Source organism: Python bivittatus, unplaced genomic scaffold, assembly GCF_059951505.1.
Source record: "Python bivittatus isolate LINGU-HERP-01145 unplaced genomic scaffold, Pbiv_v1 ctg000070_np1212, whole genome shotgun sequence".
Lineage (NCBI taxonomy): Eukaryota > Metazoa > Chordata > Lepidosauria > Squamata > Pythonidae > Python > Python bivittatus.
In genome coordinates, this window is record NW_028277034.1 from 11276727 (window position 1) to 11337674 (window position 60948).

The following is a 60948-nucleotide window of genomic DNA, read 5'->3' on the forward strand; positions in this document are numbered from 1 at the left end:
ATGCAAATGGAGCAAAGCAGATAAAAATTCTCTGATGATTTTACTCCATCAGAGACAGGCAACAGGATTTTGTGCTAGCTGATGTTTCTCAACTAACAAGAACATTAGAGTACAAATACCTGTGGTTATTTAAATCCAATCACTAAGGAAATGTGTGAACCCGTGTATCAGTCTAACTGGTGATCTGCTTACCTAAGTCTTTGGATCTTGTACTGTTTCCTCTAAATGAAGCAACAAACACCGTATTTATTAAAGGAAAGAAAATATATCTACTGTGGTACATAAGTACTGGGCATTTTTTCCAGAATGAGCCAACTAGACCCTGAGCTAGGCCAGCTAGATAAAAGCATTCATTGTTTATAAGACTGTGGTTCCACTTGATGCAAAATATGTGATTCTGACCCAGAATAGCACTAAAAAGTAAATATTATCTTTGGCTGTAAAGCTGTGTCCAAGACCAGTGTTTCTGGTACACAGAAATAATACCAGAAGATACAACTGCTCTGTGCACACCAGAGAGGGTGCAGGGCTGGGCAGCAGAAAGGAAGGCATATTAGCCAGTCTCCATGCTAAGTGCATGGAAGGAAATGGAGCTCTGCATCCCAACAGCGGGCTTCCTAGAGTCCAGGACTGGAGCAGCCTCTGAAAGGTGTAGGCTTAGGACCCAAAATAAACATAAATGATTGTACAAATTATTTGGATATATATTCCTGGTTTGAGCCTTCCCAGCAGCAACCATTATTTCACTCACCACAGTAGAAGAGTTTGTCGAAAGTTCTATTTATTATTTGCTTTTGAATACAGTAGACAAAAACATAAACAATACACCAAATAAATAAATCTGGAAACAAAGAAACAAAAACATATAGGGCTTGTATTCACAGTTATGTATATATGTATAAAAGTACTACCTAAGCATTTCAATAAATGGTAGTCATATTTCATTATAATCCTTCATAGCTAGTCCACCTTAACACGTCGTTTGTCAAGAGTTTTACTGCAATTTTGCAATATTCTTAAAATGCTCCATAATTTATCATTGTAAGAACAAACTGACTTTGAAAGTATAACATAATACATATTCCGTTGGAGAATGTTTATCTTTTTATCTATCTTGGTTGGACCCAGGTACTAATAAACTAAATGGTGATGCTTAGGATATTAAACATGACAATCTCTGTCCTATATTTGAACTGAGGATTTGAAATAGTCTTATTGCACAAGATATAGGGCTGTTTTTTGCCATGTTGTTTCTGTCTGATGTTCTGACCAACCATTTCAGGAGCTGACCTATTATGTTCCTCAATCAGAGAAGACAGGATAGTTCCTCCTGATTCATCTGGTATGCATCTTTCCCAGTGGAGGAGGCCTTGCTCCAAACCAACTAATCCTCGCAGGGCAAGGTGGGAGAGTATCTATTTCTTTTTGCTTTGATGCAATCCTTACAATTTAGAAAGAAAAAAAAATGAGAAAGTGGAGATGACTTCCATTGATTCACTTATTCTGGACAGCCTAGTGGACCAAGCCTCCTATTTAAATAGAAAGCTTGCATCTCTACTGAGAAAGGGCAGATAATCATTCCATCAGGTGCCATTTATCTCCTGCCATTTTTCCAACCTATGGTCTTCAGTGTGAAGAGAGCGAAGGTAAGGAAGGGGAACACGACTGGGCATCTAAAAAGGACTGAGCAAGTGACGTTTGCATACAGATTCCCTTTAGAATCTTCTGCTTTCTGGGCAACAGAGGGTTTCGGCCTATTTGCATGAATGGTGGGGTCCCTCTTAGAGGTTATTAGAGGTTGAGAATCACTGCCCATATGGTTCATTACTCCATAATGAACACGCAGAAGCTTCCACCATCTTTATTATCTGTCCCCTAATTTCTCTTGCCTGGCACAGCCAGAGTAAGCTGCACCACAGCCTTACTGTCGCACAACACAGGAGACTGTTCTTGCCTCAGACCAAGTGAGAAAATTCGTGTCCTGCAGGTTCAGACTAAAAACCGCTCGAACACCCTGGAAAGACGCAGAGGGCATAAGCACTTCCCGAGATTGCCTCCCAGCTACAGCAGGCAGAAGCGCGCTACTCGGCTGAGTCCAAAGGCAATCCCAGGTATCGAGGCAAGCGGGCTCTGGCGGGGGCGGCGCCACGCGGTCCGAAGGAAGAAAGATATGCCGGATCCTGGGCCGCGGAGAGGTGCTGCCTGAAGGATGAGGCGCCTTCTCCCCTCCCCTTCCCCGCGGCACTCCACGGTCCCGATAACCTGAGACCGGCGGCTCTGAGCAGCCAGAGACGGAGCCCCGGCGGGGCAGCGGCTTCGAGGGAAGCGCGTGCACTCGGGCAGCGCGTGGCTCGGGTTTCCCGACCGCTTTCGCCCGGGCCCGGCGCGCGCGAGCCTCCCGTCTCACGTTTCCTCCAGTCTTTGGGGAAAGGTCTGCGAGGCGAGCGGCTACTTGTGGGAAAGCGCAGCGCAGACGAAGGAAGAGGAGGAGGGAGAGGCGGCGAGGCGGGGAGGGGTGAGAACTCAAGAAACGCACGACCCGGGCGCCTTCCGTCCTTTCTCTTTCCTTCCCTCCCTTTCCTTCCCTCGCCAGCCACTCGCTCTCAGGCAGAGGGCGCTTTAGCCATGCCCGCCCGCCCTTGCGGTTGCCGCCGCCGCACAGCTCCACGCGCTGGAGAGGCTCCCGCTGCCCGTCCCCTGCTGGCGCTGCTGCCACTGACAAGACCCCCGAAGAAGCGAGGCGGTAACTGAACCCGGCTGCTGCCCCTGCCCCTGCCCAGCTGGCTGGCTGGCAGAGAGCCCCCTGGCGGGGCTGGGGGCTGAAGAGGACACTTCCCACCTTTCTCCGGGCTCGGAAACTCCGCTGACCTCCCTTCGGATGTCCGGTTTCTTAAGGTCCCTTTTCTCCTAACCATCCCCACACAACTTGGGAAGAAGACCGGCGGGAGGAAAAAAGGAAGCGCGGCCGCCAGCCAGCGGGCCAGCCAGCGCCTGGGCAGGCGGAGGGGCGGGAGGGGATTTCGTGGCCCCTTCCTTGGCTCCATCGCGAGGAACGTGCCGCTCAAACGGCTGCCAGGAGAGTGCCTCGACTGGAGGGGAGCCCCACAGCGTCAGCCACGCGCTGTCTTTACGGCTTCTGCGGTCGCGCTCTCCGCCTTCTGCACAATGCACTTGCTGGGATTAATCTCTCCGGGTTGCTGTCTGGCCGCTGCTGCTGTTGTGCTGCTAGTCGCTCGCGAGGCTGCGATAGCCGCTGCCTACGAATCCGGGCAGGGCTACTATGAGGAGGAGCCCGATTTGGGGGAGGCAAAGGTAAGCAAGGGCCCCCGGTTCCTGGCCTGCCCTGACCGAAGTGACTTCACTTCGCGCTAGCTCCCCGAGCATCATGTGATGCGATCACTTGATCTGGATTAAGTACCCCTTCGATACATATCCGCCCTGACAGCTGTTTTAAAACCAGAGTGATCTGTTGGTTGCTACTCCTGTTTCAATGTGGAATTAAGATGTCTAATCCTCTCTGCATAGATGTTGAATGTGGCTCATAGATCTGAGTCTGCTCGCATGGGGTTTATATGTGTAAATATTAGCCACATATTTCAATTTGATGATTCTTTGCTATGTTTTTGTTATGAGATTATAAAGATACTTCTTGGCACGCTCAGGGAAAGCAAACATTTCAGCCCCTGAGGATGTGGGGATCAGTAACCCTAGTTATTTTTCCCCTTATCTATTGTTTGCATAAGACTGTAAGTACTAGAGAGACAGATAAAGTCTTGGAAGTCCCATTACTTCCCAAAGTATGCTTCAGTTAGTTTACACTAGTAAAAGTCTGGGGAATGTACTAATAATACCTCTGTGCTAGAAGTAACTGGTTGATGATGACATCCCAGCGCCTTTATCAAGGGCAAAGCTGTAAGATTACATGGGGTCTGTGTCCTTGGAATGAAATCAGTGTATTCCAGTTGCAGGGTAGCTGCTGCTGACTTAAATCTGTAAAAAGGTTTTGGAAAGCTAGTGTGCAAAGCTAAATGACACAACTTCGATAACATTTCACAACAGGAATAAGAACACCAATACTATAGTGTGTTTTCACTTTTCTCAGTATCTATTGTGGTTTTACAGAGGGTAGTCAAAACTGTGTCCAGGAAATTAACTTGACCTCTGCATTTGACAGTGATAGTCAGCTAATTCTCATTTACCCTGGTTTATTGAAGTTAGATAAAGAGTTCTACTTCATTGAAAACGTAAGGATATTGAAATAAAAAGAAATAACATGATGTTTTCATACTTACATAATCATCCTATAAATCTATTACAGGATTTAAATGAATTGAAATGACATAATCCAAACACCTTTCATTTTTAAAAGGTATATATTATGCATATGAACCTCCAGTGTATATAAGACAAGCATATGTTCTGTGTAGGCCTGATACAATTGTTAAGTGTTCATGAATACTGATTTTTAATCTTTGCTGTCAGTTTAAAGGTGATTGCTGATCATGAGATACTGTGATATTTTTATGCACCTTTAAATCATTTCAGTTCTAATGTTTGAACAGAGAACTAGTCCACATGGTTGATGATCAATCTAATTTATAAAGAGAGCTAGTTGAAAGTTAAAAATAAATCCCTTTTTACTTTGTCTTACTTAATACAAATCAGTTGTCAGAGATTGTGTATTATTATATTAATTATTTAAAAGTTGTATAGTTCATGTAATTTTTAAAATGCTTTGGAAGCTGAAAAGCATGGGACTAAGAAGGTGTTGCATCATAAACTTCTGTCACTATTATAGGAACTCTCCACCACAATCTGCTTTCTAAAATTAAGTGACTATGAGATAAACCTAGGATAATCAGTGACACTGAAATAAAATGAATAGTACACTTAAAATAGCATACAGATTTTTTTGTGTTAAGGATGAGAATTAATGCTTAGAATCCAAAGAGAAGAGAAATGTGTTTGAGGGGTTAAATGCACATTCTTCAATTTGTTTTCTGGTAGAGCAATTTTTTTCACCTTTTAAGTGCCCATACTTCAGTAGAATGACTTCAGTAGAATGACTTGAAATGAAAATAATTTGAAAGATTAGTCCCTATTGATTTTACATATTTGCCTCTGTAAGATGAGAGATGACTGAAGAGAAATTCTGAAGGAATTAGAAAAGATTAGATAAGTACACTGTAAGTAATCATTTCAAGGAAAGTTTGTGCTGTCAACATTAGTCTTCTTTTTTTCAAGTTAATAAAAATGAGTGATTTTTACTTATCAGCTTTTTCTTCATATATGCCATTTTTAAAAAATTGAAATAGGAATGACTGTGTTTAACCACACTGTGCCTTCCATAAATTTGTGTTATTTCTCTATTAGATAGGGTATAGGGTCTATGTTGTTTCTTAATATTTGTAACCACTGATCATGTTGAATGCTCATTGGACAGCACCTTTGCAATAGCTTCTATAGTACACTGAATGTAAACCATATCCAAAAGGGTGGGTGATAAATTACAATAGCCATATCATATCATTTAATCACTAACACTTTTTTAGAATTTGAAATAAAAGTAAGAATCTCTTGTAGATGTCTACTTTGTATGGTACTTTGAATGCAGACGCTACTAGCTCTTTCTGTGGAGTGTGTTATTTATTTTTTATACTTCCAGGCCATGCTTCCTTAAGAAAGCTCACAAAACATGCATCTCTAGTAATTTCTCATTCAGCAGCTAATATGATTCATGCTTCATAAGGTTCAACAATGCTGCTGTATCAAGAATGTGACAGACCAATCACTGGGCCTTTTCTTTCTTATCTCCAGTTGCTTTGTTGTTTTGTAGCAGGATGCCTTCTGCTAATATTTGTGGATATGTGGATCTAGTGATTATATAGCATGAATTAAAAACATTTTTATCCTAGCAGAAAAGCTTTATTCTCTAGTAAAGCAAACAAATAAACAAAAACCCTATAGCTCCGGAAGGGGCAAACCAAAGATCTTTCAGATATATTTGACCAAATTTCTCAGCATCCCTCACCATTGGTAATACCAGCCATATCTGCAGGGGATTGACATTCAGTATAATGTAGACAGCAGGTTATATATTTGCGAGTCTTAATAGATGATTGTCTAGAGAATATCTGTTGTTTGAATTGCTATGCATCAAAGGCCCAAGAAGCAAGTACTGACTTATATGGAACTTTGTGGTCTTATAAAACAAATAAACATCTAGCTAAAATCAGCTGTAGTTGGTTTTATATAATTCCACTGAATTCTCCTTTTACTGAATTTAACATGATTTATATTTATAAAACATTAACACATTTTTAAAAATAATTACAGAGATGTTCACCTACCTCTAGTTTTTTTTCATCTGTCTGCCCAAGGACTTTTCATTTATCCAGACAATCTGGAAAAAAAAAGGGGGGAAGAATGGGCCTGTGAAGAGTAATGGATTAGGAATGATTCAGTATCACTCATATGCGTAGCCACTTTGCTTTTGAATGAGGCCTCTTCATCCTTTGCTTTATGTATTATAGGAGCTGATCTGATTTAATATTAAGGCTTGTTCTATCATACAATATATATTTTTCACTTTAGTCTTCTGATAATTATTTTTTAACTGTTAGACTACATTTACACCCCTAAATACTGTTTGAAAAAGAAGACCCCATTAACTTATGGAATTTGCTTTTGGTTAAATAAGTACCTATACACAGCCAGAGGTTAGAGTGAACTCACTGAAATCAATAGATATCTTGGACTTAAAAGACATGCTATAAATTAGAAATTTAAATATATATTAAAATATTAAAAACTTGGAAACTGAAAGTAAATAACAATCTGCTAGAATATACTTGATCTTGATTTATTATGCATGATTCTACCTGCTCATTATTTAGGATTATAAATTTCACCTACAGAAAATTAAAGCTAGTAAACTATATGAGACAGGAGATGGGAACTCATGGTCTTTTATGTATGTTGAACTCAGTATGACTTTCAACCAGACAGAATATATTTCTTGGAGAGGGAAAATTCAGGAAAGGCAGCAGATATTGTTGTTTCGTATTTCCATCCTGTCTAGTTGGACTTTGAATTTGAAATCATCAGAACATATTGATATTGGATCACTACAACTCTCTTAGCTTCTAATAATGAAGATGTACAGCCTCAGACAAATATTTTTCTCTCTTTATATATTGTTATACATACTAAAAAGTAATTTTTGTAAGCAGTCTCTTATATAATATTAAAAAGCATGGAGACCTGGATTTGTTTATTTATTAATCACATTTGTAGGCCACTCACTCAGAACAACTCTGGGCAGCATATAAATTAAAAGCATAGAAAATCAGTACAATAAAAAACAAAAAGGAAAAATAATTGCCAAAAAGGAGGATGACAGATACAATAATAGCAAAACCAACCCACAGTCGGCCCATACATAACTTAGCCCAATGCTCAGAGAAAGAGTGAGGTCTTTAAGGCTTGTCTAAAAAATAGTAGGCTCAGAACTGTTTGGATGTCTGGGGGATAATGTTTCAGAGGACAGTTGCCACAATAGGCATTCTTGGGTCCATTTAGGAAACACTGTTTAGTAGATGCATGCCAAAGCATGCCAATTCTGTCAGACCTTACCAGACAGTCAGACACCAAGGAAGAAAAATTTATTTTTTATTGATTGATTAAATTTGTATGCCGCCCATCTCCCCCAGAGGGTGACTCTGGACCACTCACAATTAAAGAAAGATGTTTGTAACATGCCTGTAACTGCTTGCACTGCTGCATTCTTGACTAGTTGAAACTTCCAAGTGATCTTCAAAGACAACCCCATATAGAGTATACATTGCAGTAATCCAGATGAGAGATGATTAAGGCATGAATGACTGTGAGTAGGACCCACCAATCTAAGAACTGGTGCAATTGGTGCACAAGATGGATTTGTGCAAAAGCCTTCCTGGCCATAGCTGTTGCCTGCTTCTCAAGCAGGGGCTGTGATTTCACAACAGCCTTCAAAATACACACCAGTTCTGTCTGGGTGTGTGTGACCATATTCAGAACTAAGGACAGAAAAACCCCAGGAACGTGGGTGTCCATGAACACAAAGCTACTTGGTTTTGTCAAAGGTAAGCCTGAGCCTGTTCTTCCCCATCCAGACACTCATTGCTCCAGGCACCAAGGCAAGACTTTGAGAGTATCACTTGGTCTACTAGGGTTGATATATACGATTGATATATCAGTATACTGACGATACTGACCCTGCACTGACAAATAACCTCACCCGATAGCCTCATGTAAAGAGCAGGAAGTGTGTGAGCCTGCTACCACACATACCAAGAGGTTAGGGTCCAAATTCCTCCCCCCAGCCATCAATACTGTCTAGAACTGACCCCAGAAGAAGGAGCAAAACTCTCTGCAACACAATGCCTCTCATTTCCAGCACTGGTAATCAGTCCAGAAGATACTCTGGCATACTACTAATAATATATTTTGCATTTCTATTTGAGATCAGTTCAAGACTTAACACTATTAACATTATTCTGCAAACAAATAGCTTTGATATTCAATCTCCAGCAACATTCTATTAAAACCTTGTATATCAGGAATTTAAGATTTATGTTAAGTAGGTTAATTGATTTTTTCCCCTAAAATGATTATTTCCAAGCTTGAATGAGTGGATCTTATGACAAATTCTAGCACCATATGTTTCAAAAAAGAAAGTGCAAAAATTTATAAGTGTATATGAAACCAAGATGTATGAGAGTAAAGAATGTCATGTTTTTTGTTTGTTTAGGAATGTTGCAAACATATGAAAACATATGAACTTTTATTGCTTTTATTGCTTACAGCTGTTTAGACAAATGTGAAGGTCCATGGATGTCCCTATGTTATCTTTCAAGGCAGAAGGAGGCAAGGATGTGCCATCTCCCTGATGGACCATTTGAGTGGGTCTAGTACTAGGATTTAAAATTCTAGCCCCTTCAGTAAGAAAATTATGCTGTTTGTATACACTTTTTATCAAACATTTCCACTCTAAGTATCCATGTAAATTTTGTAAGCAGTTGAATGGAACATGCAAACAACTTCTATCTTTTGCAAGTAAAGGTATGGAATATTAACTAAAGATTGACAGATTTGGGGGTTATGCACAGAAATCAAGAGCAATCCTATTGTTATTTATGTAGGCTACAATTGTACAGAACCTACCTGAAAGTAAATCCATTAAATTTAGTGGTTGACTTATGAATATACTTGAATAGACTTAAATATTTCCTTTAAGTTCAGCTTGACTCCTGGTAACTTCACAGACATGTTCATGTTGTTCTTGGCAACTTATGAAAATATTTTGCCATTGCCTTCTAGTAGGATGTACTCATCAAGTTCCTAGCCCTGAATTTTTCTGGTGGCCTGTCATCCAAGTAAAAACTGCATTAGATTTTTGAGACTAATCAGCTCCTGCCACATGCTGTAGGCCTAACTTGCAAAGTTAGTTATTCTCAAGAGTTAATAGAAGCAGAAGGTTTGATTCTGTAACAATTCCAGCATCCTAGGATCAATTAATAACTAACATCAATCCCCAAAAAAATCTTATTGTGATTATTTTGTTATGCACTGAACTTACTTCTGATTATAAGTTTATAACATAACTTATGATTTATGTTTAAGCTGCCCTGATGTGAAATATACATATTTGAAGGAGATTATACATTTTTACATAAATAATATACAATGTTTAGGAGTTACCAGTCCTAACTGAAGGCCACTTTAATTCTCCATGGACTCTTTGTGTAGAGATTGATTATATCCTGATGTATTGCAATATGTGCAGTGCTATTTAAACAGTGAATGTTTTGTCAGTCTCTTTATATCAACCAATACATGCAAAAATGATAAACAATATTATTATTATGCCAAAAAGATAATTATCTGTCTGAGCCTACTCAAATTATCACTTATTGCTTAATATTCCAGTAATAATTCTTCCCATTATGTTTTCCTAAAATTAAAAAAAAAAAAGAACATCTTCACTTTCACCTTATACCTTTAAATTTCTTTTGTTAACTTTTTTTAAAAATCAAATTTGGTATTTGCAACATAATTATTTCCTTTCTGTCATTTTTGATACCTTGCTCACTTAAGGACTGAATAATCTCAGGCAGCAATCATTGAACAGAAATGTATTTTGTTTGTTTGAACAAGCCATATTGGCTTAATTCACAGCTATTGCTAAGCCAAACACTAAGTTTCATAAACTCCAGTAGTTTGTGTTGGCTGTCAATTTGTATCACAAAGCTTATGGGGGTGGGCGGGCACTATTATTTTAATATAGTAAGTAAAAGCTGAACCAATTATATTATGGCTAAGTACATTGTGAATCCAAGCAATATCCATTTTAGTTTAAATATATTTTGCTTGCAGACGCTCAGCTTCTTTTCTTTGTGCTGGGTTTGATATATACTTCCATAGTACCTTCAGTGTACATAGAATTTATGGAGTTCCATAAGTAAAGATAGATTTCTAATTACAAAAAGTTTAAGAAACAGTAGAAAAGACCAAATCAGGTGTAACTGTCCTACTCCTTTGTCTGTGTTTCTGTCTTCCGGCTATCTCTATACACAGAAACATATGAAACTGAATTTCTTAAAAAGGTTTTTCAATTGAAACACATCCAGCTTGTTAGATTTCTAACATGTTTTTTTAACACTTTGACATCTAAAGCTTCTCTTATCCATATACTTTGATCCAAGAAGAAAATCTTCATGCGTGCAGAGATTTGTGAATGGATTTTAAAGAAGCTATACAATCCTGGAAAAAGACATGGCTACTTAAATTATTCAAAGAAAAGTGCTTTGTACATGCTGATGCTCCTGTAAAGCACCTCTTTGAAAGGATTTGCACAGCCTTATGCAACTTTATTTTTTCATAGATCTGAGGATCCACTGGCCCCTATTGCAAAAGACATACATTTAAAGTTAAAGATTCTAAGTCTAGGAATTTATTTCGAGAATTAGAACCTGAATGGAACTCATAGTTCTTTTCCATACAAATCTGCTCCAGTTGCCACAAATGTATTTATTTCAGCAGTATAATTTAAAGAGAGTAGATTCTTGTCAATCTGCCATAAATCATCAAGAAGTCTACTGGTTTCATTTTTCTAATCTTTTTTTTTTTTTTTTACTACCAGAGCACCCATGTATTGTGGGTTAACCCATAATGGCTGCACTTGCTATGCAAGTTAATTGTTTTGGGAAATGCCAGCTATGTTTTGTAAAGTAGCTGTGTCCAGTAGGAATATATTTACATACATATGCATCTTTAAACTTTTGTATATAAGTGGATAAATTCACCACATGATGGTGGATAAATTTTGATTTAACAGAGTTCTTTTTGAATTCTTAAATCTTGGTGTTTAGTAGGATTATTTTTATTGAAATAGTGTTTTGTTATGTATTGTATTTATGATTGCATAAAAATGTTGTAATCAGTACAAAAAGTGGGATCATGCTTCCTAACTCCATATAACTCTGTACATATTTGAGAACTTTAACTTTAAATGTATGTCTTTTGCACTGCAGCTTTTTAGCTAAAATATTCAGCAGATATTTTGGCTTTGATTTCTATCATGATAATTTCCCCCCTAATATCATTATTCTGGTATGTAACATACATAAGACAAGTTGCTGTTTTTGTTCCAAGAGAGGTAGAGGGAAGAAATAATATCCAGTATTATTGAAATAATTACTTTTACTGGAACAATTGTATTGTTAGATTAAGCTTAGGAACCTCTACTGCATTGTACTATGGTTTCCTGTCCAGGCTGATGGAATGCCATGATGCAGTGATGGCTACCAATCTTGGCTTTCTCTAAAATTGCTAGCAAAATATGTCTTGTGGAGGAATGATGTTACAGGCATGACTATCATAGTGCTGTGCTCTGCTTATCCTAACAAAAAGGCTTAGCAAAATGCCATCTGCCAGTGGAGTTTTAAAAAGCCAAATTGAGTTCACAGATTAGTGCTTCAGCAATGGAAGTGATGGACACTCAGGATAATCATTTACTAGATAAAATGGGTAAATCAAACTGAAAGATTCACTAATAGCTGTAGCCTACAAAGTTATATGGGCCGTTGTTCCCATTTAATTGTCTTGAAAGGTTGTCTTTCCTATGCTGGAGTAGGAGATTTATTAAATTACTAAAATCAAATAATATTTCTCAATATAAATAAGAACTTTTACAAACACAAGTATATACAATATTTAATTAATTCAATTTGTATGTGTTGCTTAATGCTAGTAAGAGTTTTTAAAAAGGAGTTCCTATGCAGCCTATTTTCTGTCAAGACAAACCATGATGGGCTATTTTGTCATTCTTCTGGCCCCAGTTATATGTAACAATATTTATATTACTATGACAGAATTCTCTAATTGACAAGCCAGCAAGCCAATCTTATTGTGTCAGTTGCAAATCATACAGCTACTGCAAGAGGTAGCAAAAATCATAAAGTGAATTCTGTTTCTGAATGAGTGAATTTTGTTTGTGAATAAATAAAATATTACAGATAATATGTGATGATTTGGTCTGTTTAAATCTGAAGTCATGGCATCAGTTTAGGCAGCTTCTTGCAAGTGTACTTCTCTTACTTCCTTTGCAGCAAAGAAGCTGACTCTCCCTGTTCCTACTCATGTCATCACCGCCTCTTCTTCTCCTGCTTCCATTGAGCTATGCCACCTCTCCTCATCCCTTTCTTAATCACAGCTTTGCCTTTTCTGTTGCTGCAGCTACTCCCCTGCTTCATCACCAGCAAAAGAAAGGGCATTACTGGGCTATTAGAAGCTGCAGGCATGGATTTTCAGTTTGATTGGTTGATCTTAATGGGGGTGTTTTTTGAGACTCTCTTACTGGCACCACTGAGTGTGCCCATTGGCATTAGGGCATTTATAACATACCTAAATGGTGTCTATGGAGCCCAAAATTAAACAGCGTTGAAAGAATTTAAAAATGCCAGAAATTAAGATCACCAAATCTTGCTGAGATTTGTTCTTGCATGATTTTGTGCAACATTTTAACTTTTTAAAGTAAGTTTAGAATATTTAGAAATTTGACTGAAAGTCATGGACTTTGTGTCTTTCATTGTTTGATTTGAAGATGATTGTTGTGAAATAGTTTTTTTTTTAATATGTAAATTACGTCACCTTTCACACAGAGTGTACAAATAATTATCAATATTGTCATTCTCTAAAGTTTCATTCTACTATAGCAATGCAAATCATATCTGCCGTGGATTATCTGGATACACCGGATAAACGAATTGTATCCCTCAACTACAAGTGCGAGTTGGTGCAGTTGTTAAGATATTTGACTAAAACTGTGAAGATCCAGGTACATGTCCATCCTCAGCTACAGAAGTTCACTTGGTAACTTTGGGCTAGTCACTCTCTCTCAGCCCAACATACCTGGTTGTGGGAGAAAACAGGAGGAGGGTCACTGTATATATCTGTAATGGTATATAGGAATGACCTTAGGAGACAGGAGAAGACTATCCACAGACTGGACAACTGGCATGTAAAAAATATCTCAGTCCACAGAAGGGGCTAGGGAGCAGAAAGTGTTTCAGAAGGGGCCTTCCCTAGATTTCCAGAGAGTAAAAGGAGAGGAGGGGAGAAATACTTTCAGTCTTGCAAGCTTCTGTTAATGTAACCTACAAGAAAGATAGAGTTAGTATTCAAGGTTGTGCTTCTTGTCTGGACTATCTCAAAGCGCTAACAATGCCATATTGAATGGTCACTTCAGCAGCACGTGTACTAAAATTGGAACAATACAAAGAAGATTAGCGTGGTCTCCGCACATCGTTATATCACACATAAATGCATAAACAAACAAACAAACAAACAAACAAACTTTTCTACTAGGTTGTTTGAACTAAATAACGTTACTTCTTTTAGACTAAATAGTCAATATAAATACTGGCTATCTTAAAATATTACTATTTTAAGGTCCTCTGTATATGTTTTTGTCAGCTGACATTTATGGTATTGAAAGTTTTTAAAATAACTTTCTTTGTTCTTTGCATTTTTGAGAAGTATCTTCTTTCATAAAAGAAGTTTCTAAACAAAGTAAAGCCAATACCAGTTTTTCCCCACTGTTTTTGTAACAGTGCCCTTTTCAATGAAATGTTCCTGAAATGTGAACATAATGTATAAAATAGATTATTCCACAATAAATTATTTGCTTTGTGTCAACCAAGGATTTCATTCTTAAATATTTTAACTGTTTAAAATAACAATAAATTTTTCACATTTGATTCTCATCTTCTCTTTATCTCTTATTTGAGGTAGCCAGTGAAGTAGAATAATATTTTATAAATATTTTTTTTTTCCCTTGCAGAAAAAAAACTCTGGTTAGAGGACTTCTTGAATATTCCAAATGTTGACATTTTCAAGAATGAAATTATAGAAAGAAAATTGGTTAAGAAAATAGAATTGTTTTGAGAAAAACTGTGGATGTTGACCCTGTCATTTTCACCCCTGAAATAACATTTCATTAAATATATAACTAATTTTACCATACAGTGTATCATCTTTGCAAACCTATAAGACTGTCTTTCGCATTCAAAATTTGTAATACTTCCATATGAGTTCTTTAAGGATGCTTTAATGATCATGAACCTCTTACTAATGCAGTGTGTTTCATGTAATTAAATAGTACAGCAAATTGTTAAAGACCAAAGATGTTTACGTGCGTTAATTTTTAAAAATGAGAAGTCTTTCATATTTTTAGAGTAGATGAACATGGAACCTAAAGACATCTATATCCTTTTTTGGTTTCCTTTCAGCCCCTATAAATAATTGGGGATATTGAAATCCAGTTGAACGGCCTTAAAATAGAATCAACTATTTTAGTTGTAACCCTACAGATACAGGATGAAATGACTGGTATTTTAATGTAGATTTCTGTTTTTCTATGGAATTCAGCTTTGTCACAGAGAAGATAAGTAGAGAAACTGAGAGATAACATTTGTTTTTGATGCTCATTGTTTTTGACTAAATATAATTATCCATATATCTTTCTATCTATGAAACTGCACAAGTAATGTACCCATCCTCAGCTATCTTAAATCGATGGCAGCTGACTTAATTATTTCATGGGCATTTAAAGTCTTTATATGAAATGGTACTTCCTATCTTGTTTCCTTAAGATTGCAGGAAAAGACACAAATGCTATTGAAATGAAATTTTCTCACTCTTCTATTTACCCAGGACATTTTTAATACCATCCTTTTTTTTCATCATTATTATATGCAGCACTCTCAACTCCTTCCACAAAGTGAATCTTGTCTCTCTTTCAAAGAACATTGCTGCAGCATGGACAGCCTGCATGGTTCCCTCTCCATGCACATTGGAAATGCATTTTTTGGACCTGTAGGCCTAGTACTTCCCTCTTCCCTCTTTCATTTTTAAATTTAAGGAATACAGGTAGCCTCCGTTTAACAACCACAATTGGGGGCAGCAACTTGGTCGTTAATCAAAGTGGTTGCTAAGTAAAACCATGACTGTGCTTATGATCTTACTTCAGTTTTTTACTTTGCTTTATAGACTTGTGAAAATCATAAATGTAAGGATTGGTCATAAAGGTACTTCTTCATCTCTATTGTATCTGCAAACTGTCACAGAACGAGGCAGTCACTTAACGAGGACTACCTGCTTAGAAAGGCTAATAGCCTAACTACTTTAATCACTCAATGCCGTCTTTTATCTAAACAGGAATCCCTTTATTCCTTAGATATTTCTATTCTTGTCTCTTCCCCATTCCTCTGTAATAATGTTTAGGAATCTTTCCTTTCTCCTGAAGGACATTTACACTACTGATTAATTTAAGAGCTCAAATCCAGTGCCAGACCACTATTACTTCTATTAAAATAGAATGGAATGTTTCATAAAGACAACTAATTTCCTTTCAGGAGTGTAAATTGCCTTATAACATTACTACACATTGCAGGAAGACACATTGCAGATTACCATAAAAACAAACAGTAATCCTTTATGTTTATAAGTGCTGATTTCTATATTTTCCATTAAAAAAAAAACAACGTTTAAATATACCCTATCCCTATCTTAAATGTCATTCTGTAGGTTGTTTCAGAATTCACTAAATAGAAGTTGTTTTAAAAAATGCAAGGCAATAGTATAGTATAGTACAGTACAGTACAGTACAGTACAGTATAGTATGTATAGTATAGTAATATGTCAAGGCCAATACTTTGTTCATTTCCCTTTTTTCTCTGCAATATATGAATTATTCACAATCTGGAGATAAAGGACTGATTGGGCTTGTGATATCAATAAATGTTCCATTTCCGGCTTCTTACACTTGTTATTTTGTAGCTAATGCTTGGGACAGGGCACTATTGAGCCCCACTACACTGCTTTTTATTGCAATTATTTTGCAACTGTCCAGTAGGGTGGGTTACATTTCTAGGAGCTTCCATTTCATACTTCAGTGAATTAATCACTAAACTACATCAGCTCTCATTTAACACAAAGCCCAAAAGATTTGAGGTGCAAATTCAAATAAAGCTTCATAAGAAACAAAAACAGCAAGTACTATGTAATCTTTAGGAATTATTTTTTGGCATCTGTCATAATATATAATGTCACTCCATAATTGCTAAGAGCCATAAGCACATTATATAAAGCAAGCCAATATTTATTGATTAAATAAAATCTGTTTTCTTCGTAATAGTAATGTAGTTTTGGCTCTATGGCTGTGTTTCTATCAAACTGGGGGAAGGGAAAAGAAATTGTTATTGGATTCCAGCAGTATTTCTTGATTTTAATTCTTATCCCCACTCTGGCAGTCCAGCAACATGGACACTAAATAAATTGCAAGAAGTTATATATTCATGCATTACTTTTGTATAATATATTCATACATAACTTTAATATCTTAATAGGAATAATATCTGTGCAGAATAAAACAGAATATAATGCTGTCACTAAAACAAAGTGATATCATTGTAGACATTTTGAACTGATTTTTTTCCAGAATTTGTTCTTACGTTTTTCCCAGTTTACATTTTGAAGATATTTTGTAAAATTTATTATATAAGGAATATACAATTTGAAACTGTCAAACGTATATATTGTATTTGCTATCAGTGTCCTTGTTATGCACTAACGAATTTATAAAAAACTTTCTGTAAAAATATTTTGCATCTCAATATTTTCAGGAACATTTTTTGTTTTAGAAAACGTTTCATGCTAGAGGAGAGATTGGATATTTTGTTATTTTGGCATTACATAAATATTGAAATTAGTACGTTAGGGGGAAAGCAGAAAGTTTATTGAGACAGATATAGTGTCTTATATCAAGAAAAGTGACATAGAAGTATTGATGATAGAAATTTTTAGAGCTATGAATTTGTTTCTTTTACTGAAGACAAGGATGAGAAGCAAAATTTATTTCCAAGTGTTTCATCTCTACCGATTTAGGCATTAGTTGAAATTCTTCATGTTATTCACATTAAATGATTCCATATATTAACTAGGAAGATGGGTGAAATCATGTCCAGAATTCAGAATAAGGTACCCAGTACTAGAGAACAAATACTACAGTTAGCTGTTTGATCCTAGTCAAATCTTATTTATGAAACCAATATGTGTAGGTGGATTCATCCAATAACACCATTAGTTTCCATCTTAAATCACCCACAAATTTGGCATTTAATTTTATTTTAAGCAGATTGACAAAGTAAAGGAAATCACTGTGCATTCAAATATACATGTCTGTCTGTCTATCTACAGTATCTATTCTAAATAAATAGATCCATAGGCACAAAATAGAAATATCCATAGAAAATGCCTTGGAGTTGAGAGGCTTGTAAAATTGCTGCTGTCTTACTCACTCCTTAACACCTTAAAATAATCTGGTTTAGAGGCAATCTCATATCCTGCTAATAGTAATAGAATTTCATCATGAAAATTACATTCACTTCTCAGAGAAGTGAAGGATAGAAATCTTCTCCATCAAAAGGAGTAAAATCAACTGAAAACACATCAGACAAGAAGAATTCCCAGCAACTGAAATAATTGTGGAAGGCTTCTTTTGTAGAAGACTGGACCACAAGCTTAAAAATGAAGTTTTATGTGTGAAATGTGAAACTAACTCATTGTGGATGGACTGCAAGAAACAAAAATAAAATGAATCTAAGTGACATGGAAAAATTAATGAGTGAGATTATATGTGCATAAATATACTTGTAGAAGGTGATATAATATAAAAGCAAGCAAGCCATTGCTTCTGGAACAGTAGTGATTGTTTTGATGAATTAGATTATGGGCTGTGAGTTTTACGTATTTACAATTTTTTTTTAATATGCTTTTATGTTGTTTTCTTTTTCTTCTTTTTAAATTGCGGTGTTGTTCTTTTGTGTTGCTTTTATATTTGTTTCAATTGATTGTAAGCTGCCCAGAATCATATGTATGAGATGGGTGGCTATATACATTTGATAAATAAATAAAAAATGATAAGCCTAAATTAAATGACATCTGAGCCAACAGATCTTAGCTTAAGCAGGAATAGACAGTTGGAAAAAGAAACAAAATCTATACTGGGGTAATATCTTTATCAAGCCAACTAAAGATATACAAAATAGATACATTCCTGGACAGGTTAAACTGTGGGATTTTGTGTCCAATGTTACAGATATGGCGTAGCAATCACATTCTTACATGATTAAAAGTTTACAAACATGAAAACTGGATTAGAGATGGTGTTACAGTTGTACCAAGATTTTCCCAAAGCCTGTAAAAAGAAGAAAAAAGCCAATAAAATCAAATAGTTTATTTCAGTCAGTGAACTGATTTTACACTTACATATCCAAGGTAATTATAATTAACATAAAATAAGCCAACTCTAATGATCACAAAACATATTTACCCCAGAAATGAGAGAGAGTATCTAAATTAATCAAGGAACAGAGGTACATTTTTCTTCTCTAATACTATAAGCCGTTGTATCATTATATGTACATATCTCAGCTGAAAAGTAAAAAAGTAGATAGTAACACATTAATACTGGAAGGCCTGTAAAATCACAGCAGTAATGGAGCACAATTTATCCTTATAGAATACATGCTTTAGAGGACATGCTTTGTTAATTCAATCACCTCAACCAGCTGCAAGAAATTTTACAATAAGGTGTTTCCCTAAATGTTCCGATAGTACTATTTTAGGGAAGACATTACAACTTGATAGTGTAGGAGATGTTCTGTAGTTAGGTGTTATGTTGGAAAAATAATCAATTGACTTTAGGAAACAGTTAATTTTATCCAGGTTAAAATAACTTGGAACTGGGGACAAATACAACTGATCTCTCTTATTCTTTAATTAATGGAGGCTATGGTCTTCTTTAACCCTTATGCCAGAGGGCCTGTGGAATTGTGCAGTTGAACCATAGCATCCAGAAGACAATTCAAATCGATTTGATAAAAAAAATCTGTAAATATAAAAAGGGTCAGTCCCAAGGAAATAATGTTTGGAATCTAAATGTTCTCCATGTTTGGAATCTAAAATACTGTATAGCAGTTTGCATCAAATACGTTTCCATTCCTTTCCTTTCCTTCTACTATACATATTCTATGATTGATTATAATTTAATTGCAGTGTTATTGCTTACAGCAACTGAAAAGTTGGAGTGATATTAATTTCATGCTACAGTTCTGATTTTCCTGAAAGAGGCTGACTATAGCCCATGTTCATTCATTTAGCAGCTATATCCTTGCAGGATCACCTCCTTCAATCTGAACTGACCCACGGAACACATGTATTCTAGGAAAAGCTGCTACTGATGCTCCACTTCTGTGAAGTCTATAGTATGGAGACCCATAGGTCTTGTTTTTTGGTGGCACTGTCTATGCTGTGAAATGGTCTCCTGGAAGAGATCAAGTTGATCCCCATGGTTTCAGCCTTCTGGAACCTTTGAAAACTGAGTTATTCCAGAGAGTTTACAATGAATGACAGGACATCTACTACATCTATTGCTTGATTTACTTATGTTTTAGGATTTATGGTTTTAATTATAATTTTAGCCTTATTTTGGATGTTTTAATATACAGACAGTCCTCTACTTATGAACTTTCAAGCTCTTTCGAACTTGAAAGAACTTTCGCTGATATGAACAAACCGGTATGCAACTCCAACAGTGAAGGTCATCTGGAAGTTTATGCCTGGAAGTTTATGGCATGTAGCATATGTATGCCTGGAAATTTATGGCATGCCGGAAGTTTACAACGTGCCAGAAGTTTATACCCGGAAGTTTATGGCATGCAGCATACATATGCTTGGTTGGACTTACAAACGAAATGTATTTACAAACAGCGTCTTGGAATGTAACTTGTTCATAAGTGGACAATTGTCTGTATACACTATTGTATTTTGCGTTTAATTACTGTAACTGTTAAAAGCCTCATCAGTTACGGCAGGTATAAATGTAATAAATAAAATCCTAAGTTATTAATGAAATGTGGAGTTGAGAAGGTAAAGGAATTTTGTAATATTAGCCAAATCTTCAGGGAACAATATTTCAATAAAATTCCTGGAAGGAAGAAAAGCTAGACTTAGTTTTTGAATAAAAGGAACTGAACTCATATTTCTAGATAGAGATAACATGCAGTCATGTTTAATAGATTTGAACTACCAATTTATTAAGTTTGGCAATGAAAACTCAATAATTTTAGCAATGGCTTTTAAAAGAAAGGTGGGATTACTTTTGTGGCCATTAGAAACAGGACTGGAGTTTGTTAACATAGCCTTCTGAAATAAATCTGGCTTTTCCAGAATTAGGCTTGAACCAGATCCCAATTTGATAGATTCTCTCCTGTCTTCATTTGGAACATAAACAGACACTTAATTCCTTTAAATGAAGCCACAGGTGATTAAAACCAGGCAAATATCCTGGCACATGGACAGAAGCTTTAGAGAGAAAAGTCTCTTTTTAGTAATATTCTTGGAGGTAGTACAGTGCTGGACATGGAAATAATCCAGAATAATTGTTATCCCAAAACTTAATATATATCCTCTAAATCTGAAGTTCTGCTGTCTAGTTGCCTTTGTTAAATCAAGATGCTAAGCTTCTGACCACAGCTCTGACTAGGTAAATTAATCTGTACATTTCAGTTAGCTCCTCTGCCAAAACAACACACAAATTTCACTGAAGCCTCTATTAATTAAACAAACAATTTATTACCTTATAATTACTCGAAGGATTGCAGATCAAGAGACTTTAGCACACCTGCAGCTGTTTTGTCCAATGGTAGCAGATTTGTAGAATCTGATTTTTTCATAAAATTTCTGAGATGAATGGGTGATTTATTGCAAAATGTAGAACTTCAGTTTTCTATCTTTTCAGTGATACAAATGAGACAATAAGAATGTAATAAGATTTCTGCTAGCAACTGCATGGGTAGATGCTAAATTTCAGGTTCAGAAAATAATCTGTCATCATTTGCAAATACTTGGTATTTGTTTATTATTTATAATAATAAAGACTCATCACCTCATGGACCACCAACAATCCAATTTAAATTCTGGGTAAGTGCCAATGAATAACTGGAAGACTAATCATAACAGAGTTATTATATAAAATATTCTCTATGTCATTCTGAAACAAAGAGAACACTACCATATTTTATGAAAGCTGACAACTTATCCAGAGCAAAGAAAAGAGTATTTCTGACAGCTGGTTATATGCTATTCATATCTATTATGTTAGCCCTGGGCTCTTTCTCAAGAAAGAGAAAGTGGTGATATCAGGAGATGAGACTAAGGAGTTTGTGGAATCTTGGGTGCTCTCTGAGCTTGGTTGTTTGCTTGCAGACGTTTCATTACCCGACTGGGTAACATCATCAGTGCTTCATAAGGACTTCATAATTCAACCCTGAGCTACATATATTCTCTTCTATTGGAATAAGGAGTCTAGATGCCTGTTGCGGCCCACAGCTCATCACAGGGAGTAAAAGCTGAAGCAGAAACAGACTTTGCAATGTTCTCACACTCTGCAGTTCCTATCTCAGATCTACAGCCCCCAAGCCTGAAGTAGTGCCACCACTACTGAGTGGACGAACAGAGGGCTACTTGTCAGGCGACTGAGACATGTAGTCTCCTTGGGAGACAACACCATGAAGAACTCCAGCTAAGCATGGAGGAGGCAGGTTGCTGGAGTTGTAATAGACCAGTATGAAAGACTGAAATGGTTATTGGAGTCAGTGTTTATTTCAGCCCACTTTGAACTCCCATGTTCAAAACATATGAACTAGTTTTTGGATATATCAACCTTTGCCTGAACAACAATGACTCATAGCCTGACCCCTCTTATATCCAATATAGTACCGTTTGGATTTGGATCCACAAACTGACTGAAATAATTCTGTGGCTCTAGTGTATATATTGCCTTAATATTCACTTAATATTTAACTATTCTCTCTCTTACGGTCCCTGCACTTCCATGGGACAAAACAGTAAATAGGAAACATATGTAAGTTTTGATATATAAGTTGAGATATTAGTACATCCAGTAGTGCTTTTATTCTCTCTGTGTTTGTGTACTTCCTCTTTTACTTTTTTACATATTCTCAATTCATATGCACACAATTCCAATGAGATTACACATATTTGTCATTCACATAATATTTTTGTATGTAAAACATAAATAATACTGCAGTGGCAATGCCTATACCTATTCTGTTATGTCTCAGTTGATGAACTTTTGTTAATAAACATTAATTTTATTCAGAGGTTCAGAACACATGGATCCTGCCCCGAGTTGTATGCTGAAAGGGTCACCATATAAATTGAATTAAAATAAATCAATCAGTAAATCCCAAAGACATGACGATGCTGGCATGTGGACTAAAATCATGTCTCAAAAGTGGATCAGACCAATTTAAAACAGGTTGGTTATCACATAGCAATTCTACCACAAGATACTACCTTGTACAACAAGGAAGTATTTTGTTTAAAGGTGGTTGCTTCAGAATGATGTCTTGTGGGTTGGTTTACAGTAGTTCAGTTGCAGTGTGAATCATCTGGAAAAAGATATTGCTTAAAATGCCCAGGAGATTGCCTTCTAATTAGGAAAGCAGAAAAAGATAGGATTGAATGGATGATAATCTTTGGCAGATGGAGAACCTGAGGTCTTTTGGGAATAAGATGTTAAGCTAGAGGGAGAAAGACATTAGCACTTGAAGGACCACTGTGATAGGCATAAATTTGACTATCCTGTTCCAAGAGTTGGGGAAACAGTCTAGGCTGTAGTCTATTTGATGTAGGTTTTAAAAAGAGAAAGTGAATAGAATCCTTTAATGGAAAGAATTAGTATTCAGTCTACTGGTGGCAACATCATTTTAGAGATGCTGGAGAAAGCAAATTATGATCAAAATGGGCAGTTTTTAATGTAGTTGAGGACATTTGCAAGGAAGATAAAGGGTATGATTTTAGAAGTACTTGGACTAGGTCAAAGGAGTCAACAGTTCAGGAGTGATTTAATACTGCATTTATGTGGGCTAACATATTGTTATGTTTTTGACAGCTCCACCAGTGGAAAAAAGCACCTGAATTGGGGTCTTGCTTTTGTCATTTTCTTTCACGCTATCATTGAGAAGACAATCTCTCAGCTAGAAACTTTTAAAAACCTTATGTTAGTAAGCAGTACATTTGGACTGCTTGTTTAATATGATGCAGATATTTGAATTTAAGAGGCCCAATTCCTGCAGAATTAGTCTGAAGAATTTCCATGCATTATTCTCAGAGGTCTCTTATATTAATTATATTATGTCTTCATTGCTACTTCAGACAAAATTGGCTACTCAGTAGAAGTAGAAGGGTACCAAAGTTCACACCTGTATTTCTTTCAGGTAGTTAGAATAAGATTGATAAATAAAACGTAGCACAAATTATCTTCTCATACTTGTTTTATAAAGCTGTATAAAAATATGGTTATTAAAACTTTTCATAAAATTGTAACTTTGCTGGTTTGTGAATGCCTGATTACATTTGGATTCCTTTTCTAAATAGTGGAATAATTATAAACTTTTCCTAGAATCTTGGAAAATTACACTTGACCAAGCAAAGTCTGTTTCATAATGTGATAACTTCATTGAATTTTGAGATTTATGAGGCCTAATAGGTACATATGTAAGAATGCAATTTTAGTTTTCACAATTCAGTCTTTACAATGTTTGTAAATATGTATATGAACTGAAAGTCAAATATATAATGTTACCATATGTAAATAAGAAGATCATTTATTCCTTATCTCTAATCATAATTTATATATGTTTAACATAAATCTTATTTGTGTGCTTATTAATTAATTCCATACTTAAATAGCAGTGCCAAAAATCTATTTCAATATTGTTGTAGTGCACAGATATTTAAATTATAAAATTAAAATGGAAGAGTATTTAAAAGGAACTGAAGGTCTTGCTCAGTTTGCATGGTCATTATATGCAGAAAACATATTTTCTTAATATATTCAATACAGGTATTATGGTGTTATTTTGGTAGCTGCAAATAGACAGCTAATGTATAGTGACTTTTGAGAAAACTCTGAGTATTCAGCTAGAATTTTCTCTGATGTAATGCTAGTTATTATCATGGAAATGATGCTTCTAAAACTTATGCATAGATAAATATTACACAGGGAACATTTAACTGGTCCCTACTAGAGATCAGACTACTGTAGTCTGTTTATGCAGTGGATTTGATAAATCATTCAGTTTATATCTTATTTAAGTGGAACACTTAAGCAATATTACTTGTAAACTAAAACTTCTCACCCATATATAATACATTTAAGTCTGCATTGTCGAAATGACGGTGCTGAGTGTTGGGCTGAATTTCAGGGACGTGAGAATGCAGAACAATTCAAATTATTATATAATTTTTATTATTATTTTTTTCTAAGTACTTCAGATAATTTGTAGATGTTAAAAATAGTTATAAAAATGGACTGCTGCTTTTAAATAACTTTTTTTAACATAAATATTGGAAGTTAATAAATTTCTGAAATTATAAAATTTAAATGCTGGCTAGTTACAAGTGCAGAATTTGTAGTACTTTATAGAATAGGGTACAACTCTGAGCTTCTCAGTGAGGCACAGCTTAGTTAGCCAGTGGATAGTCTATGGCAGGAAATGTCATCCAGGGACTACTGGATTTTGCGTAAGCTACATGCTAGCAAAGTACACATTACAGTATTCTTCTGCTACTTTATTCTATGTATCAGATAGGGGCATCACTTTTAATTGGATGTTCCCTAATTGGAGCACCTTCTTTATTCTTCTCATCCTGGTGTCTTCAGATAGTTTATTGATTAGTCATATGACCATATCAAAAAAATAAAATGGTGAAATGCAAGGTCTATTTCCATACACACACACACACATATATGTGTTATAATAGTAAAATCAAATACAAACTAAAAATAGAATAGAAAGGAGTAAAAAGTACAAGAAAAAAGGGGGAGAAAGGAGAAAATAAGGATAAAATAAAGAGAAAAGAAATACGTAAAGAAGTGACTTCCAACCTTCATCACAAGTATAAACAAATTTAGTGATTCTGTACCTCTAAGGTTACAATTATCTCTTCATCCCATATCCCATCCCTTATCTATAGACAAATCCATAAAGACTTGTAAAAACCAAAACAGAATCTATTTCCCACAAGAAGCTGTTTGTTCTTTATAATTAATTCCAAATTCTTATTGTAAAAGTTTCAATGTGCCAATTTTATCTGGACCCTTAGTCTATTCATAACTTTCCAAGATCAAAATCTTATTTAGCTTTTTGCTGTTTATTTTAGATTCTTTAAATTCTTAAGCTTATGATTAAAATTTTCTTTTGTTCAGGACTGAAGGCACATTCACCCGACGTTTTCAAACTTGTCATTCCAAAGGTCTCTAATAGCTTAGAAGTAGTTAATGAGGAATTTCCAAAAGTGATTACAAAGTGAGGTTTGCAAATTGTGTGCTTTTTTTGTGTAAAAGTCTCTACCAGGTTGAGAGCAAGATGGCTAATCTTATCGTCTTCCAGCACTCAGACCTGCAGAAAACTGCTGTCCTGTTGTCTCCTCTCAAGGAGCAGCGATTCGGAGCACATGTGGGCAATCGCCTGTCCCCTCCTTTTCCAGAGAGGTTCAAAGGAACTGGTCTACGTACCAGTTCCTTGGTCTTTGCCATGGTCATTGGCTCCGCTTTCACAGAGCCATCTTCAGTTCGCCATACCTCCCCCAGTAATCAAATATAAGGTCTATTTCCAAAACAACATAGGTAACAGAAAATACATACCATAATATTATATATTACATTACATTACATTATATATTATATTATATTAAATATAATAATAAAATACATATGTGCTAAATACAAAGAATCAGATAAATACATCACCTGTACATGATACCCCGATCTGTTCAATATAAGGGGTCCTTAGCTGAACTGCCTTGTCTATAAACTTAGCAGTTCTGCTAAAAAGGTATATATTAAAGCCCAGGAGGAAATAGGACAATTTGCAATTGAGGTCCCAGTAGGCTGTTCTCTCACATAAGGATTTTTAAATATCTGAGTCTGGATGGGGTATATAGTTGACTATCAAATAAAACATGAGCAATATTTTTGATGGCTGAGGTACCACATATACATGTCATCTCATGATTTGGCAAGTGATGGACATGCCCATATTGGCAATGGGATCCAACATCTCAAATCTTCCCCTAGAATAGGCCCTTCTTATGAATTGCATAAAACTCATTGACAGGTATTTTTTGCTTTGGAAAGTGGTTTTGTTCTTAGCCAACCAGTTTAAAGATCTATATTTTGCAAATACCTTCAATTGGGCATTGATATCTAGGATGATCTATTTAAAAATTTCCTTTGCAGTTGTGTAAATATTGGGTGGAAAACCCATGCTGTAAAATCAACTTTAGTAAGTCGACTGACCTAGGAGGTAAGCTGATCATGGTGTCTTTAATTTACACATATGAACTAATGTTTTTGGTAGAAACCCCACCCACTTTACATGGGCCTTTAAAGCTGGGCCTGTTGCCAGATACAGATTCTTTCCACTCTGTATAAAAGTATATATTTAGTATTTTTAATCTTTCAGTCTTTTATGGTCTATATTAAATATGTATATACTTATTTGTTGCATTATGCTGGTTTATACAGTACCTATAATAAACTTTAACTAAACCCTGAAAAAATCAGCTATTGTTTAAAAATAGAATCTCTAGATCTTTCAAAGATATATTTGATAAACTGAGAAGTATGCCAAATAATTTTAATAATTTATGTGATCATTAATTATTTTATGAAGCAATGCAATGTTATTAATTGAAAGTTTTCTTTGGAAAGTATGATGCCAGACCATTTTTGATTCCAGAATTTTTTTGGTTCCAGAAATTTTCTGTTCCATACATCTGTCTTAACTCTAATGAGTTATAAGTGACTTATAAGCTTTTTGCCCATTGCTACATTTTCTAAATACTTTGAAGAGTTGATATGGAACACTTTCAAGTACTTGATTGTGGCATAATACATTAATCTTTATATAGTGGTTTGGTGTGAAATGGGATCCTCTATTTTTGTCAGTTAACATTACTAGGTAGCATATACTAGTATTTTGTTTTTACTATATAAACAGTCCTATTCACTATGAAGTACTTTTATAAGATTGTACCATAAATGTTGGTCATGTGGAATCCCCTGAATTATTATTATTTAATAATAATTTTATGTTCTTATCAGTGTTTAAGTTCTTTCTATTAACTGATTTTGACAACATTGGATGTTTTTATGAAGAAATCAGTCATGAAAGCTTATTTCTTACTATGTTTATGATATCCTACAGTTATGCTCTGTTTCTGACAAGAGTTTAAACATTATTAATTAGAACTTTGATTAAAATTACGTAACTTAACTCTATTCCAAAACAAATGGCATAATGTCATAGGACATGAATTTAGAACTGTTAAACAATTTCTGAACAGTTTACACATCCAAGCAATAATATTAACTGGAAGACCACCTACCTTGTCAACTTTTTGATTCTAATAAATATTGCAATATTAAATACATTGACAAATGATTACAACACAGTTCCTGAACAGTCAGTAATAATGACTCAACAAATATTAAGCAGAGGTATGAATACAAGTAGTGAAAATCCACTCATTGTACATTTCTTTAAAAAAGCAGTGTTTTGTACATGAAACATCCATCTTTCTAGAAGAATATGGTCTTCATAAGCCTGAAGTATATACTTTAAATGGTAAACATTAGTTGCAATTTGCAGCCAGAGTTGGCTTCATGTGGAGAATGGCAGTAGGATTCTTGTGATGAGCAAGATGAGTCATCTGAGGCATTGACTTTCCAGAATAACTTGCTGCTCTGCTCTATGCAACACATTGAGATGCCTGCAGCTGCTGTGAGCAATTCATACTTCAGTAGACAAATGCATAGGGGAAAGCATGTGATGGGAAGTTGTGAAGAGGGTAGCAGCAAGTCCCCCTTCTGGTACAAGCAATTGATCTTCATCAGCTACCTATTATCACAATCCATTTTAGTGTCACTAAATTTTAGTGTCAAAGATTCCCATATGCAGTCCACTATAATGTCAATGGATATGGCTATTAACAGAAGTTTTGTCAGTAATGCAATAAAACTAACTTATAATACAATATTTTTATTCCTCTCTAAGATTTTGATTCTAACAATGCATGTTTGGAAATCAATTCCTGTTTATTCAGAGGATTTATTTGAAGAGGAGGGAGGGCAGGGAAGATTAAAATGAAAGGTAATTCTAGGAAATGAACTCATTTTTTCCCTCTAATCCTAACAAGGCAGAAGGGTGACTAAAGCTAAAAAATTAGCATTAAAAGATGCTTCTCTTCGAGTCTAATTGTATGCTAAATTGAAAATTATGTTTCTAAATGTGTGAAAACTGATCAGTTATTCAGATTAATATAGAAATACATATTTTAATCTTAAAACTGACTCTTTAGTAAAGTATTAACTTAAAATACAAATGTCGAATACTTATAAGGTAATACAAGGGAATTATATGGATTTTTTTCTAATTGGCATACATTTTATTCAAAATGTTGAGTTTATTTTAGATAATTAAAATACAGCATATAGATTTATTTTACTGCAGAATGCACAGTATGAGTGGTATAGTATTAATAGATTGATGTCTATTTCTATCTATCACATCTTATATCAAATAAATTAACAGGAAAAGGACTAAATACCATAAGTTTAGCTTTTTGGATGGGCAGGAGGAGTGCAAAAACTTAGTAGAAAACCACATCAAATCCCCCATTACAATCTTGGCTAGGCACATCTGCTGCACAGTGGTACACAGCCTTGGCCAAATCTCATTGTTCCTTTAAGATGGAGCTGTATGGCCTTTTCTCTTGGCAAAAATCAGAGGGTCATGGAACGGTGGAGGCAGGACCTTTGAAGGGCAGGTGGCATGGGTGATAGCCATAGAATGCTTGAAAGGGAGACATGCTGTTGGAGGAATGCAGCAAGTTGTTATAAGAAAATTCTGCAAGAAGCAATACATTAGTCTAATTGTTAGAAGAGACATAGCAGTGCAAATACTATTTGAGTAATGCTTTTATGTTCCTCATCTGTCCATTCAATTCTGGATAGTGAGAGAATGATAAATCAATAAGAATGTCCAGCAAGCAGAAGAGGGCTTTCAGAAATAAAGAGCCATGATCCAAGAAGACATGATTGACTAAGCCTTATACTAAAAAACATGGTCTAGAAAAAGTTGTATTTTGCTGACCAGGTAGTAGACCCTTACATGGAATAAAATGAGCCAACTTGGTAAAGAAGTCCGCTATCACCAAATGGTTGTGTAACCTTGCACATCTGAAAGACTGGTAATAAATCCAGGAAAACTGTGTCCCTTGGTCCAGAATGGGAAGGGAGTGGTTGGAGTAGACCATCTGATTTAGCAGTGACAGTCTTGACCAGGTGACATATGATGACACATAGTCTTTGACATCTACTCTCACTCTTGGCCACCAGAACCCTCTAAGCACTAAATGCAATATTTTGAACACTCCCCATGTCCTACAGTTTTATTGTCATAGCAAAGATGCAAAAGTTCTCTGAGAGGAAAAGGAATGACTGTAGTGCAACAGTTGAAAAATAGAAAAGAAAATAATCAATCTAGAAGTAATCCACTGAAGTCCTGACATATGAGTCCTGGTGTTGTAAGTGAATCCAATCTACCTAATCTACTGCCTGCTTTCCCACCCCTAGCTTCTCTGGAGTTCTTCTGTCTATAAGGCTGTAGTAAATATAATAATAAAGAGTGTCCCTTTGGGGATAAAATGGTTTAATTTCAGTATTGTGAGGTGTGAGGAGTATCATATTCAGGCTTGTGTGAAAGTGCATCTGGCAGTTGTTCTGTGAGCTAGAAACGTAGGATATATAAAATAAATAAATAGGAGGAAAATTGAGCCCAAGTGATCTGGTGTTGAGTCAGGGTGTGCGCCTTTTATAGATACTCCAAATTCTTATGATCTGTTTGTACCTGTACGGGGTGGGTTGTGTCTTCCAAGATATGCCTCTATTGTTAAAATGCTGTTTTTATGGACAGCAAGTCTTTATTGAAAATATCATACTTCCTTGGTAGCAACTGGAATGAAAAAAAACTTTCCAGTTCACTCAGAATAAGTAAGTTTAGCAGGACAAGCCAAGGCTAGGTAAGCAAAAGCTCCACAGTAAAAACACAAACCAAAGTCCCTCCTTTATTGATTTTCTGCTGCAGACAAAGACTTTTTCACCATGCCTATTTGTATGGGTTCTATGAGGAGGCAACAGAGAGGGTAGGAGTAGGGGTGACAAAAGGCTGTAAAATTTCCTACCTCTTATTTCCTCCATGCCTCAACTTTTCCAATTGCCCATCAATTCACATGGAATGCTGCAACAGTTCTTCCAAATTTTCTTATGTGCCCTGACTTACTAATTTAGTAAGTTCCTCATTTCATCAGAAAGGCCTTCCCAATATTGGTTGATCAAGACGAGATCATTATAGTCTGGAATGTCTAGCATACAACTGGAAATCAACTCACAAAGAGAATGATTTCCTGACCTCAGCTTGTGAAACTCCTGGTTTGTGCTCAGTCTCCTGGTCAGACATGAAAAGCAGTTCTGAATCTTTGCATGAAATGTTGATAGTTGTATACGATGGCATTGTTGCTCTCAATGGGTACAATTGCCATCTGGCTGCTGCTCCTTTTAGCAGATTAAGGGCTAAGGTCCTTAATTTGTAGAGCTGCTCCTGGACTAGGTAAACTCTGTCCTACGTTCTACCTACTGTTGATGCTGCAATAATGCCTTAGCCATTTGTTCTGCAAAGAATGGAGTACCTCAAGGATATGTCACGAAAGACAAAAGACCGATGCCTCTCTGTTGAGATAGGAAGGCTTTCAAGATTTACATCAGTCTTTTGAAGTTGGCAAAGTCAAGAAACAGAATCAGCAGGCATTGGAACAGAAACTGATTGGCAGATATAGGCATTTAAAAAGGAGTTGCTACTCAGACAGGATAGTATTCTAATGTTTTAACTTAGTTTGCCAATTATTTAGACTAACTCTGATATATCAATATGCATCATTTTAAAAAACCAGTGGCCATTACTCAGCTCACATGACTGCTCACATAGGAAATGGAAGTGAATGTATTCACTGAAAACTGAAGTAGGCAACTACATCTAAATCATTGTTTGCCTATTGCATTTTTCAAACAAACTGTAGTTTTGATACTAATTTTTACAGCTAATTGTCCACGTTTACATACCAACTGTTCAACATGGAATAAGCATTTTTCAAATTAATTCTTAGTCTCTGTAACCAACAGTCAGAACAATGATCATAATTGTGACTTGCTAATATTTTGTGAATTCGGTCATAACTATAGTTTTCCCATTATTCATGTCTGGACTGACTTACAGATTCATGTTTTTCTAATGTATCTTATTCTTATCTCTGCTAACTATAATTAATCACAGTGTATAAGAGGTATATAGATATACCTCTAGGTGTGTATGTGTGTGTGTATAGGTATATGACGCAACATGGGCTGACCATTGTTCATCCACCATAATCTAAGAACAATTGGACTTGCCTTGTATTTGTATAGTATTTTCCCAGTGGGAAATACCAAGACACTAGCTAAAATGGTTTTAAAAAAAAAATCCTGGAAGCACTTAGTGGCAGGTCCATCAAGGCCCCAGGAGTTGAGCTCAAGGGAGTCTTTATCTTTACCTCCATTTGTTCATGTGTTGCATTTTTATTCTAAAACATGTAAAGAAAACAAAAAGCACTTTAGACTTTGGACTTGAGCCATATTACCTGTTCCAGGCCCAACCCAATTTCTGCTATATAACTTGTAGCACATTTTTGTATTATATTTTTGGAGTTGTCTTGCAATTGCAAATGTGACAGGAAAAACAATTTGGCCAGGATCACAAGACACCCATATTTCTGCAAAAATATCACAGTGAAAGAAAAACCAAAGCCTCAACAAGATAATTTGTTTTCTAAATAAACAATAAACAACATTATTCCAATAATCAGTTGGCTTCTGACTCAATTAGGAAGGGAAGGTCATTCATTATCACTGATCAGAGCACTAAGGATCTCCAATATGTCCATTCTTGCAAGAAAAGAAGAAAGTTAAAAAAAATGGCTAGTTTGGGATATGAATTTGTTCATTTAATAAGATTATGGTATATAATTTCTCCAGAACTCCATCTTTGAAATATAAGATTATATAGTGTGTCAAATTGCTTCATAGTGGTATGCTGGTCTTTGGACAAGAATTGTCCATCATGGAGAGTTCTAATTCAAGTAGATGTTTGACAGTCAACTTTGGAGAAAGAGCCACAGAAATAGTGGCTAGTGGTGCCTCCCCTTCAAATAAATACTGAATTCTTATGAGACAAAATCAACTGCTGAGTACAAGAATTCATACAAATTCATTAACAACACATTTTACCAGAAAGAATTCTAAATTATTGTTTTGAACTGCATGATCAGACCACTCAAGGAAGAAGCCTTTTTGTTTGGTTAATATCTTAGCTGTTAGCTGTAATTTAAGATAGATAGATAGATAGATAGATAGATAGATAGATAGATAGATAGATAGATAGATAGATAGATAGACAGACAGACAGACAGACAGACAGACAGACAGACAGACAGACAGATAGATAGATAGATGTTAGACTTGAATCTGTTGCTGTGATCAGAGAAGTGACTGTAAATATATATATTAGTCAGGAACTAATTTTCCACACTGAAAGGCTATCTTTGAAACATAATACAAAACTACTAAATCCTTGCCTCTGACTCTTTTGTCATAATCCTTATCATCCTTGTGTTATTGCCAACAATCTATTAATACAAACCTGAAAACTGAATTTCACATTGATGCTCTTTAAAGCACTACTGTTCCCAGTTATGAGTCTTGCTATCTTTAAGGTGTTCACAGAAAAATAAAATGATTGCTATGCACAGGTACTCTCTCTCACTCTCTCTAGCTATATTTAGATTCATTTGTGTATGGGATTACTGTTGAACATAGTAAATTCTGGGCCAAATGGTTTTACAACATATGGGATCAAGAAGAAAATGTCAAATTTCATAGCTGCTAAGAAGCCCATATTATGCAAGTATGTAGAAGAATAAACTGGCATTAGCAAGAAACTTGGCTTTCTGCGTGCTGCTGCCTTGCTTGTATTAGGCATATAAATTCAGCTTTATAATCCAAGTTTTCCTTAATCTGCTTGTTATCATTGTTAACACTGCAGATAATAATTCTTTAGATATACAGTATAATTGTACAAAATAAATAAACCATTCTGACCAGCACAGATTACTCTGACTAAAGTGTTAGTGTTGTAAGCTTATCTAGCTGTCTTCATTGACTAAGTTGTTTTGTGCTTTAATAGTTTCTTTTTCATTTCTGTTGCCCCTTTGAATACAGATAGTCCCCAGTTTAAGAAGTTCCATTCCCAAAGTCTGTCCTTAAGTCGAATTTGTATGTAAGCCAGAACTATAAGTAGTATTGTGTAATGAACTCGAACCATTGTGTATTTAACTCGAATCATTGTGTATTTAACTCAAATTTTGCTACAACAGGCTCTGTTCTTAACTATGGGTTGTCTGTAACCCAGGCGTTCTTAACCCAGTGACTCCCTGTACTTGTCTATACTTGGCACCAGGATTTGCTATCTGGTTTCATATTTATACTTTAAATTACTTCCAAAAGTAAAAAGTAACCTGTATTTTGGATTTAATGTAACTGTATGCTTCGGCCTTCAACATTTTATTTTCTAAATAGATCTACATTGAAATAAATACAGTTTTGTTTTGCTTTGTTCGATTTACTAGCAAAGCAAATGGAATGTAATGGTGTCAAAGTACATGAAAAGCTACTTCTAAATTTCTATAATTTTTAAAATATATGTAGTATTATGATAACTGTTACAATTAAAATTGTGTTATAGATTGCTACTGCTCAGTTTAGTTCCAGCCAGCATGCTTGCTTCCAAAATGTAATTATATCTGTTTAGGTAGAAACAAATAAAAAAGGTTGTCAGACATTTCTAAATTAGCAATAACCATCCAGTGAAATTGGGGGAAAAAATCAACAGAGCCAGGCTATTCCTGGCAGAATAAGACATACCCAGAAAGGAAACAACAGAAAAGATCAAATCAACAAGCCAGCTAAATCCTGTCAAATATAACAACCCACTCTGAACCACAGCACTATTTTTACTGAGTTTGAATAGTAAACCTGTACCAGCCACCTGCAAATATTAAACCATGCCACAGTAATACAAGCATAAGGAACCCAATCCTTCACCAACCCAACTGGCAATTCTTCCCTCCTCCCCTATCTTTTCTAATAATTCTAATAAAGTTGCCAACAACATCAGAAGAATGTACCCTTGCTCATTCTTCAGTGTGATATATGTTAATCAACTATCAGCAGTGTGTACTTGACACTGGGCAAACTGGCTGTGAGAACATTTCACTTTCAAGTACCCCTAAGCAAAAAATTGCAGTCTCATTTCATTACAGAAGGGCTGAATTAAAATCCATTAATTCAACAAAGACCATGGGTTGTTACGAAATTACATATCTTAATCTGCACTGCAGAATGGGAGTATTATCGTCAATTAGTTAATTCAAAGCATGAATGTTCCTAATTGGAACTTTTCTACTACCCTATCTTGTTGACTTGTATTATGATCAACAGTGGCAAATTTTGACAGCTTCAAATGTTAATGATTAATCATACACTGCACTACCATATCATACTGAAAAATTGTTTAATAAGTTATCTTTAGGTATATCTTCTCATCATTTCATTTTCTTCTGACTTATATTTACTGTCCCTCCCTTATGTCAGTTATGGGGTAATATGTATCACTATTCTCAGGACACCAAATCAGGCAATTTGGACCACACTATGCTCTCTGGAATCTTATGCTACTATAATTTAATAATTTGTCTTTAACTGATTGAAAGACGAGGCACAGTGAGTAACTTGTTTCCTTTTCCCCCCAACTGATCCCTTGTTTCTCCCTTCCTTACCAAGATGTGCTAGAGCAAATAAGCTCCTGAGATCCTTGAGAAGCCAGCTGTTATATCTGTCTGCACATATGTACCACCCAGGCTCAGTGGGAAGCTGTTATTTCAGCACTCAGTGTTATTTTAGTGGCCAGTTTCAATTAGTTCCTTACCTTATTCTACAGTGAGCATTGAAATAATTTCCCTTTTACTTCTTTGCTTTCGTATAGTCCCAAATCAAAATATTAATGACTTTGACCTAGATAGTATATATCAGTGCAGGTAGTCTTCATCATTAAATATATTGTGTACCTGCAGTCTTCCTTCTATATTGATGGAAAAATATCATTTCAACAGGACTTCTGAGCATGCATAAATAACATATGATGTATATGGGAGAAGCAACCAAGACTCAGAGGGTAGCATTGTTAGCAGTTGAAAAAAAAAATAGCATAAAAGCCATGTGCATTTTATTGCAGTGAGTGTTATTTCTTCCACTGCTAGTGGAGAAGCAGTAATGATAACAGCCAAATAAACCTAGTTGACCTGGCTCAAGCTTTCCTTTTCTATTAACAGCATTTATTCCAGTCTAACTGGAGTTCTGAACAGGAGCAAGGTCTGAGAATGCAAGACAGAGACAGACAGACAGAGAGACAGGTAGATAGATGAACAATGGCTCAGATTTGACTAGGAAGAAGTGCTTGTCACATCTTTTTCCTGGATCGCATAGCTCCTACAGGGTGGAGTCCAGCTGCGCAATCCTGGAATGAGATGTATTATTTTAATTAGTTGCAGACATATGCTGCATTCATGCTGCTGCGCATTCCAAAATACCTCTTTCCAATCAAATCTGAGCATTGCTTAGACCTAATAATTCTTAATAAATTATACAACGTTAATCATGGAAGACTTACTAAAAGGAAAGTTTCACAGTTCACAGCTATCTTAAATAAGTGATGTGGTTTTCTGGAAAAATTATATTTTCCTAACTGAAGAAGGTCTCAATACATGACAGTGTTGATACAGAATATTGGGGAAATGTTGGTTGCTTTAAGTTAGGGAAGGTCAGATTGAAGATATAGTTTTATCCATAGTAGATGTATAAAGCATAGTAGATTTTTGACTGATGATGAATTACACTATTAGTAAGCAAAATTAAATTTATTATCATAATAACATAATGCCGTTAATTGGATTTAATTCTATAATTTATTAGCCATCTTAGAGTTTATAGCTATCATGATGAGATACAATAAAATACAAAATCTGGGAGGGTGGAGTTGGCGTCGCGGCGATACGGCGGGCGATCCTGGGCTCCCAGGATCGCAGCCGATATCTCCCCCCCCAGATGGTCCCGATGGACCTAAGCTGTCCCGTAGAGACGGTGATTGCAAAGGGCACGTCCTGCGGATCTCAGGGACACCGCAAGTCCCAGATTGATCCCAGGAGAAGCTCTTAAAGCCGGCGGAGGAGAGGCAGCCATTTAATGACTGCGAAAGCCGGGACAGCTCCAAAGGAAGAAGAAGGAGAGGGGTGTCACCGGGTGAGATGGACCTTTACTATTCAACTATTCTTAGAGAACACCTTAAGTAACTTAAAGAGATTTTTAAAAGTGAAGAAAAGTGGATTAAGCAGCGAGATTGAGCCTTATAAAAAAAAAGGGGAAAAAATCTTTGTTTTTTAACTTTCCCTTTTTAGTGGAATTGGCAAGATGTTTTTCTTTTAAAAAAATATATTTTTAACTGGACTGGCTTTTTCTTTTCAATACTCAATAATCTTTTATCTCAAGCTTTTTTTTTGATTAAGATTTTTTTTATTGTTATAAGAAACCTATATTTTTTGTTTTGGAAATGGGGAAAGTGGAGTTAAGAGAAAGTAAATGAAAGAAAGTTGCACTGCCATCTAGAGGCTTAATATAGTGGGGTTTTTTTCATTGTGACGTATACTCAAGGACTTTGGGCTTTCTAAAAAGATAGTGGGATGTGCATGTTTATACAGGTGCCATCCGAATAACTATAAATAAGAAAGCGGAGTTGAAAGCGATTTTGAAAATATTCAAGATGGAAAGTTTGAGTTAGTCACAAGAGCCTTGTTTAGTGGCAGTAGCTCTTCTTTCTGGTAGAAGCTTTGCTTGGCTCTCTATTCCCCCCCCCAGTTGGACTTTTAAAGAGACCTAGCCTTTCCCCTCCTCTTCTTCTTTTTTTTTTTCTCTTTTTTTTTTTCTTTCTCTTGGCAAGAACAAAGATAAAGAATCCTTTGACTTAATGAAGGTTTATACAAGGGGTTTGATAATAGACTATACGAGAAACACAATGCAGAAAAAGATTTTTAAACTATCGAGGATGACTATAAAAAACTGGAAGAAGAGCTGCAGAAATTCCCGCAAGAAAAAAAAAAAGACATCAAAGCTAAAATGGACTTAATTAAACATAAAACGGGATCAATGGAAAAGGAAGAAATAGCACAAGAAATCAGAAACACTAAACAGAACTATTTTGAGGCTTATAAACTGAGAATCAAAAAGGGTTAATCAATTGATAAATGAAGAGGGACAGACTTGTTCTTGGTAATGAGGGTGAGAAAAAGATTATACAAGATTATAATGGAAAATTGTACTAAGAGAATACTTAAGAAGAAGAAGTAAAACAATATTGAAAGAAACTACTCCAGATGCCTAAAGAAAAAACAAGGGGAATACAACAATGATGGAACTGACAGAAGCTTCAAAAAGCAGAATGTTTGAAAGGACATTTATTATTGCTTTCTCTTATCCAATAATATAGAAAAAGGAATAAACAGCTAGATATTTTGGGATATTGAATGAAAAGGGTGAACTTAAAACTATGCAAGCGTTTGAATAAGGCATAAAACTGAGATATATAGTAAAGAATTGTATTTGATTGTAAACGTTTTAAGATATTAGACTAAAATTCATACATGGTTGGCCATAGTAACATATAGATTTTAAATTAGAGATATTCTTGTTGAAACATGTAGTGAAGAATGAAGTATGTTTTGATAGTGGTTAGAACTGTAACTTTTAAGAATTGGAAGAATGAAAAAGTACCTATGCAGGAGGAAGTTATTGAAAATTATGGAATGTGCAGAGATGAGTTAAATTGATATTTGAAATTAGAGTAAGAAGATAAGCAATTTTATATGACACGGGATTTGTTTTATTAATGGTTGGATGAGAAAATATAGTAATGTAATGGATTAGGAAATTTGATCATAGAAATTTGATATTAATTACTATATATATATATACATATATAATCGATGGATAAAAATTTATTACTAATCTTATAATGAAAGCTAAAATTTCTTGTAATAAATGATTTTATAGACTAGCTACAAATGATTAATAATTGATAATTGATAAGTATACAAGTATATTTTGAATAGATGATATGAGAATTTATATAAATGAGTGAAGATTATGAAAGGGGCACCAATGATTTGGTAACTGGTTGACACACGGTATAAAATGGAAGATGTTTTTTTTTATGCCTTTGTATGTTCTTGTTTGTTTATGTATGTTTTGTGTTTGTTGTAAAGAATAAAAAATTTTATTAAAAAAATAAAATAAAATACAAAATCTGATTCAATCAAATCATAATAAATTTCTGAATAAATAACTGGACAGTCGAACAGCTGACCTGAAATATTTCCGTAGAGGAACAAATTAATTTAAAATTTATTAATTTTAATTTATTATTAATTTTAATTTATTATTAAAATTCACAGTATGACAAACATAATTAAGCTTTATTCATGAATAATTCAAGTAAATAGGACACTTGATTTATATTACTTATTTTTTTAAAAAATAAAGGAAAATAATTTTTGCATGCTTGAAGAACTGTTTTATAATGTGTGCTTCCTATAAACATCCATTTACAAAAGCTTGGGTATTCTATTTGACATATCTATTTGTAGTTATATTTAATTCATCTATTATGATACTGATTAATTTATGAAATAAATGAACATTTTCCTAAGGAAATAAGCAAAATATTTCTGTTCACGGCAGAAGTGTATAACCCATGAATCAAGGGCCACATATGATCATAAAACTTTTGCCTTGGAAACCCTCAAAAGTTGCTGCTGAATTTCAGTAATGAGCAATGTATCTTTACTTAATCTTCAGTGATCTCCTTGCCCTCCATAACATCACCCATCCTATTAATTAGCTTTCCCTACCTCTGATGGCATTTTTCAGTGGCTAGAGAGACTGCCATAAGGAAGTTTATAATTTTTTATCTAACTGATTTTTATCTAAACCAATGATTTTTCCTCCAATGAAGTTGCAATAGCTTTGTTAAGTACTAAATTTTTGTAGTATGCCTTCATAAGATGAGATATAAAATTGTCTTTTCTAAGGTTAACCAAGAAAGCCTTTTTTTTTTCTTACATCAGGAGCAAACAGATTAAAAGAAACATAAACACCGAATAAGAAATTTAAGAAGTTAAATAATTTTTTCATCCATTGATATCCCAGAACAAACCTAAGAAATGAGGCAAGTGGTGAAATATAAGAACCATACTGTAGCTTAGTAAAGGGAGGGACAGATCATTAAGATTAGTTTCTTCATATCTCTGCCAATGCTTATGCAGTGAATTTTGGACCAATTACTCTTTGTCAGCCTGAATTATATTAAGGATTAATTGTGTGGATTTAAAAAACAAAACAAAAGCACTATACCTGAAAGAAAATGGAATTTTAGGTTTATTCCTATCTTAGTTTTGATGAAACTGATCATTGAGGGATTTTCTGCCAGCCACTTTTATAAACTAACAATATTTTTGTGATGAAAATAATTCCATAAATGCCTTCCTAATTGCTCAAATGATTCATTTTTAATTTATTTTTCTATTTTAGGATGTCATACAAAATAAATAACACAAAGAAACTTTCAACGTCAGAGGAAAACTTTTTATAAGTTTATTTGGAAATAAAAGTCCATTGCAGCCTGAAAGGCACAGGAAGAAAACTGTTATTAATTTTTGTCTAAAACTAACTTTTATGTGTTTGTGTTCTGTGTTTTGTGTTCATATCTCAGAGGGCTGTTAATTTATAGCATTAATAACATAAATTTATCTTTTCTCCCTTGAACATGTAACCTTAGTGGAATGATTTTATTTTATGTAAATTCAGCCATTAATTTGATTAATATGTATCAACATTTCCCTAAAAAGAAAAGTAATTAACTTGGCTTTTTTCTTAATTTTATTTTTTTTAGCAGAATTATGCAAATAAAGAGTTGGAAGAGCAGCTGCGGTCAGTATCAAGTGTGGATGAACTCATGACTGTTCTTTATCCAGAATATTGGAAAATGTTCAAGTGCCAGTTGAGAAAAGGGAGTTGGCCACACAGTAGGGAACAATCGAACTTTGATGGAAGATCAGGGGATTCAAATCCAATAAAATTTGCTGCAGCACATTATAATACAGAGATCTTAAAAAGTAAGTAATGTAATGTCTACCAAGTATTTTAAATCTATATATAAGAATATATGTGTTCTTTCAAATATGTTTTAAATTCTAAGCACTGGGGGGGGGGGAGATATATTAATATACGATTTAACATGCTCCAGAACAGCAAGTCTGCCTTAATGCTTTAAATGCTAATAAGTTTTTGAACTTCATTTACTATGATAAAAGAGGTATATTATGAATGTCAAACATAATCTTCTATAGGTCAAGAATAATCAAGGTAGGTAAGGACAAGAAAGATAGGTATAGAGCATCTAAGCTAGGACAAATAGAGTCAGAACTAAAAAGAAGGGTATCCCAATTTCTTTTGTAAGCAATTGACAGATTGTATAGCTATGAGAAATGGGAAGAATTAAGGGCAGTGTCAACAAGCAATTTCCTTTATTCATGTTTAATAATCTTTGATCCAAGAGATTTAACAGCTCCAGTTTCTAGTGAAGCTACCAAAAGGAACAAATTAGGAATTGCATACAAAGTTTATGGGGACACCCCCTGATTTGGAGATAGACTAGTTTTAGGCTTGCAAAAAGTAACAAATAAGAAATGTTTATCTGAAAATAAGTATGTCCCTAGTTACTTTCATTGTGGTCCTGTTTGTGTTAACTTGTTCAATTTGGGTTGGGTTTTTGTTTTTTCTGTTTTCCTATTTTCAGTCTCTGTGCAAGTACATTTACATGGGGTTTTACACTTCTGCAGAACACTATTTGGAAACTTTCTAGAGCTCAAGCTGAGGAGATATGGTCAGTGCCCAACTTGGCTTCCTTCATACTTGCCTTGAAAAACAGTATGTACCTTCCCATTTAGATTTGGTTGACACCATGGAAAATATTATTTGGGAAAATTCTACATTAATGAATTTAGGATTTGTCCTCCTGATATTTTCTTTCAGATAAGAGTTTTACTTATCTAGTACTTTTACTTCTTTATTCCAGTTTTTGTTAGATAATGTAATTGCATTTTTTATATTTGCACTTTAAAAAATGTATTCAAAAAGCAAACTCACAGTAATCACTGATCTTCTCTGTGTGCTTTCTACGAGCAATTTTAGAAATCACAGAAATTAAAACCACTAAGATTTCTTCCTACGTGAAAACAGCACTTTTCCATTATCTCAGTTGGTCTATCTAAAATAGGTTTCACAAACTATTCCTAGGCTTCATTATTTAAAAAGCTGTGGCCTGCCAAAACACCTAAGGATAAAGTTTGAAAAAAAAATTAAGTTCAAAGTAGTAAATACTTGCTTTACTTAGTAGCATACTATATCTTGTCAATGAAAAAAGATCATGATGATGATAGTAGCATCATCTCCTGGCTCAGCAGCAGTCTCTACTATTCCAAGCTCAATGCTGCTGAAACTCATAAGATATCTGATAATCCTACTGAAATTCCTATATGGAACCCACTCTCTTAACTTCATTTCTTCAGGGTTTTTTTTTTAAATGTTTAATCAAAAAGATAAAAGAAGTTCCAGTTTCTCATAAAGAAAATTGAGGATCTAAGATACATGCGTTATATAATATGGAAAGCAAATATTGCTTTAGTATTAATTATGTTTGCTGGAACAATGTTTTAATTTGATTCAAATTTTGATCAGCATGGTTAACTTAGTAGTATCAATCTTTTTTTCCTGTCAGTATCAAACCCAACAGCCTCCCTGCATTGACCTTTCATTTCCTTCCTTCCTCTCTCCCTCCCTCCTTCCTTCCCTCCCTCCCTCTCTACAACACAAAGTATAATTCAGTTAGCTTAATTCAGATATGTCAGTTACATCTTTAGGATCAGTATCATAGTAATATTTTATCTCCTGGAAATATAAGACTCTACTTGGAGCAACTTCCTAACTCTCATGATATGAACTAAAACAACTGGATAGTGTGAACCTAGTTATCAATACAGCTGGGTCACAATGGAATAAATACCCTCAAGGTATTGCAAGAATACCCAAAGCAGTTTACAAAACAAAGTATAACAAAACTTATGTAAACAGAATCAAAATAGAATTATTAAGTTAAAGGAAAAGAGATTTAAAACCTTCAGTCTCATTTTTTTTTCCTGTCTTCCTAAAAGTCTCAAGGGATAACTCTTAATTTCATAAGTAGGTTGCTTCCACCAAAACACACACACACACACACAATTCCCTACTAAACAAATATCTTTTTGGTGATAATGCACCCAACCTGTATGGTAGAAAACAGTTTTCAAATAGTCTGGCTTTAAAGTATGTTGGGTTTGATAGATAAATATCAACACCTTAATAAAGCCTGGAACAAATAGTAATGCAAAATATTATCTGCACATTTATTTAAACCAATGATCAAGTTGGGCAGCAATTTGGGAAAAGTAGATTAAATATAGTCATTCAGAACTTATATCTACATTAGCATTTGGCTCGTAGTTTGTCAACTTAACTTTCAGTCTCCCAAATGTGTGCCTGCACAGAGACTATGAAGAAGAAAAACAGGTTGCTTACCTGTAAGTGAAATTCTTCAGATGATCATCTGTGAAGTCACATAGTTCATCCTCCTTCCCCACTTCAGGTATCTCCTTTCTTCCTTTCTCATAAGATCCATGAAGGAGCTGAGTAGGAAATACACATACTGTCTTTGCAAAAAAAAATTATATCCCTTTGAGATTAATGGCATGAGTACCAGTTTTGGTTTGAGTTCTAGAAAGTTGCAGAATGCTGCTCTGCACAGGCATAATCCTCATATATGTAACTACATATATGATGATTCGAAGAATATCTGTTAAAGGTAAGCAACATCTATTTTCTCATCTGAAATTGTAACTTCAACTATTTTGAAACTCCATTAAGGAGTAATTTAATTACAGGTAGTCCTCGACTTATAACCATTCATTCAGCAACCATTCAAAGTTATGATGGTGCTGAAAGCAGGGACTTACAACTGGTCCCCAAAGTTACAGCCATTGCAGAGTCCCTGAAGTCACATGATCAAAATTTGGGTGGTTGGCAGCCTGCCCACATTTATGACCACAGGGGTGCTTCAACTCCTCCCACCCACTTATCTCTCCACCATCTATACCCTTTTGGCCCTGTGCACTCTGTGGCACTTGCTGCCCTAGCTGACCTTTGCCATATTCTTGCTCCCACTGCTGACAAGATTTTCTTCCCAAGGTCGCACATGGCAGTTTTCCTTGTGAGACTTGGGGAAGATGGCCTCATGTGACCAGCAGCTGCCTCATGAAGGCCCAGGGCAGGCATGCCTCATCAGCAGCGGGAGCAAGAAGACGGCGAAGGTCAGCTATAGTGGCAGAACACAGGGCGACAGGGACCTCAGAGTGCAGGGTGGCAAGAGTGACAGTGGCTTCCCAGGGTGCAGCAGCTTTGCACCACACTGCTGGGCTGGGGCTGGGCTTTGTGCACGCAAAGGGGCTTTCTGGCATGCCACAGCTCTGGGGCTTTTTGCTTTTTAGAGCCACAGCATGCCAGGAAGGCCCTTTGTGCTGGGTGAAACCCAGCCTCAGCTCTACCTGGCAGCACAGTGCAAAGGGGCTTCCTGGTGTGCCACAGCTCTGGGCCTGCAAAAAGCTTGCAACTCCAGAGCCACAGTGTGCCAAGAAGCCCCTGAGATGGAGTGCATTCTTTCCCTGGCCTTCCTGAGTTTGCGCTGGATCACTGCACCCCCTCCCTGAACTCATGTGTGGCCTGCATTGGCCTTCCTAGGCCTCACCCCTCACCGCCATGGCATCTCCCAGGCTCCTTACCTGGAACTTCTGCCTCTTCCTGTTTAACAACCCATGTGTTAAGTTACTACAGAAACGGGACTGCTCGGGATTGCTGTTGCTAAGCTATGTGATCATGTGACATCACACTTTACAACCACATCACTTAGCAACAGAAATTCCAGTCCCAATTGTGGTCATAAGTCGAGGACTACTTGTATAATGTAAATGTGTCACACAATAAAACATTTACAGTAGTTGGCCATTCCAGATCAATTTGTGAATCCTCACTGCTAAGCTCCAATGAATGCATGCCTCTCTCTCATATCTACTTTTAGGTACTTTTAGGTTTTTGGCTTTCCCAGACGTATATCTATTTTCTTTGTTAAGCCATATTTAATTCACTCAAATGGTGCTAAACCTCAAGGCTTCAGTCTAGGGTCCTGCAGCTCTGGACAACCATTCATATGGTCCAGGTTCTAAAATTAGCTGGTGTATAAAGCAGTCTATCCGAATGCTTTATCTTTCTTAGAACACCACATGGTAACTTCACTTAAAGAATATTCTGTCCCGCTTATGGGAGATTTACATCGTTGACCCAAAAGTGCCATTTGGGAATTGTTATGAGCAGAAACTTGCATTTTTAATTTAATGGATATAAATAATTAGATGAAACCCAGACTCTGTCCTGCAGATACTGTCACTGGAATCTTCCTTAATTTGTTCCATTGTTTGAAATAGATCTACTTAAATAGGACTAAGTCCGGATTTCACCATGAATTAGTATATAATCAAAGATTAACTATTTTAGTTCAGTCTGATTTCAATGATTAAAAAAAAAAACTATTTTATAAACTGTAAGCTTCTAACTTGGCAGGTATTGATAATGAGTGGAGAAAAACTCAATGCATGCCACGTGAGGTATGTGTAGATGTGGGAAAAGAATCTGGAGCAACAACAAACATCTTCTTTAAACCTCCATGTGTGTCCATCTACAGATGTGGAGGTTGCTGCAATAGTGAAGGGCTGCAGTGTATGAATGTCAGTACAAGCTACGTCAGCAAAACGGTAGGTTGTTTCCACTGCGTATTATTTAGATCCCTATTGTTACTTGGATACATTTTAAAGTAAATGCAATATCATTATAAAATATAATACAAATAAAGTTGCTCTGGAACACAAATTGCATTGTATTAACAGAACAGTAGGCCATAATCAGCTGCATAAATGGTAGAACTGGGAAAATATAAATAAGTATAGCATTTGAAAGGATAGGATGGGCATCCTGTGGCCCTGGAGTCTCATTGAGCTTCTGAACTCATTTTTGTGGCTCTAGAGCTTAGCAGGGATCAATTACTGACAGTATAATTGCTGTTTAAATCCTAGGATTGATTTAACATCTTTTTTAATAGAACACACAAACAAAAATACCCCATTAGTGATGGGTGGGGGAGAAATAATGTTCCCTCCCATTGTATTAATATCTTGATGGCTCTGTGGCCATTATTTCCCCCTCCCAAAAGAAAAAAAGAAAAATAAATCAAGTGTTACCTCCTGCCACCAGAAGCTTGGTCATTTAGCACATGTATGATTTTAGAAAGTGTTTGAGTTAGGACATATATATAGTGTTTCACAAACAATGCCAGAAGGGTTTTAGTGGGTCCCATAGCATCTCATCTCCCTCTGTGTCATAAAGAAGCTGGACGAAAAACATCAAGATGCAGGTCTTTTGATCTGATCAGCAGAGCTCTTTTGGGGGTTCTTACCCAGCAAGGACCTAGAGGAGCTTAATGCAAACTGCTTGTATACTCCTCACTGCATTGTTTTTGAACAGTGGTGGTAAGTCTAGTTAGTATAGAACACTATTTACTTTACAGAAAGATAAAGGATCCCTGATGGTTTTACTGAATTGAGTGACTTACAGATACTTTGACCAAATTTTCCATAACTATCCTGAATGCCAGGAAAAGTCTACCAAGCATGATGTCCTACTCTGGCTGTTGTTCAAATGGTTTATTGTTTTGTTAGACTTAACCAATGAAGTACATGCTAAATATTTTAAATATATTCAATATATTGACAAGAATAACAATATTAAACCAGTAACCAATAAAAGTACCTCCACTTAACTCTCCAAATATTGCCACAAATCACTGCTTCAGTATAATTAATATTCTATGCAAGTCAGTATATCAGAAACTTCAGTAAATTCAAGCAGATCTTTAATTATCTTTAATTTTATTAGACCCATTTCAGTCTTAATTATACCACAGTGATTATTAGAAAAAAAGAACGAAAAACTAAGAATTTTCAAATTCAGATAAACATTCACATACCATGTAATACATGAGGGACAGTGACCCTGAACTCAGCATGTGGCATTTTGCCTGCTGAGATGTTCATATTTTTTGCATCATTCAATTCATTATAAAGGCAATTCTTTTTCCATGGTTTCGATCAGACTGTGGGGAAAACATTTCTCAAAATAGTTTTAAAAGACATTGTAAGTCACTTTCTCAGAGTTTTAAATGTCTTGTAGTGTTTGATGTATACTTTATGTTCACCCACAGAGTTTGGAAATATATGCATTAGTGGAATGCTTGAAGTCATTTTTGAAATATGGAACTATTTTTCCCAAGCATTTTTGTTCATTTGATACAACAACATTGATGATTTAGTAAATGTTATCACCAATGGCATGCATATTAAATATTTCCTTTTATAGCATTTTTATTTCTTTCCATATTTTATGATCCCTTTTGATTTCATTGACAGAAAGCAGGAGAATATAGTAGCGGAACTTAGTTGATTCTGTCATAATTTCAGTTTAGGTCTGTCATCTCTGTCATATATACTCACAATTCTATTTAAAAAAAAATCCAAAAATTATATTTTTTTTTCTCTTTCACTTAAGTATTATCATTGATCACAGGCTTAAGTCTTTCCCATACATAGATTTAGTAGAAGATGTATATTAAACTGTTATTTTCTTATATTTGGAATTAACAGGAACCTTTTAAATAATGTATATTAATCTGCACAAATTTAATATTAAGGTACTTTATATTAGGGTAATTCAAAACAAAGGATTTTTACTTTTAAGATCACTTTAAGAAGATATAAGGAATGTGTAAGAAACAGTGCAGTTCAAAAATATATAAATAATAAATACATCAGTATGTTGATCTGGATAGTAATATATTAAAATAGCCTTTTCCTTTTAGTAACAAGATCCCTGATATAGTGAATTACATAGAACAATTAATTTCATTCTGTTGCTGTCTCAGTCATGTAAACAGTTTACTGCACCACCTGTTAATTTACCTGGAATGTATTATTGTCTGCAGGCAGTGTTTGAGATATTGGTACCTACGTTCATGCTTGCTTTCCTGTACTCTAGCTCAGTTGATTCTGTATGTTTTGATTGGCTTAGTCTTTTTCAGTGGCTTCCAGTGATTTCCTGGAAACTGTGTGGAAGACAGAGATGTAGAAATGTCCTTTTTGTTTAAGTATAATTTGAGTTGCACAAGATTCCTACACTAATCACAGTCCTTCAGATGTGCTGTTGTTGAATCTTCAAGCAAATACAGGATTTGTCTTTTGTTACTGTTTACTTTCTTTTGTCATAAATAATTTAGTCATGCAAAAAAAAAACAGCAGTCTTTCTGTCAGGATGCACCATTCTGTAGCTCCTGGAATTCCATTTCTCCCTACAGCAGACAGCATTACATCATAACATCTCCTTCAGAAGGCTTTCTCCCTCTTTAGACTTATTGTGATTCTACAAACCTCAGAATTTCCTTAAGCATACTGATCTCTACCTCATGAGGAGGCAATGCCAGATTATCAGATGGAGAATATTTTCATTGTTGTACAGATAATAAGAAGGCAGGAAGGCATATATAAAGCACTCATTCCACAGAAACATATATAACTAGAAATTAGAGATCATACTATGATTTAGGTATCAGAGCATTTATTTATCACTAAACTATTCTGACATGATTTGGAGAATAATCTAGGCAAGGCAGGTAGCTTTATTACAGCATATTATATCAGGAAAGAGTACCTTTAGTTTTTAAAACTTTGCCCATGTTTTACTACTTACCAAACAAAGAAAGGAAATATATATCTAAGTATTGTATGTAACAATACACCCACAATCTGTTGTATTTAAATAGCCACCTTTATTTATCTGCTCGATTTGGATCTTGTTTTCTTTTTACAACTTTGGAATGATTTACATGCAGCTTCCCCACAATGTTTTATTTAGGCACTGACTCATATGCTAAACTATCAGTGATGTAATAGTACTGGGTGCTTTAAGATTAATCTAATTCGTTAAATTTCAAATGCCTTAAAACACTCTGCCTCTAGAATTATGTCTTATATACTCCTTGCTGGTATTTCATGTCAATGAACTGTATTACTTAATCAGGCATTTGATGGGTGATTTTTATAGTAATAACATTCTTTACCAAGAGCATAAACCTTTACCCTGATTTGGGAGTCAGGAACAGTATGTCAAAATAACTGATTTACAGACTACTGGCTACTAAGGACATTAATCTGAAAGCATTCTCTCTGTCTGTCTCTGTCTCTGTCTCTCTCTCACCACACACACACACACATTATTCAGCTTAATATTTGTATATATGAAATACAGATATTGTATTTGTATGTGTGTTTGGTAGCTTTTGCTGGAATTTAAATGTTTTATTCTTTATCAAGTGATAGTTTACATGTATGAATGAGCTGTCATAGATAGGTTTTTATGATCAATTCCAGCACAAAACCTTTCAGTTGTAGTCAGTTTACATATTCATCTGTCAGGCATTTTTTTTTTCTATCCGTTCAATAGTGTCTGATTCTCAGAGACTGCCTGAACAAGTCCCTGCAGTTTTCTTGGCAAGGTTTTTCAGAAGTGGTTTGCCATTGCCTGCTTCCTATTGCTGAGAGAAAATGACTGGCCCAAGGTCCCCCAGCTGGCTTTGTGCCTAAGGCAGGATTAGAACTCCCAGTCTCCCGGTTTCTAGCTGATGCCTTTAACAACTACACCAAACTGGCTCTCAGGCATTACAAGCACAATAATTATCCATGGTAATGAAATAATAGCATTTTTCACATGAGTATTGTATCTTATGACTGCTACAAGACACGTCTTCATCAGTTGCACAGACCTGCTGTAAATTAGCATTGACTGACATATTGGCTGCTCTGGAACCTCTCATAACCAGCACCTTCTTTTCCATTTCCTGCATCACATTAGATAGTACAGGCATTCCAATGCCTTTTTTTCTGTGCTTCCTTTTTTCAATGGGGGACATCAACTACCTGCCGTAACCCATGCTCACGTGTCATCATTAGATGTAGTATTGATCTCCTGAAAGTCTTTTCTGATCTGCAAAGGATCAGGACAATGTAAAGAATACACAGAATGGGTTTATGGTGTGTTAATACCTTGCAAATGAAATAGGTCGCAGTGTGGCATAACTCAATGTATGAACTAGCTCTACATTTTCCAGCAATACATTTAAAATATTAGACATATCTACATAAACATCAATATAAATACAGCCATCTAATGTCAACCTACAGATACTAGAAAGTGGCTATGCCATTGAAAGTTCTGCTTTCATTGAGGCCCCATTTATTTTATAGGAGAAACTAAAGAAAGGTTTTCCTGCCTCTCTTCCAGATAGCTGTGTTGAGGAAAGGGAACAGTTGTGACATGCATAGCACTCATATTTCTAAGTCAGAGATGGGCAATAATGTATTTGAAAGGAACTGTGTTGACTGATGCAAGCTGGTAGAAGTATTGCTTTACAATAGAAATGAACTTTGAACAGATATATATTTCATCATGTGCCAATTATCAGACCTAATGTAAGAAAGATGGCTGATAATATGCTAGACAGATCACACCTCATTCTCTATTAACAATTTTATCTGTAGTATATTTTCATCGTAGTTATGTATGGAACACACAATATTCCACATCCACTATGCATTTGTCAGTGTTGCTCCCCAAAATTATTTCAATGTATATGCAGGTTCTTTTTTTCCAGTCAGGCTGAGTTGTCTTGAGCCCGAACTGGATAAAGGAATAGAACTTATACTCCTAACGCATTGCATCTTTTTGAATCTAATAGCTAATGATATTTTAAGTTCAAAGCATATCTGATAAATTCTACCTCATTTATTTATTTATCTAGAAATACTGATCACCTCATTTTTAGATACTTGTTGCATGAATAAAAATAAAAATGTGAGGACTAAATGTATTAATCATTGATCATGTACCTACTATTTATATGAAACCATCTTTTGGGGGCTCTGTTGATAAGACTATGCCTCTTTGTTATAAAGTGTTTATAAAGAAATTTTATAAATACTTTAAATAAGCACATTCATGTACAGTACGTCAGTTAACACTAAAGTATTTCTGCCCATTTTCAAAGCCTGTAATCACTCACAGTCTTGTGTTATCTTGACCATGGAATGTATACCTCTGATTCAGAATGCATTGAGTTAACTGCTAAGAAGAAAAAAGTTTGGTTGTGGGGGAGGGGAAGAGATTTTAACTGATGAAGACATTTAGCTTTGAACATTTTAATTCATGAAAAAGCTCTGTGAAGGAAAAAAAAGAGGATAATAACACATAACTAGTATAGTCTTGACTTATTTTTTTTTCTTTTTTCTTTTTCTTCTGCTCTTTGTAGTTGTTTGAAATAACTGTGCCCCTCTCTCATGGTCCCAAACCTGTAACCATCAGTTTTGCCAATCACACTTCCTGCCGATGCATGTCCAAACTAGATGTCTACAGACAAGTTCATTCAATTATTCGACGCTCCTTGCCAGTGATACAAGCACAGTAAGAAATTGCATATTTCTTCCTACATTGCTAAAAAAAACCCTCTAAAATCAGTTTAAACTTATTGTGTGTTGAAGACTAAGGACCAAGATGTATAAATATGTGTTCTGCTTTAAAATAAACTGGGTCCCATAACCTAGTAAGTATTATTGAAGTTTTTGTTGTCTTGGAAAATACCATTTTCAATGGAACGTACTGATATAAATATAATAAAAAATGTTATTTGTCTTCTGAAACATCTGTGTTCCATGTATAGTACCACTTGTCTTAAATTTGCTTTGAAATACATCAATATGTTTTACCCTTAGGTGTCAAATAACAAATAAAACTTGTCCAAAAAGTCATATTTGGAATAATCACTTATGCAGATGTCTGGCACAACATGACTTCAGTTTCTCCTCCTATCCTCCAGATACTGGTAAGCAAATATGGGTCAGAAGATTACTGTCACTTATTTAGTTTCATTTATAGAAAAGAAAAGAAAATGCACCCAAGATCTTTTTATTCCTTTATAGTGTTCAACTTATAGAATATGGCATAATTTATTCATATTCATACAACTCCATACAATTGTGTAGTTACAAGTGCAATGATATAGAAATGAATAGGATGTAATTCACTAGTTGTAAAATTAGAAGATGTGCGTTCTACTCTTTTGCAATGCCTGAAGCATATTATTTTTATTTCAAATGCTTAGATACTGCTGAAGGATACCATGATATCTGTGGGTCTAATAAGGAACTTGATGAAGAAACCTGTCAGTGTGTCTGCAAAGGAGGAGTGAGGCCTTCTAGCTGTGGAATTCACAAAGAACTAGACAGAACATCATGCCAATGTACATGTAAAAATAAACTGCTTCCTAGCTCTTGTGGACTCAACAAAGATTTTGATGAAGAAAAGTGCCAGTGTGTTTGTAAAAGAACATGCCCTAAACATCAACCATTAAATCCTACAAAGTGTATTTGTGAATGCGTAGAATCACCAAACAAATGCTTCTTGAAAGGAAAAAGATTTCATCATCAAACATGCAGGTAAGCAAAATAACTGGAAAAACAACAGATTTTCATAACCTTGGAACTTTCATTAGATATTCTTCTATAGTTTATAAATGACAGTGGGTATAGTTTCTTGTATTTTCTTATATTTCCTAAGCTTGCTACTCTTTTAATTTATGACTGATAACTCATGCTTGAGAGTCAGTTTGGTGTAATGGTTAAGGCATCAGGCTAGAAACTGGGAGAGTGTGAGTTCTTGTCCTGCCTTAGGCACAAAGCCAGCTGAGTGTCCATGGGCCAGTCACTTTCTCGCAGCCCTAGGAAGCAAGCAGTGGCAAACCACAAGAAAACTGCAGTCACCAAGAGTCAACACGGACTTAAAGGGACCAAAAAAACAAACAAACCCCTCATGCTAATCATAGTGAAAACCAAGCAAACAGGGTCACTAATCTGGAATGAAACATGTCATATGTAAATGGTGAAACAGAAAATAGATGTTGTGTTCAGTAGTTGTATATGATTAACATGCCTATTATTTGTGAATATTTATGATAATATTGTGAATATTGTACCGAAAGGTGGACTTGGAAGAAAATGTGCATAATAGGATAAATTCTATGTGGATTTTCAATATGATGATATATTTACAATGCATAGCTATTATCAAGCAATATGCAGGTATGGCTGAATCATGCCAGTTGACAAGTATAGTGGAAATTACATACTTGTTAAATAATTAATACCAAAAAATAACTTACCTGAAAATAAGTTTAAAAATGAAGAAAGCTTAAGGGCAGGACAGCAATCCTTATATGGTGCCTGTGGATAGGCTGAAACTGCAGGATAAAAAGCCCTAGCTGAAGCATTAATCTATCATGTTTTATTTTTTTTCCATTTAACCTGACCTTTAATATACACTCCATGATTCTATCTATGCCAGATAGTTTGGTATGTATTTCCAACAGGCATGATGTAACTTGAGATTCAGAATTGTGTATAAAATATAAATTCGTCAAGCTAGTGTGACAGGTTATACAGAAAACTTTGCACAAGATGTGGCAGGCCAGGCCAGGCCAGGCCAGGCCAGGATGATTACAGCTCAAGTGTCTTTCCCATTCTTTGGTGATTTCCTCATAGCTCTGTTGATTTGTTGAAAGCAAATTGGCTCTAATGTAACCTTAATCCTGTTGCAAACATGGAACACCAATGTGTTCTTGCAGAACACAGTTTTCTTTGGTAGGAGGGTCGTATGTCTTGTCTGCCATCATTAAATATTATGAAAATCTTAGCAAACATACCAGCGTTTGTGAATACTAGGACATTTCACATCTAACTCATTTGGGTAGCTCCTGAAGAGTGTCTGCTGCTTCAAGAGTGTTTGCTTTACATACAGTTACTTCTTTTTTTAAAAAAAAAGTACTGCTTGTGAGCTTGACACTGTTTTATATACTTCCATGCTGAGAAAAGTTCCAAACACTGAAGCAAAATGACTTTTTAAAGAAGAGCAACACCTCAGGTCTTGCAGACCCTTTTCCTATAACCTATTAGCATTGTCCAAAAGGTATGGCTATATCTATTTTCGAGAGCTAAAAACACCACCAGAATATTCCATAAACATTTAATGAATCTGATAATTCATGAGAAAATAATAATATAATGTAGTTCCACATGCTGTATCTGTAGTGGGGCCGTGCAGGATTCCAAAAGATTCAGAAGTTCTTCAAATCCCAGCCAAGCCCAGCACCTCCCTGCTATTCATTAATTTTCCAAAGCAATCTTTAAAAAGGTCAGGCTCCTTTCATGAATACAGAGAGGCATTGTGCTTGCACAAGGTCCAAAACAGTTCTTCTGAATTATTTTCCACATATGTATTGTCGAAGGCTTTCACGGCCGGCATACGATGGCTGGTGTGGGTCTTCCGGGCTGTGTGGCCATGGTCTTGAAGTCTTGTTTCCTAACGTTTCGCCAGCACCTGTGACTGGCATCTGCACTGTTCCTGTCTGTGCTCCTGCACTCTGAAGATGCCAGTCACAGGTGCTGGCGAAACGTTAGGAAACAAGACTTCAAGACCACGGCCACACAGCCCGGAAGACCCACACCAGCCATTTTCCACATATGTTCATCTCCAATACGTATCAACTCTGCAAATCCTCATGAACAGCACCTGCAAAGGTAAGTGATGCTGTACACTGTTTCCATGTTATAAACTTGCTACTCATGATATTGAAGGTTGATTACAAGAGTGCCTTTTCTATAGGTACGTATTCATAATTCCCCTCATTTATTGAGAAGCGATCTGATTGTGCTGCCATTCTTTCTTCCGCAACTGCTTTGGCTTATAATTTAGAACATACAGTAGATTCTGCCAAGTTTCTGTTGCAGATTATAAACTGTAGAAGTTATCTCTTTATTATTAAGTCTGGATGAGTTTTCTTCATTTTTGCTGGGGTTTATTTCCATGGCTCCAATTACTCATTATATTTGGATATGCAAAGTTCTATGATAGATAATTTTGCAGCTGTACATGCTCTTTACAAATAGTCAAGGGAAATGCAGTAAGAGTTTAGAATTCTTGTTGGTTAGGTCAGAATTGAAAAAAAAATTGTAATGACTAGTTTAAATTTATGGATTGCTATGTTAAAGACATTTTTCATATGTGAATTACTGTATTAACTCACATGGTAACCCTGCAAACATTTGACCAGTTGAATGCTCCCATGTAGTTAGAGATTACCATTGCTTCCTAGGAAATGTTTTATACATATGTGGGAGCTTATTTAAAATGCCATAAATGGAGGAGGGAGGGGGAAGCACATATTTGCCAGTAGAAATTAATGCAAAAGTAGAGGTATATATAATGGAATCGGAACCATTTGAAATGTGAAAGATCCCCTTTTGATGCAAAACACCCCATTACATGTGCAAAACAGTTGTTTTGAACACAAAAAGCAGTGTTTCAATCATTTCAGAAGTGCTTCAAGCTTAAAACAAGCTATTTGCCCTTGAAATAGTATTTTAAATTCAAAGTGGGGTATTTCAAATGTGAAATAGTTAAAATTCACCATGTTTTACAATATATATGCACAAGTAAAAATAACTAGCCAGAAGGAAAGCATGTGGTTTGAGATTCAAGAGAAGGACAAAGGAATTGGACTTGAGAAACATAGCTCAGAAAAATTCCCAATCCTGCATTGGGTCTTTTATACTGAGAATAAGATTTTCTTCTGGAGTATCCTTCTTGTTTGAGAGGTGGATTACAGTATCTGCTACTGGAGCCCAGCCCCAATTCTGTTGACAAGCTCCAGAAGCAACTTGAATTAAGCTTAATGAGGCAGGGAAGTGCAGGTGAGGTTGGAAACAGAAGGAGGAATATCAACTTCTTTTTCTGGTCCACCACAAAATGAAAGTAATATTTTTATTTCAAACTGGAAGATGTAAATGAGTTATTAATTCTGAGCCATGCTAATTCAGCATTATAATACTGTGTTGTATAAAAATAGAAAGAAATTAAAAGAATTTAAACTATAGTTGTGTTGAAACTTGAAGCATATACGTCTCGCTCTTGGTTCACTGCCAGTGTTTAAAACACCCAACGGCTAATACTTTGTCTACATTATATGCCAGAGGTTTTTTGGCATTGTCAGTGTAAGGTTATATTAGGTCAACCTGGTTTAAAAACAGCCTTAAGAAATTATGCTATGACATACTTGTTTATAGCTTTTATTTTGCAATCATTGTAGAAACAAATTATCTACTGATGCAAAATATTTATCTTGTAAGCATGAATTATTGGCTGGTAAAATATCTGATTACTTTCTGGACCAAAAGTAATAAATGTCTAGGAATAACACTATAAATTACTACTATCTTTTCATCACCATTTCAGATGATGTATAAGCTTTGAACCTGCACATTGTTCTCCTAATGTAACAAAAATTTTGTGTGAGCAAACTATGTATACTTAGCATTGGCTTCAGGCCAGGTTTTATAATTAGATATTTCCATGAAAAGAAAATAATTCAGATTGGTAGGACAGCTCATTCTCCTTAGGGGTGAAATCTTTGGACTAGTAGATCCTGAAAGTAAAAGCTCACTGCGGTGAAAACAAGCATGATTATGGCTAGCTGTATACATTTATTTTTAAAAAAATATTCATTAATATTCATTTTGCATAACCTGTTGTAGATATTTTATTTATGATGGGTTGGTAGTATTAATGGCGTACACTATTTTCAGTTTTGAAAGATCTAATATGGCACAGTTATGAGGCATAGTGTCTTACATATGGCCTCTGGTTTTGTCCCCAGACGTACAGCATGTAATATTTCCGTGGCATTGGTCAGCACTCAGCAGTGTTCCCATCTTCTCCTCTATGGGGCAGTCAGTGGGGATGGAGATGTTAGCAGTTCTTTTTAGCCACTGCCAAAGGGGGAGTGATGAAAACCATAGCTACCTATGCCTCAGCTCCTTTCTTATACCCTCACTACTTCTGCTTTTTATGGCTAGGGGAAAAGTTTTTAAAAATGAATGATTGAATTATTAATATATTTTGTACAGTATTGTTTTAAAAAACCAAGTACCTGTCATATAGTCTCTACTTGGACACTGCTGAATTAGTTTCCTTCATTTTGTCTTAAATAGTTTACAGTACAATTGAATACACGAGGATTTGGATTGATTTTCCAACATTTCATAGGTTATAGTAAAAATAAAGTAAGAGATTATGTATATTACTGTGCTCCTAAAGGAAACTCATATGTGTAACCTATTAATAAATATTAATAAATTACTTCCCAGATAACATAATCTGTACTGTGATCATCAGCCAAAAACTCATTGGCTGGATTTTCACAACATGCTTAACTTGGTTGCTGAATTAATATATTTGCACAATACATTGAATCATATACTGACCAAATGCTCTGGATTTGTGTAGCACACTAAGCCATGAAAAACTAACCAGATTAAAACTATCTAAGTTTGTCTGTAGGTCCTAAGCATTTAACTGCCTTGGTTAAGCGTTTGTGTGATTCCAGCCACCGGATGACTGAATTGGTCCTTTCCTTTCAGCTAGCTTAATTTATAGGATTGCTGTGGATATAAAAATGAAGAGAAGCTACTGTATACTGCCTTGGAAAAAAGCCAAGATGTAAATGAAATACCTATAAAATTAACATAATTTGCTAGAGTATTAGGATCTGTTTTACAAATATTTACTCAGATTAAAGCTACAGATATAAATAATTATGGAATGCAGTAAGAGTAGATTAGATTCATTGGGACTGATGGTCCAATTACTGGTTCTAACTCTCCCTCCCTCCCTCCCTCCCTCCCTCCCTCCCTCTCTCTCATATAAATGGAAATGTGCTAGCATGTATAACAGAAATTATAAAAGTATATATAACAGAAATATGCATTTCTGCGCATTTTGTTTAACTTTCATTATGGTTTATTTACATACTGTATCAGAAATGTTCCCTGTCAATAGAATCTATATTGGTTTTGTTGCATTGTATTAAGAAGAATCCTGCTTGTGAGAAGGAAGTAGAAGGGAGAATCTGGAGAACTAGATAAAAAAATCCATTGAATATAGCATCCTGTTTCCTGCAGTGGCCAGTCAAGTGGCACAAGCAAGCATGAAAGCAATGTCTCCATCCAGCACAGTTGCCAGAGCAACTGGTATCCAGTGACATGCTGCCACTGAGCATGGTTTTGTTACAGTTCACTGTTTAGTCTCTGTTTTCTAACTCCCACAGCAAAAATGCTGATCGAGGCAGATCACTGAACCTCCTGATGGCTACTATTGCAGTTATGACATAATGGAGGCCCTATTGCTCACTAATCCAGAGTCAAAGCAGCTAATAACCTAGGGTTGTATGCAAAAATGCAACGGCCAGGGTGTACTCCCAAGTACCAAGAAAATAAAACATATCCCTGAAAACAAAATGAATTGAAACCTACAACTCACCATACCTTACCTTAAATAGTTCTATCCGTTGTTGGTTTTTTTAAGTGCTTGTAACATGTATTACACCTTTTTTCAACATACTTTTTTCCCATTTACTCTCAGTTGCTACAGACCACCCTGTACAGTTCGAACAAAACGCTGTGATTCTGGATTTTATTATAGTGAAGAAGTTTGCCGCTGTGTACCCACATACTGGAAAAGACCACTTATCAATTAGAAAAGACAATGTCATTTGATGTACATTTTTTCCTGTTTCTATTTTTTTTAAAAAACTGGACTGCTAACGTTTGGATTTACTGTGCAGAAGAGACATTATAATATTATTGGAAACAGACACATTTGTACTCTGAGACACATGGGAAGTAAATTTTTTAAAAACCTGGGATTTTCTTCATTATGGAGAATTTAATTTGCCAATGATGAAGCAGCCTAAATTTTCTTCATTGTGATTTTTTTTTAAAAAAAAGATAATGATTACATAATTTATTTCTTTTAAAGATACTGTATGCAATCCTTTTTTTATACCAGAAACAATTTTTAAATTTCACTGTGATCAATATTTTTATATCTTGCAAAACATGTTTTAAATAAAATTGAAGTGTATTGTATGCTGTTTGAGTAAATGCAGTATTCTGTCCTGTTTATTTTTTTATTTTTTTATATTTATTTAGATGTAATTGATGTAAATGATTGGATGACACTAAGTTCTTTTCTAAGATCCTGGTCTAGATTTCCTATGCAGTAAAGTGAGTGATAACTAAGATAAGAAAAGTGGTGGCCCAAGGATGCACTTCAGCTAGATTACCAATATGGCTATGAAATGAGGCCAGACACAGAAAGAATTTTGCATACTCAAGGAACTCTCCAGGTATGCAGCAGAAGTTTGTGTTAAAAAATACATTTCTACCAATGAGTTTGCAGATGATCATTATTAATGGTCAAAGACCGAATGAAATAGTTTCCAATTCATAAATACATATCCAACAAAAGGATGGAACACTTGGAAAACAGAGTTGAAAAACCAAACAAAAACCAATTTAGTTTGACTTTCAGAGACTACAGAGTTTGGTCATGTGATGATATCACTTGATGGGCAGGACCAAAATTTTTCTGCCTGCTTTTGAGACAGTTTGGAGGGTTATAAGGGACAAAATTAATATAGTAAGTTATTTATTTTAATAAATAACATCTAAACATTAAAATTTGGCTTGCCCTTGATATTTTAGGGGTCCTCTCAATAGATGTTTTGAAAGCTGTGTCTTGGTCCTAAACAGTACAGCATGGAGAGATGTGCTTGACTTCTCCAGAGTTCAGTCAACTAGGTTTTCTCCCTCAGTGTTTTCCCTGTTCTGCACCACAACTGAACAAGTAGAACCCTGTCACAGACGTAACCTTAGAAAGAGAGGGTAAAATATAAATGTATCTACAGCCTCTGTTAAGAAGATTGGAAGCTGCTTCTTCATAATTTTTTTTTTCATTTTCCTTTTTTCCCTTTCTATTTCCTTTTCTATTGCTTTTTCTATTTTCTTTTCTCACTACTATTTTTCTTTATTTTTATTTTTTCTTATGGCTTTTATTCTGTTAAAAAATTCTAAAAACTATATATAGTTATATAGTTTTGTATAGCTATATGTAAAAACTTTACATATATATAAAGAATCCTGTCACAGGAATGCATTCTTCCTAGATTCTGGCAACAGAGTACTTCGGTAATGAGCACTTCAGTAATTAAATACCTAACATTATTTCAGTTATAATGTCTAAATCTTCTGCATTATAGTTTAGTCTTGCCAAACCTTTCTGTTCCATGTCAATCTTGCACACAAGCCTTTGAAATATTGAGGTTTGATAATGCATTTGCACACATGACTGAAATTATGTATGAAATCTTGCAGTAGATAGGACTGTGAATAAGAATTGCTATGCCCCACACACACACACACACCCATGAAACATCTGACATTCTAATGTTTTGGCACTTAATTATATACAACTTGTAAACTTTTGATAGAAGTGCTTTTGATGCAGCTGTCGCTGTAATGCTTGAATTCTAATTGTAAGTGACATGACTTCTATGAGTCTCAATCTATACCAGTTGCTGATTTTTAAAAAGTTACTGCCTGTATTTGTAATTTTTATGCAGATACACATATGTTTGATACATATTTTGAAATTTTAAAACTGCAGTTTAAAAACACACCATTATTTGGGCATGGATTACTTTGAGATTAAAAAAATCCCATAAAAATGATGGGAAACCAGGCACAGACCGCTTC

At 35.3% G+C, this 60948-nt stretch overlaps 1 protein-coding gene across 2 annotated transcripts; it reads left to right on the forward strand.

Annotated features, from left to right (window-relative positions):
* Positions 1–2169: 2169 nt before the first annotated feature.
* Positions 2170–59276, forward strand: VEGFC (vascular endothelial growth factor C). 2 transcript variants are annotated; one of them, XM_088132019.1, is made up of 7 exons: positions 2170–3312; positions 40902–41121; positions 45713–45903; positions 51558–51709; positions 52018–52127; positions 52407–52740; positions 58775–59276. In XM_088132019.1, exons 1-7 carry the CDS (start codon positions 3166–3168, stop codon positions 58887–58889), a joined length of 1269 nt encoding a protein of 422 aa, XP_087988145.1. In that variant the 5' UTR covers positions 2170–3165; the 3' UTR covers positions 58890–59276. The 2 variants fall into 2 exon arrangements, with proteins under 2 accessions (XP_087988145.1, XP_087988141.1); XM_088132015.1 differs by having other exon boundaries at positions 2175–3312; positions 40899–41121; positions 58775–59274.
* The last annotated feature ends 1672 nt before the right edge of the window (positions 59277–60948 follow it).

Bases quoted from the DNA above. Each gene is read 5' to 3' on its own strand.
- VEGFC (XM_088132015.1), top strand. From the start codon at position 3,166: ATGCACTTGCTGGGATTAATCTCTCCGGGTTGCTGTCTGGCCGCTGCT. The intron at 3,313-40,898 runs GTAAGCAAGGGC...TATTTTTTTTAG, and splicing joins CCGATTTGGGGGAGGCAAAG to CAGAATTATGCAAATAAAGA. The intron at 41,122-45,712 runs GTAAGTAATGTA...CTAACTTGGCAG, and splicing joins TAATACAGAGATCTTAAAAA to GTATTGATAATGAGTGGAGA.